At 36.1% G+C, this 72,089-nt stretch overlaps 6 protein-coding genes and 1 pseudogene across 6 annotated transcripts; 4 read left to right on the top strand and 3 right to left on the bottom strand.

Annotated features, from left to right (window-relative positions):
• Nucleotides 1-4,291: 4,291 nt before the first annotated feature.
• On the top strand, nt 4,292-9,917 carry LOC141572461 (olfactory receptor 5T17-like). Its single transcript, XM_074337159.1, has 2 exons — nt 4,292-5,194; nt 9,915-9,917. Exons 1-2 carry the CDS (start codon nt 4,292-4,294, stop codon nt 9,915-9,917), a joined length of 906 nt encoding a protein of 301 aa, XP_074193260.1.
• Nucleotides 9,918-22,587: 12,670 nt separating this feature from the next.
• On the bottom strand, nt 22,588-23,526 carry LOC109439439 (olfactory receptor 5J3). The gene has a single exon (XM_019719748.2). It carries the CDS (start codon nt 23,524-23,526, stop codon nt 22,588-22,590), a length of 939 nt encoding a protein of 312 aa, XP_019575307.2.
• A 12,251-nt stretch (nt 23,527-35,777) lies between these two features.
• LOC109439443 (olfactory receptor 5AS1) lies at nt 35,778-36,719 on the bottom strand. The gene has a single exon (XM_019719751.2). The coding sequence runs from the start codon at nt 36,717-36,719 to the stop codon at nt 35,778-35,780; it is 942 nt and encodes a 313-aa protein (XP_019575310.2).
• A 5,784-nt stretch (nt 36,720-42,503) lies between these two features.
• Nucleotides 42,504-43,448, top strand: LOC141572460 (olfactory receptor 5F1-like). Its single transcript, XM_074337158.1, has one exon. The coding sequence runs from the start codon at nt 42,504-42,506 to the stop codon at nt 43,446-43,448; it is 945 nt and encodes a 314-aa protein (XP_074193259.1).
• Nucleotides 43,449-49,258: 5,810 nt separating this feature from the next.
• On the top strand, nt 49,259-50,215 carry LOC109439826 (olfactory receptor 10AG1; annotated as a pseudogene).
• A 5,407-nt stretch (nt 50,216-55,622) lies between these two features.
• On the top strand, nt 55,623-56,567 carry LOC109439732 (olfactory receptor 10AG1). Its single transcript, XM_019719987.2, has one exon. It carries the CDS (start codon nt 55,623-55,625, stop codon nt 56,565-56,567), a length of 945 nt encoding a protein of 314 aa, XP_019575546.2.
• A 14,385-nt stretch (nt 56,568-70,952) lies between these two features.
• On the bottom strand, nt 70,953-71,888 carry LOC109439524 (olfactory receptor 4P4). The gene is given in 4 exon segments (XM_019719846.2): nt 70,953-71,383; nt 71,386-71,574; nt 71,577-71,825; nt 71,828-71,888. Coding segments are annotated over 4 exon segments (930 nt in total).
• Between the last annotated feature and the right edge of the window lie 201 nt (nt 71,889-72,089).

Below are 72,089 nucleotides of genomic sequence, written 5' to 3'. Positions count from 1 at the left end.
TCATTTTCTCTCCATTTAATCATTTTCCTAAATTTGAAATATAGCCCCTTATTTCTACTACCTTTGTTCTGTTATCTTCCATTAAGGAAATTAAATCAAATTTCTAAATTACAAATCTATTGAAATAAATATGTTGAGTCTTTCTTATTATTCCTGAGATTTCTCTGGAATTCTGTCATTCAATTTTTAATTCAACTCTGTGCAAACTAGAAATTTCTATCTCAGAATTAAATATGAAAGCATATAATCTCGTTTGAGATTCAAGGCTATAACTTCTGATATAATTTTTAAGTGATGAAAAACCTTTCTTCTTACCTGTGGAAGTGAACTCCCTCAATTAAGGAATGCTATGAATACTAAGCATTTTAACTGTTACACCATGTTTTCAAGCTCTTCTTGAAGTCCACAGGGATACTCCAAGGAGAAAACCTACTAAATCTCTTCAGGGACAGAAAAGTAACAAGTTAGTGGTTTTTTCCATCATAAACAAGAGAATGGTTCTGGAGCAATAAACTATATGATCACAATGATTATACATGAATGCACTTCGGCCTCTGGTGTAAAATGATCCTTCAGTGGAAAAAGAATTTCATTAGGACTGGAAAAGAAATTGAACGATACAGAACCTAAACCTAGCTCTGATACTAACTAGCTATGCACCACTGGGTTGATGACTGAAATTCTCTGAAATCCAGTTTCCTCTTCCTGGGAATATCACCTGTTTACTTCTCTCAAAATTAAAACATGTAGATAATGAAATAATCTGAAAGCATAAACTATGACAGAATTCACAATCCTTTAATAAAAATTACTATATTTATTTAACTTTAATGTGATACACTCTTAAGTATGAGAGATACATTGAAGCTCTTTAAGTATTTAATAGAGGAGATAAGATATGAATACAGGGGTACCTCAGTGTTCGAAGGTAATCCGTTCCGGAAGACCATTCGAGTTTTGAAATGTTTGGAAGCCGAGACATGGTTTCCCCATAGAAAGTAAGGCAAATGGATTAATCCATTCCAGACCTTTAAAATCAACCCCTAAAACTGCAAATGTAACATGAATTTTACTATCTAATGATACCATAGATCCATAAAATTTAGGACATTCCTAAACCGAAATGTTCGTCAACTGAGATGCTTGAAAACCGAGGTACTACTGTATACCAATCTATAGAATAGACCTAGACTAGGTAATTAAATTATTTTTTAAATTGTGAAAAATACGTAGATGCTTAATCTCTATACTTATTGATTCTAAATTAGTAGATAGGGGATGTTGGTCATGGAATCTGAATTTTAAAAGAAGGAAAGAAGGAAAGAAGGGGCGGGGAGAGAGAGAGAGAGAAAGAAACTGATAGGAAGCCCAATTGTGAACCAAGGGTCTGTTAACAAAATGCAATCCCAAACGACCTATATATTCAATACAACTCTACTTAAAATTAAATAAGCTTTTTTTTTTTTTTTTGGAGAAATTGACAAGGTAATTCTACAATTTATTTAAAAAAAATCAAAGGAACTAAGGTAGCCAAAGCAATTTTGAAAAAGAAGAATAAAGGACTCATAATCTGATTTCAAGATATACCACAAAGCTAAAATCAAGAGAATGTGGCATTGGTGAAAAGATAGACATGGGGAAATTCTGGAAAACTGAAGAAAAAGAAAAATTTTGCCGGGCTTTCCTGTCTATCAATGTATATTTTTCTATTTTGGTCCTAAGCATGCCGATGCACATCTTAATTGTTTGTGTGTGTATCTATTTATTGATTGATTGATCAATAGATTTTTAAAAAATTAATCTGAATAAAAAATAGATTAATATTCATGAATCACAAAATTACATGACTTATAAGGTTCTACAGAGCTTTAAACTTTTGATGTTTCCTCCACATTTTTATGATATTTTGGGGGCTTTTCTTACTTTGAACAATAATCTTCCAATAAGCTCAAATATATACTTCATTCCTTTAAACCACAACATTTTAATAATTTAAACAGAGTAAAAGTGTAATGAATTTGATTGACTGTAAATGCATCTGCTAGCTTCTACAAGAGGTATATTGTGGTCTTACATTGTTATACTTTACATTTACTGATTGTTGCAATATAACATGGCTTATTCTGTCAGGATAAGGACATTGGTTCTCGGAGAAGTTAGTGTTAACCCAGTGTCAGAGGTATGATATGAGTATATCTCACATCTTAATTTCTTATCTGGTGTCAAAATACATGTGGTTTTTTCCCTTAAGACATCATTTTAAACCAGAGACAAATAACTTCATTCATTTTATAAATATCAATATGTAGTACATTATTCCAGACCGTTTACTTTTTTGTTAGTGAGGAAATCCTCATGTTGCTATTTTAAACCAGAAGATAATTGGGGCATATTTCCCTTAGGGCATTTCCTGTGGGTTTTATCAAAGTTGAGTAAGTAGATATAGGCAATCTAAACGAACCATATTCATAATGTACTTAAACATGTATTTGCTGTTCTACAGGTAGGAGAAAATTTCAGATCATTTGCAGAATATTTTAGGAGGTGAGACTTAAAATATCATGGTGAGATATGTTATGACATCCTCAGTACTAAACCCTTTGATTGTTGCCTATTGTATGGGTGGATTCATCACAATCTGATTTATGCAGAGTCTGCCTAAGAATTGAAAAACAATCCTTCCTGGAATAAAACAAAGAAAACAGAAAATATTGAATTTACATTTGTAGGCGTAATGAGAATGCTCCGAATAGAGTGTACGTTTTCATTTTTCTGATGGAAGAAGACAGACCTGCTCAAAGTAAAACAGTCAGGAAATTTATCAGTAGAAGGCAAGAAAACATTTCACCTAAGTCAACTATCTGGGGACTTATATTTTCATATAATGAGGAAAATAATAAATAATTCTGTTGTTTTTCTAGCTATGTAATGTAGAGCCATTTCATATAACTGCTGAGTTCATAATGTTTCTCTAGTCTCAACGGCTTAAAAGATATCCAAGTACATCAAAGATCATATTTTGTTTAACTGATGGGATCATGTTAATATGCTGAAACTGGACCTTGACTTGCATGAGAATTTAAAAAAACATACAGAATATTATTTGCAGCAGATTGTGTGCCCTTGACACTGACTCAATTTTCTATGGGTGGACATATAAAAATGAAATAAATAACTTGAATAAAATCTATCCTGTTATATTATGGACTAATAATGGAAATTCACATTCAGATTCGGGTTAAGGTTTTGACTCCTAATTTGATTAACCATAGGGCTATTCAGGAAAGATTTTTTTCTATAACTTCTGATTTATTGCTGGGTTTTTACTCTTAAACATCAAGTTTTATGTCTAAGTGCAATGATTTTTTTTTTTGCTGTTATATTTTTAATTACTGATCTTTATAAAGTTATTTAATTGTTAATTTTAGGTAATAGTTACCTAGTTGTTATTCCACTGGATCCAAAATCAACAATATATAACCAAGTGTAATACTCTGAAAAAAATTATACTTCTTATTATTCTCCCATTTTCACCACAGAATTTTGAGTAGAAAACCACATAGATTATTGAGAATTTAGATTTCCAAAAACAATACAAATGACCAAATATTTACCCCAAAAGTACAATATAATGCTAAGTATTTGAAAACAAATTGAATGAAACATAAACTGTCATACAATTTTATATTCACTCATGATCCATGTTCTTCAAAATAAATATCGCTTATTCCTTTTCAGAATGCCTTAATGGAGTTGGAAAATTTTAGAGAGAATGAGTCATAAAATATTACATACAATTCATTAGGTTGTTAGTCTGTCAAACAAACTTAATTCAACACATTCTACACATTTAAAGTTATTTTAAAGGTTTAACTTTAATATATTTTGCCCTTCAATATTTATTTTATTGTTTTGAGATAAATATGAATGTCATAATTACATAAGGAATTGTTTTAGCTGTTCATTTGTGTTTTAATGTGACTTAATAGGAAAATAGCTAATAGAATTCAGTGGGTAATTAACCATTTGACTTGATGATTTTATAAATGACATGAATTGAGCCAGTGAGTTAAAACCTAAATCTTCCATTTGATTCTGTAGTGAGTGTCATCAATCTTTGACCCACTGTCTTGTCAGTGACTCCGGAACTGCTGCTGGGAAATTATGCATTGACAAGAAATAAACATGAAGACATAGTTCACTTTCCCTGAGTTACAATATTCCTTTTTTATCATAGCAATATGAATTATAATTTTATGAATACCTTCAAGTTTCTTCATGGGGTGTCAACATGAAGAATGTCACTGAAGTTACTATATTTGTACTGACGGGCTTCACAGACAAGCTTGAACTGCACTTCATGTTATTCCTCCTGTTCCTAGCAGTTTACCTGTTTACTCTGATAGGAAATTTAGGAATGGTTGTATTGGTCATTGGGGATTCTCGGCTTCACAACCCCATGTACTGTTTTCTGAGTGTGTTATCATCTGTGGATGCCTGCTTTTCCTCAGTAATTACCCCCAATATGTTAGCAGATTTTATGTCAAAGAATAAAACAATTTCACTCCTTGGATGTGCAACACAGATGTTTCTCGCTGTTACTTTTGGGACCACAGAGTGTTTTCTCTTGGCTGCAATGGCATATGATCGCTATGTAGCAATCTACAACCCTCTCCTGTACTCAGTTAGCATGTCACCCAGAGTCTACGTGCCGCTCATCATCGCCTCCTATGTTGGTGGCATTTTGCACGCTTCCATACACACAGTGGCTACATTTAGCCTCTCCTTCTGTGCATCCAATGAAATCAGACATGTCTTTTGTGACATCCCTCCTCTCCTTGCTATCTCTTGCTCTGACACGCACACAAACCAGCTTCTCCTCTTCTGCTTTGTGGGCTCTATTGAGATAGTCACTATCCTGATCGTCCTGATCTCCTATGGTTTCATTCTGTCGGCCATTCTGAGGATGCGTTCTGCTGAGGGGAGGAGAAAAGTCTTTTCTACATGTGGCTCTCACCTAACTGGAGTGTCCATTTACCATGGAACCATCCTCTTCATGTATGTGAGACCAAGTTCCAGCTACGCTTTGGACCACGACATGATAGTGTCGACATTTTACTCCATTGTGATTCCCGCGCTGAATCCCATCATCTACAGTTTGAGGAACAAAGATGTAAAAGAGGCAATGAAAAGAGTGTTTGGTAAAAATGGGTGGATCAATAAAGTATATTTTTCACACTAACCATTAAATTGAAATAAATTAATAATGATGTACATAGTCTCCATATCAAAAAGTCTTACCTCCACCTGTGCAGTTTCCATGTATGCAAAAAAAACAAAACCTGTCATCCATTTGCTTCTTACTTCACTCTCTCACACACACATATATACATACATGTAATATATGGTGATATTGATTGTATTAGTTTGGATCTTCAGAATCTGTTAATCCCATAAGGATGAGTCAGGTACATTTGTGTTATTCCTTCTATCCATTGTGTTCAACTGTTTTAAATTGTTGAGAAATAAAATTGATACTTATCAATGGAATGACTCAAGAAAAGGTTTGTGTATACAAGTATGTAGTATATGACACCATTTATATAAACAACCTGGTATACTTTTATTAGTTTAATATTTTTAGAAATTGATAATAATGAGTGGTTTACAGGTTATGGTGGGATAATAACTAATTTGCTTGTCAAATATAGTAGTAGACATGAATTGACCTTTGGGCATGAAATAATACTAATAAAACCTAACATACTGCAAAATTAGAATGAGTCTAACACTGTTCTAATTGCTTCCCTTTATTAATGTATTTACTTCACATGAGAATATTATTCCATAGGTGTTACTATTAGCTACATTTTTTGGATAAGAAAAAGGGCACAGTTTAAGTAACTAATTCAGAACCAAAGCTATTGAATGTTGATTCTGTGATTCTACCAAGATAGATTTTAATGCATCATTTATTGTCCTTTTGTTTTGAATATTATTTAATACTAATGACAAATAAATTTCAAACTTAGGGGACTTTAGTAGGGTGTATTTACATTATTTACCACATATTAGTATTAATTTCCAAAATATATGTTTTCCTAATATGTGCATTCAAAATTAAAATACTTTCAAAAATATATTTCTAAAATATGTACATTGCTTGCAGACTTTAATGCCATCAACTCTATGTTTCCAGTTTCACAAATCCTGGCTTTACTTAGGGTAAGGTCTAAGGGATAATGTGTATGCATTCTCTTCTGAAAATGTTGCCATTCTATTTGATACTAACTAAAACCCTCTAATTTTGAGAATAATACTTACTAAGAGCCAAAGTTGGTGAAAAACAAACAAACAAACAAAATTTCTTTCAATAGTATTTGTCTAGAAAGTTGTCAACCTCAAGTTTTTCTCAGAAATAAAATATGAAAACCATTTGAGTTGAAAATTTCTGTAATATAATATTTATATTCTTCAAGATAAATTCAGTGTACATTTTGTGCATTCATCCTGGTTTATTTTGAGGTAAAAATAAATTAAAAAATAATTTTTTTGTTAGGGTTTTGGTAAAATGTGCCAGGAAGTTTTGTCTAAAAGTAATATCAGAGAGTTTCTGTGACTATAAATGGAGCAGAATATAATTGTCTCTCATGCTGATAATTCCAGGGCACTCCATGTACTGGGGATTGGTGATAATGCAACAGTTGATCATCCTTGGGGACCAGATTCCAAGGAAGATTGCTTGGCATATTTTCCAAGGTCAAATGTTCAAGGACAAAATAAATGCAGCTATGTTAGGTTTTGAGGAAACAGTTGCTTTTTCCTTTAGAAGCCATACAATGAAGAGCCTGGTTTGGTCTTCTTCTGCGATCCTCTAAATTTTTTATTGCGTTGGTGGCGAAGCTATTTCTAGAGTCACACTTAATTACTCTGTGACTGAAACCGTCTGAGATTAAATAATTCATTTTTCACAATGAAACATTTTTATATTTAAAAATGTGATCGTATCATAAAATATGTTTATTAGAAAAAATAGAAGGCAACAGAGTTCAAGGAATAAAATGAAAATATGTCCAAAATGTTATAACATTTTGATGAATTTCTTCCTATCATTTTACTTTGTACATATGCTTATCTGTGTACCTATACATTTGCATAATTATACTGTATATTCAATATCTAATCCTCATTTTATGACCAAAATTCCATTGTATATCATGATCAGTGTTAGACTAGCCTTAGATAAAACCCATATTCCCTGTATCATGCATTGACCTGTGCCCAGTAACTAACTTTCCTCTAGAGGTGTTCATCAGCTGATAAATATTTTGACATCACAAGGAAAACATGGTGTAGGCTCTCATTGAGGTTTGGCAATCACCAAATTCATCTACATAGCAATTTTCTGCATCTTGTTTGACTATTTTAGTGGACTCTATATAATCAGGTCAAACAAATGTTTTCTTAACTATGAATAAAAAGAAATATGAAAAGAAAGCTGAAATATTTTATTGAGAACTATGAAGTTGAATAAGATGCAGCCCAGAAGAGGAGTAAGAAGTGAAAACAAAAATTTACAATCCATTTTTACACTGCAATGTCTAACAATAAAACAATGGAGGAAAGAATCCACTTTTCTCAAGGAAATTATCAAGAAAATCTTTAGAGAGGTGGGAATTCATATTCTTGGTCTTTGAGAATGATTATTGTATTATAGGGAAAATTTTCTAAACAAGATGACAGACATATGCAGGGACAAGAAGAAAAGAATTTAAGTCAGGGTGAATTGAAGGAAGTAAGCCATTTATTACATAGGGAATCTAAAGTATGGGGTTGGGGAATGGAGTGGCAACAGGAGTAGATACAAAATTGAAACTGTATAAGCAGTCCAAGGAATTTGGACTTATTAAAAGGAGAGAAAATATATAGCAGTAAGGAAAGCGTTATGACCGTAAAAATGGTGATACATTAAAGGGAACTAGACAGGCTGGAAGGTAAGAAGTTAGGAGGCTGTATCAACAGTTCGGATTAGAGAACATGGGGGCCTGAACAGAGACAGCAGCAGTGATGATGAAGAAAGAAGAGAAAACTTATTTTAAGGGTCTTTGGGAAACAGAATCAACAATAAGTTATCCAATAAATATTTGGGTAAAGTAAGAGAGATGAACCTAGACTCACTTGCTATGTCTTTGCATTGTGTGACTGAGTGTATCAAAACACTTTTATCCAGTAGAAAATAGTGTAAGAATAGAAATTGAGTGCAGGGACAGTGGTGGGATTAGTTTAAAATGGTGAGGTTGAGAAATGTGAAGCACATACAGGATAAAGGAAACTATTTTTCTTGGGTGAGATATAAAATGATCAGATGTCTAATAAAGTATAAATGTATCTGTCACTCAGGCTTTCTTGGTTATCTTAGCTAACTTATGAAACATATTACTTTGTTATACCATGTGCAGTAAAAAGAGAACTGGACTGAAATTGCAAATGCCACTAATTACCCAAGGACTAATGAGGCCTAATTAATATATATATAATGTATAGCCTTTTCCCCCCTCTCTTCAGTGCTTGGTTTTGTCATCAGAAGAACAGATTACAAGGTCCTATTCAATTATAAATTCCTATGATGCTGAAAAAAGAACCTGGTGTCAAAAGACGTCATTATCAGCCCTTCGAAATTCATAAGTTATAGTGTATGTAATAGTCATCAGCAGAAAGCCAATTTAGGAATGACCCTTGGCAGCTAACACACATAACCATCCGATGCTCCAACTGCTCCCTTCAAAGTCTCACCAAGTTGTGCATCTTTGGCTTGAATCTTCCGGGTAATCTTTATCTTCTTTTCATCTCTCTCAATCTTGGGATATTATATATTGTAAAACCTCATTACATTGCCTCAAAACATGTTTTTATACAGCTTCTAAGTAGTCCAGATACATTTCTTTGCTTTTCAAATGCATTTAGTTCAAAAATTTCAAAATTCTTACAATTGTATTCCTTCAAACCCTGTAAGACAAATCTAACCCCTTCTTTCCTTTCTTCATGACATTTTTTCAACAATAAGAGGCAAATATAATGTGCACACTGACCCTTTCAATTCCATATTTCTCTACATAATATGTTTTTATTATCCTGTTGCTTTCCCCTGACAAAGAACTTAAACAAATTGGAACATTTAAATATGTAATAGATATTAATCCAGTATTATTTGACCACGGTGAATTAAAGTAAAATCCAACACTTTAATACCTTAATCTTATCATACAAACTGTATAAGGAAAGAGACAGATTGATAGAGATATAGATACAGAAATAGATATAGATACATAGATATAGATTATTATCAGCATTGCACTGCTAACAAAGGCGTTTAATAGCAACAAAATCAAACTCATATCTCCAGGCTGGTTATAAATTTAAACAAAGAGACAACATTTACTCAAATGACATAAAATTAGATTAAATGACAGGTTTAATTTTTTAATTAAATTTATTGGGATGACAATGGTTAGTAAAATTACATAGATTTCAAGTGTACAATCCTATAATACGTCATCTATATATTGCATTGTGTGTTCACCACCGTGTCAGTTCTCCTTCCATCTCCAAATATTTGACTCTCTTTAACCCTCTTCTTTCTCTCCCTCCCCCCTTACCCACTGGTTACCACTAAACTGTTGTCTGTGTCTATGAGTTTGTATTTGTTTGTCTTGTTCATTTGTTGCTTTCAGTTTATATCCCACATATGAGTGAAATCATATGGTTCTCAACTTTTTCTGCCTGACTTACTTGCTTAGCATTACTGGTTTAATTTTAAAAAGCAAAAAGTCTTATCAGAAACAAGGTTATCACAAAGTGCAGAAGCAGGTGAGGAAAATTTCAGGAAAATTTTTTCTTGGCTTATGGTCTTTCAGTGATCGTTGGAAAAACTATCTTTGTATATAAATAAGGTCTTGCTAGATCTAAGAAGTTAAATTTTGTTGTCCTTTTATACTATAGCCTAAAACTATTGAGAAAATTCACCTTATGAATTTATAGCTTAAGTAAAACATATTTGAAGACATCTGGGTTCCTCCTAGTTTTCATAGTATCCCTAAAAAATGCCTTCATCAATAATTTTATAATATTTTAGAATGTCCATTTCCTTTTATTTCACACCTTATATTTGATTTAGTATGCTTCTGTTGTCTTGATTTTGGCCCAATGACCATGTTCTCAAATGCTTAAAAATACCATCTTTTTCTCTCCAACGAGTCCCACAGGTATTTAACAATATACTTGCTGGTAGCATCAATAAATATGTCCTAACTGCTTCTACTTGAAAATTCATGGTCACTGAGCAAATATTTTTCTCATAATAATTCTTTTCATTGCTTCTTTGGCCTCTGTGTTTTTCACACTGTATATCAGAAGATTTAGTATTGGCATCAAAAGCGTATAAAACATGGACAGGATTTTCGTTCTATCCTGTTGGTAGTCAGAGCTTGTTCCCAGATAAGTAAATATCACTGTGCCATAGAAGAGAGTCACTACCGTGAGATGGGAAGCACATGTGGAGAAGGCTTTATATCTGCTCCTTGTAGACTGTATCTTCAGGACAGTGAGAAGGATTCCCAGATAGGAACTAACCACTATCAGAAAGGTAGTCACTGATGTCATTCCAGAGAGAGCAATAAATAAAATCTCACTGTATTGGGTGTCAGAACAGGAAAGTTGAAAGAGCAATAGGATATCACAGAAATAATGGTTAATGATGTTGGGCCCACAGAAAGAGAGACGGAGCAAGCCACTCAGGTGGATGAGTGAGTTAGCACAACCTAGCAGGTAGGAAGTAGTCACCAGGTGGATGCACAATGTGGGTGTCATGAGACCTTTGTAGTGAAGTGGGTGGCAAATGGCAACATACCGATCATACGCCATTGCAGCCAGGAGAAAGCATTCAGTGGTCAGGAACATGCTGACCAAGGAATACTGAAGGAGGCAACCATGATAGGAGATGGCCTTCTGACCTGCTATGTAGTTCACCAATATTTTAGGAATAAAGACGGAGGAATAGCAGAAATCCAAGAAAGCCAACTGGCAAAGGAAAAAGTATTTGGGACAGTGGAGCTGGGCACTAGCCAGAATTATTATGATAACCCAAATGTTGCCCACCACAGTTGTGAGATAGATCAAGAGAAACAGCACAAAAAGAACAATATTCAGTTGAGGGTTGTCAGTCAGCCCCAGGAGGACAAATTCAGTTATCACACTGACATTTCTGTCAGCCATTTATGTGACTGCCCCTATGAACGATCTGCAGGGAACAAGAGGGAAAAGAAAATAACCAAACTGTATAGCTTGAATATATGAATTCAATCTACTGGGAACTTTAGAAAACTGCATGATTTTAATTACTACTACGACGACGACTACTCCACAATGAATTCAGTTATTGCAAGAATGAAAAGTTACCCTGATACGAAACCTGAGTTGAATCAAAGTCTTACCAGGGGATATAAACAGGTACTATCACCACATAATAACCCCTGGAGAAATTAATATCCCTTTGGACAGTCCTAATAGGAATGTTTATATAAACAGAGAGAGTTTGGGAAATGGAGTTTAGGAAACAGTATATTCAGGATTCCAGAATACAAGGCAAGGACCTCATGTTTTAAGGAAGAGTATCTCTAAACAAAGAGCAAAAAAACTCGATATATAATAAGTAAATTTTTGACATATCTAGTAAAATTATTCTCTATGACATATTTTTAACTTAGACAAGTAGTACACATGACAATTACATTAAACAATAAAACAACAAATAAACAATATATACATATTTATGTATATATTTATATGTGTGTGTCTGTGTTGTATTTACACGTGTATATATGTATATATAAATACATACAATATTAACTAATAAAATTTATAGATTATCCATAAAAATGAAAATCAGGCGTGTCTAGAATAGAAAGTGAAAAAAAGCAAACATTTTTTTCTCATGAAAACATTACTTATTTGTTAAAACTCACTTGTTCCAGGGAGTCATTCTTTGCTACTCCAACAGATGTTTATCATTTCATCCTCTGATTTCCTATGGCACTTATTATCCAACTTGAATTAGTCCATATCAGATTTTTTTCCATTATGATTCAATCAGAAACTCCACTATGTTTTAATCCCTGCAGTCAGAGTTTCCAGTCCAATTTTCAGGACAATGCATATGCTTTTGGCATATTAGATCACATGTGGATCAGGGCCTTTGCCCAGGAAAAGTTATATCATTAAATTAATTTAGGCTTTATCATATAACCCAAAATACATGAAAAGTAAGGTTCCAATATCTGATATATTTGGGAAACACTTAGTCAAAAGATGTTTAAGGAAAGCCTTCTTACTGCAGTACTTATAGGAAAACATAATATGCTACTATGGTTTGGGAATTTCCAATAAGAGAAAAATAATATAGAACATGCTTCACATTAATTTGATGATTGAATCTATTTTCACTGAACATTTAGAATAGGGCATGCTCCAATCCATGCTTCAGAAGTAATAGTTCCCTGATATTAAATAGAGTGAGAAAAACATGGGCTTGATCTCTATATTCACTACAAGTTAAGTGGTAAGTTATTAATAACAACTGAAATACTGCAAACCATGCTACACAAGAGCTTTATGTTCATTTTACTGAAACACCAGAAGTTGAAAAGGACTAGTCACTTTCCACCACATTATGCTGTGATTTTGTGTCTAACTCTCAGTTTCCTATCCTAACTTAGTCTCATCTATAAACCTTCCTCAAGAGGTAGTTGTGAGAAATAAATAGGAAAGTACCTAAAAACTGCCTGTCACCCCATAGGTACTCTCTGTTTGCTGTACATTCAAAGTAAAAAGAAGGAAAGAAAGAAAGAAAGAAAGAAAGAAAGAAGGAAGGAAGGAAGGAAGGAAGGAAGGAAGGAAGGAAGGAAGGAAGGAAGGAAGGAAGGAAGGAAGGAAGGAAGGAAGGAAGGAAGGAAGGAAGGAAGGAAGGAAGGAAGGAAGGAAGGAAGAAAATAGAGACTGGACTATCTGTTCACATACTAGACAAACAGTTTTTGACTAAAATAGTCTTTGGTTCTTTGCTTGTTTGGTTTAGTTTCATTTAGTTAGTTTTTGCCTTGATTGACTTTGTTTTTAAACAAACCAAAATGTTACTTTGATGATGAGTTTCTTCTTATTTCATCAGTTCCATATTTTTTCATTAATTTTAATAACCAGTAATTTTCATCTGGACTGTCTTTCACACGCTGTGTTTCTTTTGCAATCATATACAATATATAAGTTTTTGAGTACAAAATTAGCTCTGGAAACAGAGCCAAATAAATTGCTGCTTTTCCCCTCAGATTTAACAAAATTCAATAGTTTGTCCTACTCAATCTTAGATTTCTAAAGAATTTCTTTTAATAAATTACCTCTTGCAATTTACATAATTCTATGGACATGATTATATGAAGACTTTAAATATAGCAACCTGAGGAAATATGGACTAAAGCCGCTAATCATTTTAAGAGAGGCAGTTGAGTTGAATAGGCTAATTCTATTTTATTTATCTCAATAATTGGAATGGATTTGATGCGGATTATTTTTCTTTACATTCCATTCACAGCATGTACCGAGAGCTGCTGTTTTTGGAAACCAAATGGAAAAGGCATTTATAATTTCTTTGTTAGAACACAAAAACCACACCTACCTGGTTTGGAGAGGAAGTCTAGCCCTTTCTCTTACTTTCCTAACTTGTGTTTATATTTGGCTCAGGTCCGTTGGAGAATGGAATTCCCAGTGATTCTGAGATCACTAGGTCTCATTAAAACAGCTAACCAGGGGCCTGAGGGAAAGGAAGGCTCCAGCACTAACTTTCCAAACTAAGCAATTCATAGATTTGGTCTTTTCTAAGTTTTAGAGAAAATTGTCCATGTTCTTGTCTCACCTACACAAGGCTCTACAAGGAAAAACTGAACTGTTAAAAATTAACGTCACCAGTGTTTATAATTTTGCTTTATATAATTTAAATATATATGTATATTATCCATGACATATAATTTCTTTCAGTTTTCAAGAATGCTAAGTTCCACTTGTTAATGACCATGTGCTTTTGTAAATGCATTATAATTGGTAGTAATTATGAAAAATATACACATATTTCTTTTTTCTTGTAGGGAATAATTCCTTATTTATTTATTTTTAAATTAAAGTTTATTGGGGTGACAATTATTAGTAAATTTACATAGATTTCAGGTGTACAGTTCTGTGATACATTATCTATATCTCACATTGTGTGTTCACCACCCAGAGTCAATTCTCTTTCCATCACCATATATTAGACCCTGTTTACCCTCTTCTAGAACTGCCTCCCCCTTTGCCCTCTGGTGACCCCTAAACTATTGTCTATGTCTATGAGTTTTTATTCCTTCATTTGTTTGTCTTGACCCTTTGTCGTTTTCAGTTTTATATACCACATATCAGTGAAATCACATGGTTCTCTACTTTTTCTGTCTGACTTATTTCACTTAGCATAATACTCTCAAGATCCAACCATGTTGTCACAAATGGTACTATTTCATCTTTTCTTACTGCCGAATAGTATTCCATTGTGTATATATACCACAACTTCTTTATCCATTCATCTATCGAAGGACATTTTGGTGTTTCCATGTCTTGGCCACCATAAATAAAGATTCAGTGAATATTGGAGCGCACATGTCTTTATGGATAAATGTTTTCATATTTTTTGGTAGATACCCAGGATTATGATTGCTGGGTCATATGGTAATTCTATTCTTAATTTTTTGAGAAACCTCCACACTGCCTTGCATAGCAGCTGCACCAATTTGTATTCCCACCAACAGTGTATGAGGGTTCCTTTTTCTCCACAGCCTCTCCAACACTTGTTATTATTTGTCTTGTTGATGATAGCCATTCTAACTGGTGTGAGGTGATATCTCACTGTGGTTTTTATTTGCATTCCTCTGATGATTAGTGATGTTGAGCATTTTTTCATAAGTCTATTTGCCATTTCTATGTCCTCTTTGGAGAAATGTCTCTTCAGGTTCTCTGCCCATTTTTCAACTGGGTTGTTTGTTTTTTTTGTTGTTTAGTTGCATGAGTTCCTTGTATATTTTGGATATTAGCCCTTATAGGAGGCACTGTTTGCAAAAATCTTCTCCCATTCACTTGCTTGCCTCTTTATTTTGTTGATGGTTTCTTTGGCTGTGCAGAAGCTTTTAAGTTTGATATAGTCCCATTCATTTATTTTAGCTTTTACTTCCCTTGCCTTTGGAGTAAAATTCATAAAATGCTCTTTGAATCCAAGGTCCATAAGTTTAGGACCTATGTTTTCTTCTATGCGGTTTATTGTTTCAGGTCTTATGCTTAGGTCTTTGATCCATTTTGAATTAATTTTAGTACATGGTGACAGACAGCAGTCGTTTCATTCTTTCGCACGTGGCTTACCAATTCCCCAGCACCATTTATTGAAGAGGCTGTCTTTTCTTCATTGTATGTCTTTTTGCTTCTTTGTCAGAAATCATCTGTCTATATTTATGTGGGTTTATTTCTGGGTTCTCAATTTTATTCCATTGGTCTGCGTGTCTGTTTTTCTGCCAATACCATGCTGTTTTGATTATTGTTGTCCTGTAGTACAAGCTAAAGTCACGAGTGTGATATTTTCAGCAATGTTCTTTTTTCTTAGGATTGCTTTGGCTATTTGGGGTCTTTTGTGGTTCCGTACAAATCTGATGATTTTTTGTTCTATTTCTTTAAAAACTGTCATTGGGATGTTAATGGGGATTGCATTAAATCTGTACATTGCTTTGGGTAATAGAGCCATTTTAACTATGTTGATTCTTCCAATCCATGAGCACGGAATGTCTTTCCATTTCTTTGTGTCTTCTTCAATTTCTTTTGGATATTTCTTTCACATCCTTGGTTAAGTTTATTCCTAGGTATTTGATTCTTTTTGTTGTAATTGTAAAAGGAATTTTTTTTAAATTTCTTTTTCTGAGATTTCATTATTAGTATATAGGAATGCAATGGACTTTTGTACATTGATTTTGTAGCCAGCAACTTTACTGCATTCATTTATTGTTTCTAATAGCTTTTTGGTGGAGTCTTTAGGGTTTTCTATATATATATAGCATCATGTCATCTGCAAAGAGAGAGAATTTAACTTCTTCATTCCCAATCTGGATGCCTTTTATTTCTTTCTCTTGACTGATTGCTCTGGCGAGGACTTCCAACACTGTGTTGAGAAGCAGAGGTGATAGGGGACAGCCCTGTCATGTTCCTGAACATACAGCAAAGGGAGTCAGTTTTTACTGTTAATTATGATATTAGCTGAGGGTTTGTCATACATGGTCTTTATTATGTTCAGGTATTTTCCTTAGTGAGTCTAATCAAGCATTTGTCAATTTTATTAATATTTTCAAAGAACCAGATCTTTGTCGCATTAATTTTTTCTATTGTCTTTTTATTCTCTATTTCCTTTAGTTCTACTCTGACTTTTATTATTTCCTTTCTTCTGCTGACCTTGGGTTTCCTTTGTTCTTCTTTTTCTAGTTCTTTAAGGTGTAACGTGAGGTTATTTATCTGGTGTTTTTCTTGTTTCTTGAGATAGGCCTGTAATAATATAAATTTCCCTCTTAAAACTGCTTTCGGTGCATCCCCAAAATTATGATAGGATATATTTTCATTCTCATTTGTTTCTATGTATCTTTTGATCTCTTCTCTTATTTCTTCTTTGACACAGTCGTTCTTTAAAAGTATATTGGTTAGTCTCCACATATTTGTGGCTTATCCTACTTTCTTTTTGCAGTTGGTAGCCAATTTCAAAGCCTTGTGATCAGAGAATATACTTGGTATGATTTCAATCTTCTTAAATTTGCTGATGCTAGTTTTATGTCCCAATATGTGGTCTATCCTTGAGAATATTCTATGTACACTACAAAAAAATGCATAGTCTGATGTTTTAGGATGAAGTGCTCTATAAATGTCAATCATGTCCATTTCATCTAATGTGTCATTTAGGGCTGCTATTTCTTTATTTATTTTGTGTTGGATGATCTATCCATAGCTGTCAATGATGCATTTAGGTCCCATACTATAATTGTGTTTTGTTCAATTTCTCCCTTTAGTTCTGTTAGTAGTTGTTTGGCATATTTCGGTGCTCCCTGATTGTGGGCATAAATATTGATGACTGTTATGTCTTCTTGTTGTATAGTCCACTTTATCATTATGAAATGTCCATCTTTGTCTCTTGTTACCTTTTTCATCCCAAAGTCTGTTTCATCTGATCAGAATGGATACACCTGATTTTCTCTAGATTCGATTTGCTTGGAGTGTCAATTTCCACCCTTTCACTTTGAGTCTATGCTTGTCCTTGTAGCTGAGATGTGTCTCTTGGAGACAGCACATGGTTGGGTGTAGTGTTTTTTAATCCAATCTGCTACTCTGTGCCTTTTTATTGGTGAGTTCAGTCCCTTTATATTTAGGATGATTTTTGATATGTGAGGATTTCCTATCATTCTATCTCTGATTTTCTGGTAAGACTGTGTCTCCATTGTTTCTTTGCCTTTTTGTTGTTGTCTATTATTTCTGTGTGGTGGTATTCTATGATTTTTCTCTCTGTTTCTTCTTTTGTTATGTTATATATTTCAGTTCTCCATTTTTTTGAGTGGTTACCATTAAGTTTATGTAAAAGAAAGTTTTATATTTAGAGTATTCCATTTTCTTCATCATGCTTTCATTCTCCATTCTCATATTCCAATTCAGGTCTTTACTCCCTCTCCTTTTATGTTTTGGTTGCCACAAATTATCCTTATTTATGCTGGTCGAATAGCCTTCTTCAGTATTTCTTGTAGTGCAGGTCACGTGTTAGAAAATTCCCTCAGCTTCTGTATGTCTGGAAAGGTCTTTATTTCTCCTTCATGTCTAAAGGATAATCTTTGCTGGATTCTTGGCTCATAATTTCTCTCTTTCAATAGTTTGAATATTTGGTTCCACTCCCTCCTGGCTTGTAGAGTTTCTGTTGAGAAATCTGATGATAATCTAATGGGGTTTCCTTTGTAAGTTACCGTCTTATTTCCCTGGCTGCCTTGAGGATTCTTTCTCTGTCATTAATTTTTGACAGCTTCAATACAATTTGCCTTGGAGAAGGCCTGTTGAGGTTGAGATAATTAGATGTTCTATTTGCTTCTTGGATTCAAGGATCCAATTCTTTCCACAAGTTTGGGAAGTTCTCATCGACTGTTTGAATATACTCTCTGTTCCCTTCTTTCTTTCTTCTCCTTCCAGCATGCCCATTATTCTTATATTGCTCTTTCTGATGGAGTCAGAAAGTTCTTGTAGAGTTCTTCCTTTTAAGTCTCAAGTTTCTTTCTTTTTCCATCTGTGTCATGTCCAGATTTCTATCTTTGATGTCACTGATTCTTTCCTCCATTTGGTCAACTCTCCTACCTAAGCTGGCTATTTCATTCTTTATTTCTTTTATTGAATTCCTAATCTCCAGAAATTCTATTTGGTTCTTTTTAAAAATTTCAATCTCTTTGGTAAAACGTTCGTTTTGTTCTTTGACTGTGTTTCTAAGTTAATTAAACTGCCTGTCTGTTTGCTTGTATCTCGTTGAGTTTTTTAAGAACTGCAATCTTGAATTCTCTGTCATTTAAGTCACATATTTCCATGTCTTTAAGTTCATTTTCTGGAGACTTTTCATTTTATTCCTGAGCTGTCTTGTTACCCTGGTAATGAATGATTTATCGTTTCTCTTCCTAGACATCTCCAGGTGTGGTCTCTGCAAGAGGTTGATAGAAAGAGGTCTTTCTTTTGTTTTCCAGTAGGTCTTGGTAGAATGTTTTACTTTCTCTCTGACTGCAGCCTTTTATTCTGTCTCACACTGTAGTGTTATGTTTTCTCTGCACTATTCCGGCTTTTCACACAATAGGGTGATTTCCTGGAAGTCAGGCTTCTCCTCTGTAAACAGTTTGCCTGGGTCATAGGGCACCCCCTCTGTGGGGGGATGTGGAGATCTTCTGAAGTTCCCAAGCTCTTTCTGCACCTGATTCAGAGCCCGTGTGTTTCAGCAGGTCTGTTTACTCCTGTAGGTATCTGCCCAGATAGCTGGGAACAGGAGCGGGGATGGGTTGTGTGACAGCCCAGAGCAATGGCAGCGACCACCACCACAGTGAGTCCTGCTTCCACTGCTCCCTCCCCTTTGCCAGAACTAGTTGGGCTGTGAGTCTGTGTATGCGCACCATAGTTCTCAGAACTGTAAATATTCTGTTCTTTTGATCTGACACTGCTGGTGTTCTGCTTCTAGCAACACACGTGGGGGCACGGCGAGCTCTGGGAGGATAAGGATGGGGCAACTAGGCTCAGTGCCTAAGGCTTCCATTCTCTGTTTGGCAGTGAGGGCTTAAACCACCGTTTTCAGCCTTCTTCCCTCAGTCTTTGCTCCGAGGTCTCTGCCGTGAGCGTTGGGTTCAGCTGTGTTATATGCTGTCCCCTCAGCCCTGTGGGCCATAAATGGAGCCCTAACAGTCCGACTTCTTGCCTCTCCTTCAGCTGCGGTTGTTCCGGAATGCAGCGAGCTTGGAACACTGGGCTTGATCTGTGTCCTGTGCCCACGCGGCCCCATCTCCGCACTTCTCCCTTCCCTCCTCCCCCACTGGCACAATTTGCCCACCTTTAGGTGATTTCAGTAGTGCACCTCTTAGTCTTGCCTGTCTGATGCATAGGAAGTCCTTTGTGGAGTTACAGTTATTCAATTTGTTGTAAATTCCAGGGGAGATTTCAAGAGGCTCACCTCACACCGCCATTTTTATGACATCATCATCTTTACATATATTTCAATGAGAGACAACCCAAAAGAAGTGGAAGCAATTACTAAATAGAATTCAGGATGTGTGTGTGTGTGTGTGTGTGTGTGTGTGTGTGTGTTTGTGTGTTTTCGTAAACTAGATTGCCTTTTAATATTAGGCGTAATTTAGCCAATTATGACACTAAGATAGATATTATGTTCAACATTTTTGTCACTATATTAGCTAAACATAAATGTAATTTTTAGAAATATTAGGTAGGCTGATACTTCGAAAATAGAATGGAAAATATAAAAGGAGGTAAATACAGGGTAAAATGGTAGGCTAAATTTTATAGGGGGATGGGCAAATATGAATAAATATGTCACTAAGATAAGTCAAATGCAATCAAACCACACATACAACTGCACAAGAACAAGGTGGAAAAAATTTGCAGTGACTTTAAAATGAAGCAATAGTGAAGACAGACTAACACACAGGGAAAGTTACAATTAATTTTGTTAACAAGAGTATTTCTTTTTCTTTGGCAACCAACTGTTAAGAAGGATTCTAGTTGGAATAGTTTCTATTTATTACACACATAGTATTTTCCAGGCATTTCACAACTGTAATCTCTAATTGTTGTGTGATTTTATTTAAGTAAATATTCTGATTCATATGATTCACATTATAGGTGGCTCAGAACAATTAAAGAAATTCTCCAAGTTTTCACTTTAGGAAGTAGTACAATAGTAATTTCAATATAATGTTTGGTGTAAAAAGCTGTGCTACTTTTACTATTCCGTGCAGCCTCTCAATATTGACAAAGTAAGGAGTGAACATAATAATGATGGAAATTGAAATCATATTGCATGAAGAATAGTAAAAAAATTAGGAAATATCCAGTATGAGAAAAATTAGAGTCAGGATGGTAGTCTAGCAAAAATTGAACATCTGAGGAATCTAAGAACGAAGGGTGAGAATATATGAATTCTAAGGTCAGTATTTTTCCCATAAAATAATCCCCTTCTCCCATATATATACACTTAGTAAACTGTATTATTTTATCTGATTCCTGGGAGGCCAAGTCTTTCTTTTATAGGCTGTATATTGTAACATAATTTATTACAAATTATAAATAGTTTGATTTATTTTTCTGACTTTCAATTATCTTGCCTGTATATCATTCATTGTGTTTCATACTCTAGGATATAAGATATTGAATACTTTTGAAAATTGTTAAGAACTATGTAAAATTTGATTTACTTATTTTATTTTTATTTTATTCTGAAAATTAAAACTTTCATACAAATGCACTTATGTGAATGACTTATACATAAATGTCACATATATGTACCCTTATGGGGCCCAATTTCAAATATCATATTGAATAATCTTGGAAAATCATGAAAGGCTATAGAAACATTGCTGGTATATGATGTTCTCAGTGTTGGTGGTGGTCGTGTTATTATTTTTTCATTCTGAAAGGTAAACTTTTATAGGAATTCTTTGCATAATGTTCCAATATAATAAACATTTCAAGTTGCAACCTTCACAGATAGTGGAGAAATTCAGTTATATGATTTTGGTTGTTACTGAGATGAAAGAAGATTAATCTAGCTTGCCATGTAAAAACATTAATTAATATTTATAGAGCATTCAGCTGTTCCATTGTGCTGCTTAGCCTATTTACCTGTAGTTATTTCAGTATTTAAAAACAAACTCCAAAAATTAAACTTAATTTTATTTGTAAATGAAGATATTCTCGAGACTACTGTTCTTGTTTTCCAGATAGGACATTTTATAGCAATTTAGGGAAAAGAGATCACTATGGAACAATCAGTATTTCTGGGCCTGATTTTACCATTATGCAGCTGTACATATAATTTGAATCAAAGGGAAAACAACTGGCTTCCATGTTTTCCCTATCTAGAATGCCTTCAAGACATTTTTGTTTAATGTCTAAAGAATATGTTGGAAGACCCTTAAAGGAAAGGGGGAAATGCGTCTGATTATTAATGATTCCCTAAATTCCATGAAGGCATCCTTTCTAAACATGAAATCAAATTCTTTAGGGTAACTTTCTTCTGAGTATTAGTGGCTCCTCCATGTGATGTAATAAAACTGGCGTTCCATGCTGTTCAATTTCATGGGTAGTAATGGAAACTGGGTCCAAGATTATGGAAAAGGTTTAGACTAACCATTGTGCGTGGAAAGGTAATCTAGAATGTAGTTCTCTTTCTATTTTTGAGTGTTTCTATTTCTTTTGAAGAATATCTGACCATAAATAGTCCAGGCTAATTTCAGGAATATATATCTGTCAGTTTTATTGGATAATTTAAGTACCAATACTTTTTACTTGAAAAATGTTTTATTTTTTCTGTGCTTAAAAGAGAGACTGAGTTAAGAGAAATGTTATTATTTATGAATTTTATGCTTCTATCTCTCTATGTGTGTGTATTTTTGTGTCTATATATCCCTATGTGTATATTCATATTGCTACCCATACACAAGAATTAAAATGTCAACAATTGTTAACTAACCTAGAACTTCATATGTTTTTTTAGGTTAATTTACACAATAACCAGTCATATATACTATGACATGTAATTATTTCAGGACTTTTTCTTCCACTGTAAAACAGAGGGTTCCACTTAAATAAGCTTTAAGATTCCTTTGGGATCAAAGTTTTAATAAATCATTTAGATATCATTATCCCAAGCACTTGTTTGTATACTATATTAGGGAATGTACAAGTATGGTATAAATATTAAGAAGGAGTACATTTTATTTCTACAGCCCTTTTCACAGCATTCTTCACTTCCTTGTTTCTTAGGCTATAAATCAATGGGTTTAACATAGGAATCACCAGGGTGTAAAGCACGGATACCACTTTTTCTTGTTCTAAGGAATATTGGGAGCTCGGTTGAATGTAACTAAAGCTTATAGAGCCATAGAATAGAGTCACAGCTGTTAGATGTGAAGCACAGGTGGAGAAAGCTTTGTGTCTGCCTGCTGCTGAGCGGATCCTCAGGATGGCTGCGACAATGAAGACGTAGGAGATCATCACAGTCAAGAACGTGATCATGGCAATAATGCCAGAGAAGATTAAAAGCAACAATTCATTCATGGATGTGTCAGAACATGACAGCTTCAATAGTGGGGGCAGGTCGCAGAAAAAGTGACTGATGACGTTGGGCCCACAGAAAGACAATTTCACCAAGCCAATTGTATGTGTCAATGAGTTGATTAAACCTCCTATACACGATCCAATGACCATGGCAACACAAACTATCTTAGTCATAGCCACTGTGTAAAGTAAAGGGTTCACGATGGCCATATAGCGGTCATAAGCCATTGCTGCCAGCAAGAAGCCCTCACTGGTAAGGAGTGACACGAATAAGAAATATTGCACAATACATGCAGAAAATGAGATTGTCTCCCGTTCAGCAAAGAAGTTCAGCAGCATTTTGGGTGCAAAGACTGACGAATAGCAGGCATCCACAAAAGAGAGGCAGCTAAGGAAGTGATACATTGGTGTTTGGAGTTTGGGAGTCATTTGGATTAGAAGGAGCATTCCTAGATTCCCCACCAAGGAAATGGTATAGATAAGCAGAACCAACACGAAGAGGACCACTTTCAGTTCAGCACGCTCTGTCAGTCCCAAAAGGATAAACTCAGTAACAAATGTACAATTAACTTCAGCCATGTGTTTGTTTTTCTTGGTACCTGTTAACGATAAGAAGATTGGACTACATTGAGAATAATCGTGCTGCATTAGCAAGACTATTGGGAATCCCTAACTAGCTGTGCAACTTGAGTTACTGATTTCTGTGCTCTCATGGTTTTAGCTCTAAAATTAGAAAATTTTAAATAGAAAGTCTCTAGTCTCTTCAAGGACTGTATTTGCCTCTTCCATATCGTAATTCCATGAGTGAAAAATGCAAACATAAGGGCCTTAACTTTAGGATGCATTCAAAATGCTGATCTTAGTGTGAAGGAAAAAAAAACCTTGAGTGAGTTGCTTTCTAAAATAGGTAAAGCACAATTCAGTTTATAAAGTATCCTAATCAAAGTTGAAAATTTAATCTATAGTACCATGAAACTCTCTTTTAAACTTCCCACTTTGGATTTAGTAGTAGCTAATGTGAAATATATCAAGATGTAAGAACAAACTGTACTGTGCCATTCAAATCAAGATATTCTACTTATGCCTTTACATTTGGTTCATATGCCATTTTTTTTTGGGGGGGGGGAGAAGAGGGAACTCTCAGCTGGAATATGAAACATAGTCAACAGCAACTTGTATACCCAATAGAAAGATTTTATTCAGGAAACTCAGGAAACAGAGTCTTGATACTTGATACTTTTGATATTGCACCACACTTCTTAGACTATGCAATGTCTTTTCCACTTAAGCAATGCACATTTATTGACTAGTACTACATTTTATCTGAAAAATTTAACTATATTTTCACATTTATATAAAAAATAAAAATAAGTGTTTTAAACATTCACAATACTATAGCTTTACCTCTATGGAATAATGGATGTTTTTTGGCGGCTTCCTTCTTTTTTTTTTTTTTTTTTTTTTTGAGTACAATAGGTAAAACTCAGAAAAGAGCATTGCAAGATTACAGAAATAATAAGAAATGAAAAAATAATTGTGTTAGATCTGGACTATCTACCGTGACAGGTGAGTAATCCCCATGGAAATATGTAGTTATGACAGATTACAATCAATCCTTTAGAGAAGAATATTTCAAATTGAATTACAACACTGGTTTTTCATTGTTTCAGTAGAAGTTGCATAACAATTTTGATGTTACTGTAGAAGAAATTTAAGTGTAGCATAAGTGGTAGGAATAAATGACCGAATCACAATTCCTTCCACCCCTGTAATTTGAAGTTTTTTATCAGATTAAAATCTGAACATCATTTTTTTCTTCTTTCCCATCTTTTTCTTTTTTGCATTTTAACTGTTTTGCAGGATGTATGTATACAGGATATTCAAATAAGTGAATTTAACTTACCCGTGGAAGAAAACAATGTTCAACACCTTAGCTCACTTAGGAACTTCACGACCACTCATTCCCATGGTTTACTTCTCTATATTTCCCCCAAACAAAGTACACACACACACACACAAATAAAAATAAAAAAAAAGGTTAAATCTGTCTGACATTTACAATAATGCATAAATTAGGTAAATAATAGCAGTTATAAGTAGCAGGATTGAAACTGAAACTTCTCCTTTAATGTATGAGAGCCAAAGTCACAGCTTCCACGGTGTGAAAGCCAGAGTAAGATGATCAAAACACAATCGTGTCAGAAGATAGGTTTAGATAAAAAGTTCAGTTATATATTTACCTTAGTTCAAATGGGAATAGAGTCCCTGGAGTTAATTTTCTGGTTAAAAGGATATAATGAATATGTTATTAAAAGTTCCTCTGTGTTTCTTGAGGATTTAGGTAACTCTCAAGCATTTAATGGCTCCCTTAAGGCATTTAATTTCCTCAATGTTACAAAGAATAGGAGAAAATGTAGGGCAAGTATACAGGAAAAAAAGACAAAAACAGAATATATGATCTCTGAAAAAAAGTGCGATAGAATTGATATGATGTCTGCTTGGTACTTTAGCACGGGAAGCTTTTCAGAACATGTTATCTGGGCTAAACTTCAAAGGCTGCTGTGAAATGACTTGACCACCCATCTCTTCAATGTTTATTTTTCCATATAGCATGTGTTTGCTGGTAGACAATTTTGGGGGTTTTGTCTTTATCTTAAAATGAATTATAGGGGATTCTGATAGCAGTATTTCATACTGTTCCCTTACATATGTATCTAAATAAGATATGTGCTTTATTTTTTATTCTAAAAACCATTAAATGTTTCTTCCTAAATGCAAATTTCCTAAATCCCTAAATTAACAGCTATTGGGGCAGGTGGTAGGAGTAGGGATTAGGTAATAGTCTAAACTTGAATTAGGCCAAAAGGTGATCCATTATGTTAAAAGGACTAGAACATTCTTAGTGCCTGATGCATTCATATATATGAGTATATATAGTTCATTCCCAGTCTATATTTGAAGAATTATATGCGAAATATATGTAAGAAATATAGAGATTAAATTTCTCAGACCAATATTTTCTATCCTCCTAGGAAATTGTAGATTAAGGACAAAAATAATTTATAAATATCTGTATGTATAGGCACTCAGTAGAAAAGAAAAACCAGCAAAATAATTACATTCAGAAAGTACCTATCAGGTCCTCTATCTTCTGAAGGTCTAGTAACCCCTTGAATTTATACGCAATACTATGTTTAAAAGCACATATTTCTGGAAAGTGGCCACATACCAATCATTATATTTATTTAGTAGCCTTATTTAAAACTAATTTGGCATATATTTGTTAATGTGAGTTTTTTTTGGTCATGAAAGAAGACTTTAAGTGAACAATATTATTCAGAAGTTATATTAATTAATGCAATATAATAAAATATTATGCTTTAGAAAATAATTACCTTTTTTTCAAATAAAAGATATTGAGGAACAATTATGATACTATAAGCTGGGGTCATTTTAAGTGTATAATTTAATGAATTTTGACAAACATGTATTCCAGGGCAATTACTACCATAATCAAAATACAGAACATTTTCATAATCCCCGAAGTCTCTTTCTGTCTTTCAAAGAAACCCCTACCTTTTACCTCCAACACCAAGAAACTCCTGACTAACTTTATATCTCCCTACAAGTTTTGCTTTTGCAGAGTTTCATAAAATGGGGATAACACAGAATATGTTCTTTCCTGTTTGGATTTTCTTCAATCAGAATAATGTTTTGAGATATATCCACATTGTTACATAAATCTTTAGTTCTTTTTTATTGCTGACTAACATTCCGTTGCATAGATATAGAATACTTTGTTTATTCGTTCACTTGTTAATGGACGTCTGTCCCTGGAAATACGTATACACCATTCAGAAACTAAAAAGGCAAGCTACATAATATGGAAAGACAGTCAGAGTATGTGTATATGACAAGGCACTCATATCCAGAATATATTAAAAACTACTGCCAACCTATAAGAAAAATACAAGCAAGACAACTAAATATGAAAAATTTAGAAAAGGGACTTTGTAATGAAGGACATTCAGAATAGCCAATAAGCGTATGCAAAAATGTTTAATATCATTGCTCATACATTTCTGCCAGGAGTATGAAAATGGTACAGACACTTTGGAAAATAACAAAAGTAATGAATCTGATCGAGAAAAATGAGAGTAAACACAATTTACTAATAACATAAATGAAAAGGAGAATATCATTAGAGGTTCTATATCTGTAAACCAATGTTCACTGCAGCATTATTCACAATAGCCAATATATGGAAACAACCCAAATGCCCATCATCAGATGAATGGTTAAGGAAAATGTGGTATATTCATACAACAGACTCATTCAGTCTTAATAAAGAGAGAAATCCTGCTGTTTGTGATAACATGAGTTAACCTGGAGGACATCATGCTGAGTGAAATTAGCCAGTCATAAAAAGACAAATACTGTGTGATTCCTTCCACTTATACGAAATTTCAAAAATAGAAAATTCATAGAAGCATAGGATAGAATGTTTCTGTTTAAATGTATTTAATTCTCTCTTGAAATATTTCATCTCAAACAAATTTTCTTTAGTATGTTAATCATAATATTTTTTGAAGTCTTTTTCTAACTGTAGCATGAAGCTCTTCTGTTGCACTGGCTTATATTTTGTGTTTTTTTTTTTTTACTTTCTGGCTCTTTACATGTGAATAACATATTCATAGGGACTGGGGATGACATTACTCTCCACAGGGGAGGCTTTCAGTTTCTAAAATGGCACAAAGGATAAGAGGCTGATTATGTTCATTCAATTATCAATTGGACCGGTTTGGAGTTAGACTTCATTTCCTTCTGGCTTGTCCCTTTTTGGGGGCGTGGGGGACGTACAGGTTTCCCAAAGTGTTGATTAAGAGTCTCTCTCTCTCTCTCTCTCTCTCTCTCTCTCGGCATTAAACACTGCAGGATATTCAGTTTTAATTCTCTGAAGGTTGAAACTTAGCCTCCTGCCCTACACATCTTCAAATTGTAGCAAATCTCTTTAGGGGCTGTTGGCCTTTTGTCTGATGCAGGCCTTTACCTCTGGGGTGGGAGGATGTTATCAACCTGGTACCTAGAGACTGAGAAAGATTTCACTGTGTCTTTCCAGCTCAGTCTGACTCTCCAGAATCGGAATCTTCTAGTGCTTCGTAAAGAAAATTCTATCCTTTCTGTGCCGGACTTAAAGCAGGATCCAATTCTGGCCCATCTTTTGAGGAGAACCACGTTATTTTTATTTCTGGCTCTTCCCTGTAGCAGGACTGTGTGTCTTCTAAGCACATTACCGTGTTTTCCCGAAAATAAGACCTAACTGGAAAATAGGCCTAGCATGATTTTTCAGGATGACATCCCCTGAACATAAGCCCTACTGCGACATTTGGAGCAAAAATTAGTGTAAGACCAGGTCTTATTTTGGGGAAACATGGTAGGAGTGCAGGAGATTTTAACCTGGCTCTGTGGCACAAACCAGCTTCTTCCATTCTCCAGTCCCTGTCCTTTCCAATTTCCTGTGGGAAAAACAGCTGTGTACTTAAGTTTGTATATAATCGAAGTCATCTTGTCAGCCTACATAACTGCTTATAGCTCCACTGTGTTCTTTCCACCAGAGAAGACACAGGGCACAGGTTCAGAATCAGTAGCTCCTCCCTTTGGTAGATCACAACCTTTAATATTTATATTGTTTGGGACACCCCCAAAAGTTCCTCTCTGCCTTTCAGAAGTTCTCCACTTAAGTCTGCCCATCTGTCTATTATCTATCTATCTATCATCTATAATATATCATCTATCTATCATCTATTGTCTGTCTGTCCTTGTATCTATGCACTTATTTGGTATCCAGGCTACCCTTCAGGATGGGCAAACAGGACACCTGATAAATTAATTCCATTAGAGGCTCCAGCCCCCTTCCCCAAGCAGGCAGGGGAAGGTATAACAGTAAGAACTTTCGCCTCAGTCACTGGGCTTCCCAGTCTCGGGTACCCCTCCCGCTCAAGAGCTGCAACCTCTTCTCCTGCCTCTAATCAACTATCTTCCTTTACAACTTTTTGCCTCCCGCTGGTGTCCATTCTTCGGCTTCAGGAGACAGGATCCCGGCCCACACCCCAAAATTGTCGACAGATCCGACATCATTTACATCATTTGGGGCTCGTCCACGATTGAAGGAGAGGTAAATATTATCTGTGCCTTTCTACTTGCCCACCCTATGGCCCTTCATCCTTTTTTGTCTCCTTTTCCTATCATATAAACAATAGGCTTCTGTCCGATATTTAAATGAGAAAAGCCCGGTTGCTACTCTCAAGACTCAGAGGGCAGGTCTTGCAAAAGGGCTCTGGTTGATCCCCCCTGGCACTGAGCCAGAGGAATGTCAACCACAGTCCAACTGCCTTTTCTCTTACTTTCTTCTCTCGGGTGCAGTTGGGGTGAATGGCCCTCGGCAGGAATCATGGGACTCTGAGCGTGGCTACTCTGTGGTGTGTCCCAAAGGCTCCCTGGGTCTTCCCCCAGCCCAACTGCCTGAAAGGGTGCTGTTTGGAGGCTTCCCTCCACCTCTTTGCTATTTTCTCATATTCTTCTGCTGCTTTTTTCCTTCCCACCAGGAGACTGAATACTGGCGCGTGGCCAGGACTGTGGGCCTTTGTGGACAACTGAGGGGTCCTGGTCGTAGCTACTCTGCGGTGGGTCCCAAAGGTCCCTCTGGTCCCTTCCCAGCCCGACTGCCTGGCAGGGTGCCAGTAGGATGTCTCCTCCAACCATGCTGCTCTTTTCATCCTCACTGTCTCTCCCTAGCTCTTGAGATGTTGGCCCGGGGTCCCTTTCCTCTGAGACCTCCTCAACACTCTCCAGTAACATATTTTAACAAGCCAGCCAGGAGGTAAGCCCTTTTTAGGGGACCCCAAAACCTCTTACTCACTTTCCTATACCTCTTCTGTTTGCCGTCCTTTGTGGGCACGGGTCGGACAGTTAAATGGCCATTAGGGTGTCTGCCACTTGAAAACTCCCATGACAGGATAACCCAGTCTTGGAACAGGTCATTGAGGATCTGCTGGGCTCAAGAAAAATCCAAACACCAGTGAGGTCTGTGTTTGTACAGCATAATGTCTCTCTGGAGACTTGATTTTTCATCTCCTCTGTTCTATGGCTGTGCTCCTCTGGGAACCCTGTGCGGCTTCTCTGCCGCCTGGCTCCGTCCCCAGCTCCATGCAGCTGCAGCAGCAGCGGGGAGGGAGGGCCCGCAAGATCGCCGCTCCTCTGGAGCACCACCCACCAGGCCACCTCAGCCACCACCAACAAAGTTTTTAAGGAGGACCAAGATATTCCGGATTCAATTTTCCTTAAGGAAACAACCTTCTCCGAAGCCTTTTGGGGCTTCAGATATCTCTTCCCCCCCACCCCCCACTCACATATTGGGCTTCAGGGTCTCCTTCCACTCCCTCTTGCCTAGGCCGTATGCCTTCCCTACAAGCTTCAAGAATATACTCCCTCCACCTTAGAGCACCTCATTATTGGCCACAGCCTTTATCGGCCTGTGGGCCAGCGCCAGGCATTCAGGTGGGGACAAGGAAGGTGCCCACTGGAGGCACGGGCCTGGCTGCCCAGATAAGCACGGCTAATCCTGGTGCGTCATGTCTCTCCTCTTGCCCCGGAATCGGTTGTGCGATGTCCAATGTCCGTGGCCCACACGTCTGGGGACACCCTAGAGCAAGATGTAGGAGATGAATTGCAAAGGGACGCCTTTTTGTTCTGCTTCCCTTTCAGATGGGGAATCAGCCCTCAGGTGCCTTCACCCCCCTGAATTGCATCTTGAAACATTGGGACAAATTTGACCTTCAGATTTTGAAGAAGTAGAGCCTGGTTTTCTTTTGTTTAGAGTTTGGCTACATACACATTAGAAGATGGGGAAACTTGGCCTTCTGAGGGAAGTATTAATTGCAATACTACCATACAGCTAGACCTGTTTTGCAGACAGGAGGACAAATGGTCGGACGTTTCATATGTTCAGCCTTCTTTTGCCCTGAGGGACAATCCAGATCTCTGTAAGAAATGTAGAGTTGACCCGCTCTTTTGGCCGTGATCTCTGGCTCCCGCCTCCTAAGGAGACCCCTTCTGGGGGGACTCCTCCTAGGGAGACTCCTTCTTAGGAGACTCTCCCTAAGGAGACCCCTTCTGGGTGGACTCCTCCAAAGGAAACTCCAGCGGGATCCTCCTCTCCTGAGGAGGACCCTTCAACATACACCCATCTCCTAATCCACCCATAAACAGGAATGCCTGAGGCTGAGGTAACTGAAGGAAAAAAGTGGCACTTTCAAAAACCAAGCAGCTAATTCTCAAGCCAGACTCCCTCATGCCCCCACCCCCTTTACTCTGCTGCTCTAATTCTAAGTCCTACAGGGACCACTCACAGTGGGATTCATTTAAGGGAAATAGCCTTTAGATTGGAGTCCCAGAGTACTAACATTCTAAATAAGCTTACTTTTAAAGTCATGTTACTCTGTTACAGAATTTGCCAAGAAAATAGCTTAGATTAAATATCTAGGTATTTCAAAATAACAAAATGCTGAGGTGTTAATTATTAGGTAGGTCTAAGTTCATCTAGTTCTAGCTTCTTGTCACAGGAATGTGTTGAGAGAAAGGTCTGTTAATTATGATCTGTTAATAAATATACCTTACATTTTATTACAAAAGCCTATGCTTTTAAAGGTTGTCAAATATATTCCTGGATTTGCCAGTGAAAGTGCTAATTGCTTGCTTTGGTTGTCAGTAAAAATTAAGGTTCTGAAGGTTATGGATTCTAACATGGAGGAAAATGGTGTGTGTTTTCAACGAAGGTATAAGATATGGAAATACATTTTTGAAGGTACTGAAAGAAAGCAGAGATTATTTCTAAATGAGTAAAAAGAGACAAATTAAGAGGGACTGGAAAGTTGTGGAAGGTTTGTGAGAAGTTTTGAGAGTTTTATATATAGTTAAGCTAAGTATAATTAACTAAGTAAATTTAAACCTCAAAAGTAAGCTGGCACAGAATAAAAGTTAAGTTTTCTCTCTCTACTAAGATAAAGTTTGTTAGACTATTGGTCTGCTACTGACATTATGAACAAATTTTCTACCTAAAAAAACAAAGATTATATATGTCACCAAAATAATTTTCTATGTTTTACATTTTCTCAATCAAGTCCTTGGTTATTCAAAAATTAAATCTAAAAATTAAGTTTTGCTAATAGTTAAGCAAACCTCTATATTTTAGTACTGCTACAGTTCATTCGCCTTCTTCGGTATCAGAGATAGGCCAATATAGGGAAGCTTAGCCTGATGTTTTCCCTTAACTGGCAGGAATTCTAATGGTTCTGACCCACTGTTACATCCCTGAGTAAGAGGCTCAGATCCTAGAGACTTTGTTTAAATGTCTTTAACAGCCAGGAATTTGTTTAAATGTCTTTAACGGCCAAGACAGAAAAACGAGAAATAAAGGAACAGTGAGACCAGAGGATGAGACCAGAGACAGGCCAGACTTCTGGTCACAATTACAGACAACCCATAGCTGAAGCCACCTCAAGGCACCCCATAAGCCCCAGAGAGAAAACGCCAGATAAAGGAACTTGCTTTGGATGTGGAATCCCAGACCATTGGAATAAGGAGTGTCCTAGTCCTCCAAAGCAGCCGTGCCCCCTGTACAGACTAAAGGACACTAGAGGAGGGAGTACCCCTTGTTCTGAAGGGAACAAGGACCAACTCCCTCCCCAAAATTGGCTGTAATCACTATTGGGCCTAAAGTTCCCAGTGGCTCCCAAGCTATTCTCATCACAGGGGGTAAAACTGCAGGTGACCCTGATGTGGCAGGTAAGCCTATTAATTTCCTAATTGATATAGGAAGCATTTATTCTGTCTCAACTGCTCTCTCTGGACCTTTTTCCTCTGAAAACTGCTGGGTTGTAAAGATAAAGACAGCCCCCAGGTTTGGGCTCATTTTACTCAGCATGTTTCTCATCATTGGTGTATACCTTAAAAAAATGTAAAATAAACAAATTAAACATAAAAAAGGACTCTGTAACTATTTAAGTAAGGAACTAGACCTCGTAACAGGAGGCTGGCCAGCATGCCTTCGTGCCATAGCTGCAGCTTCCCTCCTGGTTCCTAAAACCACCAAGCTCATGATGGGACAGGATTTAACTATCTTTGTCCCCCCATCATATTCGAGGACATTTAAATACTAATAATAGTCACTGGCTCACTGATAGCCATCTCCTGCGGCATCAGGGCCTCTTGTTAAAAGGTTTTGTAATCCAAATACAGACCTGCTCCACCCTTAATCCTGCCACATTCCTCCCAGAGGTGGGGGAAAAATAAACTACCAACAAATTTTAATACAAACTTATACTGCTAGAGCAGATTTACAAAAAACATCCCTAGACAACACAGATTGGACTCTCTTCACTTGTTGGGACAGTTTTTTCCTGTGAGCACAGCAGTTAGAGGCTTTCCCGTCAAAACAGTGTTGAGCGATCACAGCTGTTAGGGACAGACCTCCCCGGCAACCCGGCCAGATTTAACCAATCCCCAGTGCTGCAATAGCAATGGCACGAATCCCCCCAAACCCAGAGGCATAACCCTATAAAACAAAGTGCCCAACACCAGTAAGTGCTCAGTCTTTGGGAACAATCCCGCTGGGCCTACCGGCATAATAAAGCTGTGTTCTCCCTGATGGCTGCGTGCCGCTTGAGTCTCTAGGTCCTCACCGCTTTTCCCCAACACACTGATGAGAGCTCTTTTATGAAAAATGACATACAAAAGGCTAGATATACTGTAGTTACTCTACATAATATCTTAGAAAATACAAGCTTTCCCTCTGGGGCCAGCACACAACTAGCTGAGCTAATAGTTCTCACCCAAATACTAGAACTGAGTAAAGAAAAAAGAACCGTGACTCTGGCTAATCAATGTGTTAGTTTCAATGGCTGTTCCAACCAGTGCTTTAATCTACCTCACAGGCTATCCATGCCATGAGACAAGAGTTAGGACAGATCATTAAAGCAGTTCTCAATAACCGAGTTGCCATAGATTATCTACTTCTCAAACACAATAAAGGATGTAAAAAGTTTAAAGGGTTATGCTGTTTCAATCTCTCTGATAATTCACAGTTAATTAAAAATAAATTTCAACACAGTCATAATATAGTTTCCAATAAAAAATTAACAATAAGATTCTTTGGTCTAGATTTTTCCTTCCTGGCTTCCCAGTTTCGGGTACCCCTCCCACTCAGGAGCTACAACCTCTTCTCCTGCCTCTAATAAACGATCTTCCTTTACAACTTTTTGCCTCTCCCTGGTCCGTGTGTCCATTCTTGGCTTCAGGAGACACGATCCCGGCCCACACCCAGAAACTGCCAGCAGATCCAACATCATTTACATCAGAAAATTTATTAAAGTAAGAGGAGGGTCAGCGGGGCAGAGTCTGCTGGAGACTACTGTCTGGAGTCTTTGGTTCATCTGAAGTTTTCTATTTTCTAACTAGGATGTAAATTGCTTTGGCCTGTTGTGGAATTTTCTATTGAGTTCGGCTTTGTGGGTTAGGGTGGGGGAAGGTACATTTAAGATGGTTATTGCAACCTTCGCATATGTTATGTAGATTTAAGTTAGAGCCAGGAGTGGATCCCATACAGATGCAAAACTTCTCCCAAGTCATAGTGCAAGCATTGGACTGAAGTAAATAGAAACATTGAAACTAGTATGTACAACAAGCAGAATCATGTAGGCCTGGCGGAAAGGAAGTGGGAAAAGAAGAGCTTTCAAAAAGTCCCAAACTAAATTACACTTGTTAAAGCAAATTATACCAGAGATTCAAACCTCAAAATAGAAGATATATAGTGCCACCATTACAATCCCATCTTAACAATATACACACTCTCATATACACAAATATTAAATACAGACGTTATGTAAATATTATGCTTTTTCACAAAATAAGAACATTTGAAAGATAAATAAACTATAGGTTAGGAAATTTTCTGGCTATTTGGGAACAGTACTGAAATTATTCAGCTGGTGATGATAGGGTAGGTAGACAGATAGAAATGAGCAGGAGGAGAAATTTAGCCCCGTTAGAAAGCCCATTGCTGCAGCTTGTACTTGGGTCAAGACCCTGGCAGCTGCCCAGCAGAACTCCTGGCTTACACATAGTCTAAATCAAAGAGATATGTTGTTAAAAGTCAGAAAAGGGGGAGCCCATCCTGTTTGTCACCAATACCACCCAGGACTCCAGGTTTTCATATACCCCAAAGGGATGTGCAAACACATCCCCTCCCCCAAACCAAAACATATTCCCAGCTGCCATGAAGCTTCCAATATGGGTGAGTTGGCAGACAAGTCAATGTATACCTTCAATACATGATAAAGACTATAATAAATCACTATACAATGTATTTTAAGGACACTAATCCGAGAGCAATTATTATTAGTTATTTTAACTCAGGAATGTTTTACAGAAAAGAAGAATTTTGGAGAGAACATTTCTGGAAGAGAGGATGAAAGCATTTTAAAGTAGTAAGAATGAAAAGTTGTCTTTATTTCGGGAAAATGATGACCAATTTAAAATAGTTGACATATAAGCTATTCATGGCATAGTACCGTATTTTCCCCAAAATAAGACCGGGTCTTATATTAATTTTTGCTCTAAAAGACTCATTAGGGCTTATTCTATATTATGAGCATCCTGAAAAAGCATGCGAGTGCTTATTTTCCGGTTAGGTCTTATTTTTGGGGAAACACGGTATTGATAATGAGATTAAAAGAGCAGGATACGCCTTAAATATTTTTCAGCGATTTAAATTCTTATTCATTGAAAATCCAGTTTCTTTCTAATAGTTTTTTGAGGGCGTTTTTCACATCCTTGTTTCTGAAGCTGTAGATTATTGGGTTAAACATGGGGAAAACAACAGTATAAAACAGTGCAACTACCTTATCAGTGTTCAGGGAATAGCTGGTGGTGGGACGTAAGTACATAAACAGGAGTGTCCCGTAGAACAAAGTGACCGCTATGAGATGGGAAGCACAGGTAGAGAATGTTTTGCTTCTGCCACCTGAGGACTTGATGCTCAAAATAGTGATGAGGATACGAAAGTAAGAGATAAATACGACTACGAAAGTACTGGTCTGGATGAAGCCACACAAGGCAAAGAGCAGAAGCTCATTGATATGGGTGTCTGCACACGATAAAGCCAGAAGAGGTGGGATATCGCAGAAAAAATGGTTGACAATATTGGAGCCACAAAATGGCAGCCTGAATGTGAGGCAGACATGTACCATCGACGTCATGCTTCCACTAAAGTATGCCAACACAATGAAGCAGGTACAGACTCTCTTAGACATAAGCGTAGGGTAGAGCAGCGGGTTGCAGATGGCTGCATAGCGGTCATATGCCATTGCTGCCAGGACAAGGCACTCAGCATCAGCCAAACAAGCAAAGAAAAACATTTGTAATGCACAGCCATAGAGAGAGATGATTTTCCTGGATGTTAAAAAATTCACCAGCATTTTAGGAGTGATTGCTGTAGAATAGCTGATGTCTAGAAAAGACAAGTTGCTGAGAAAAAAATACATGGGGGTTTGCAGGCTGGAACTGATATTAACTAAGATTATTAAACCCATATTTCCCACCACAGTTAGTGTATATACCATGAGAAATACCAAGAATAGTGTGACTCTGAGAGGTAGATAATCTGTGAATCCAACAAGTAGAAACTCAGATGGCATGGTATAATTACTCTCCAACATCTTCTCGGTTTTCTTGTTTTTCTTATCCAAAATAGATGGTGTCAGAATATAAGGTCTGACAATTACGTTCAGCAACTCACCCTAGAAAAAGTGCGACATACCTCATTGCTGGATATCTCTATAGTCACATTCGAAGTACTGCCCTTGGGAAGCTATGCACCGATGCCAGCGCCTAGTCCACCCTTCAAAGCAATTTTGGAACTCTTTTTCTGGAATGGCCATCAGAGCTGTCGTCGTATTACACTTGATGTCCTGAATTTCATCAAAATGTCTTCCTTTCAATATTCCCTTTATCTTCAAGTAAAGAAAGAAGTCATTGGGGGCCAGATAAGGTGAGTAGGGAGGGTGTTCCAATACAGTTATTTGTTTACTGGCTAAAAACTCTCTCACAGACAATGCCGAGTGAGCTGGTGTGTTGTCGTGATGTAAGAGCCATGAATTGTTGGCAAAAAACTCAGGTCGTCTAACTTTTTCATGCAGCCTTTTCAGCACTTCCAAACAGTAAACTTGGTTAACTGTTTCTCCGGTTGGTAAAAATTCATAATGAATAATCCCTCTGATATTAAAAAAAAGGTTAGCAACATCATTGCAACAAATTCACGACCTTAATTGTCAGACATAGTAGGTGAGTTGACTTGAATGATTGATGAACCAAGATAACTTGTTTCTCTCTTCTAAGGAAGCAAGTAAAATGACAATAAAATCACAGTTACGGCATTTTCTTTGACATATTTGGTTTGTTTTCCTTTTGGTGATTTTCTTTAAAAGAGGTAAATAGAAATTATTGTTGACATTAGAGGATGTTTTTCAGAGGTGGTGTTTCAAGATGCAGTTGCTCTTTGAAAGCTATGCACATTAAGAGATGGTATAAATTCCCTTCAAGCTGAAAGAGAATGCATGTGGCTCAGTGGACAACACCTGTTACAATTATGAGCATTGGCAAAATCCTTAGAGGCAAAGTTCTATTTTTCCAATCCTAAAATCACTTTTTTCCATGTAAAAGAGTTGAAAAAAATTCTAGGAAAAAATTGTTCACAGGTAAACTAGGTAAATCCACAAAAGAAAATCTGCGTACTTGGAGGTAGTTTAACATAACGGCTAAGAGCACAGTAGTTATGGAAGAGATGACTGGGTCAAACCTTAGCTTTGCTGCTTACTGGTTGTGTAACCCTGATAAAGTTACTTAACTGCTCTGTGGTGGTTAGAGGAATAAATGAGTAGACATTTGTAAAATATTTATGTAACTGGTACATAAGAAACACTAATATGAGTATTTGTTAAATAAAACTTGTTAAAATAAACAAATTGACCTTTGGGTTTCTTTTTAATTGCTTAGTCAATAGCTTGAAATACCCAGATCATTGTCTCAAAATTCTTCTTATCTTTGGCCTTATGGATACATAATCTATGCTAGAAAGAAAAACCATGATGGTTTTGTTTGTGTGTGTTCTATGCAAATGCATTGATGGCAGCAATCAATCTTTTACACATGCCTTATAATTATTTCTTTCTTATGGCTCTTTCTTATCTATGAGGTCTGACAATGTCTGGTGTGAGGTCCAGAAATATTAAGTGTTTTGAAGGACAACTGTATCTCTGCACTTACTATTAGACTTCTAACCTGGGGCTATATAGGAAAATATACATTATATAGCCAGAAGGAGAAATAATCAAGAAAAATAAACAGAATGGGTGCAAATAAAAATAAATTATAGTGGGATGGAATATTCAGCTAATATTTAAAACTTTGTAATGTTAGAAGTGGTTTAAGTGAGAAAAACTGTAGCGAGTAATAGGCAATAAGTAATGGAGATCTGTTCTCTCTGCCATGCCTGGTAACCTCAAATGTATCCTTCCCCCAACACATGACCTGCAATCTTCTAGATGCACTGAGAAAAGAAGTCAGTCTTCTTTGGAACCAAATCTTTGATCTACAAGGAATCCTCCTGTATCAGAGAGAGGTTCTTGGAACTTTAGAGAAATGAGATATAACAAAACCTGTTTTACCCTGGGCTAATCAATATAAACAAGAAAGTTCCTATAGCATCTCATCAACATTATAACAAAAGGACGTTAAACCAAAAGGTGTCATTAGAGGACCTGCTGTACTTGTCTATGGCCTAAGTGAAGTTGCTTTAGTCCAACCGTGAACTTGTTCACTGGGAAGGCCTTGTGGAAATCATGGTCTCAAGAAGGAGATAATCTTGCCTGCCAACACTGGCACCATCATTCCACTAGCATCGTGCTTGAGCTACAAGGGACTTTCAATTAGTGCTGGCAGCTGTACATCAACTCTTGCTTGGCTAAGCTGACTCTTTCAAGAACAAACTGTAGAAAAGTACATCTCAACTAAAGTTGAACTTTATTCCTTTTGTCTCTCCTTTGCCTGGAACAATAGTGTACTTAATCTATCATGGGTTTGGAGTATGTTATTTCTTTGTTGACTTGCTAAGAGATGTTATCCTCTATGATATTGGCTGGTGAGATATTTTCATTATAAATTACAATTCCTGTAGTGAACCTGTGTTAAATAAATGATCGATAATGCCCCTCTCTGAGCATAGTTTTGAAGTGGACAAATGAAGAACAAACACAAAATAAGCATACTGTATGTTACTACGTGGATGTGCTCATAAAAGCTGAGGTTGTCTTACTGTTGAGGTTTAGCTAACTTAATTTAGTTTACCCAAATTAATTGGACAAGTGCATTTCCCAAACTCCCAAACAGGCATCGTCAGCTTCCCCCTCATGGCAGGAAGGAGCACAGTGAATCAGGCAGTGATTTTTGGAAGCTGACATGGGTGAGGTAAAGTTAGAATTATGCCCTCACCATCCTCTGCCCACTGCTCCAGCCCACGGAAAGTCAGTTACAATACACAACATCGAAGGTGGCATTTTCTTTGTTATACTCACACCAGACATTTTGTTGAAGCTTTAGGGAATCAGCCACCTACCTCAGCACCATCTAGAATTTGAACTGTAGAATATGTTTTGTACAAGACGTTGACAACGTTTCTCTTCAGATTTTACAAATACATCGTATAAGGGGTGAGTATTTATCTTCTAGTTTGTGACAAGTGGGACATTACTCCCAAGATAATTCCCAACCCCAGGAGGACTTTGGATGAGAAATTACTTTCATTCCAGGGATATAGATTGAAGGATTTATTTTAAATGAGAAAGATGAAGAACGTAACATAATTGACTATAATGTGGCCAGTTATAACATATGTCTCCTTCACTAGGAGATCTTTGAATAAAAATAATGACAACAAAAAGTCCTTACATTATACTGGCCGATAAAAATATCAATTAATAATTTCTCCTGTAAAGTCTATGATTTTTATCAGATATTTAAAGATACTTCAAAGCATTTAGTTATATGAGGGAATTCTAAAATACAAGCTCAATATTGAGAAGAATCTCTAGGCACCCTAATTTTTGTTTGTTTCTCAATTATTTGAGTGATGAAAAGAAACTATGAAAGGGCAGACAATTAAGTTCGTGAACTTTCCACTGCGCAATGGAAAGTTCGTGAACTTAATTGTCTCGTATGTCACATGACTCAGGCAACCTGGATTTGAACGTTAGTTTTGCCTTTTCACAACTGTGAGATATTAGTCTACTTATTTAATCTTATTTTTATTAACTTTAAAATTGTGAATAATAGTTGCCCACCTCATCAGATTCTTGTGAGGACTGGAATAACACATGTAACTACTTAGCCCTTTGTTCAGCAGATTGTTCATGATTGTTTATGATGTCTCTCCCATTCATGTAATGATTGTTAGCTTTCTTGTGCAATTATAGCAGTTATATATAGCACTTAGATGAAATGGAAAAGTCACTAGCAAGTAGGATTTGCCCCAAATAATTTTTAATGAATATTTAATATTAAAAAATAAATCAATGCAATTCACTATATTATCATTCTAAAAATATAATAATCTCAATGGATGGAGAAAAAATATTTGATATAATTTGACCTTTATTTATAACAAAATATCTCAGCAAATTAAAAACAGAATAGAACTTCCTGAACTTGATAAAGGCTATAGACCAAAACCTACAGTTAACATAATAGGAAACAAGGCAGGGATATGTGTGCTCTCACCACTTCCATTCTACATGTTACTGATGGCCCACCGTGCAAAAAGGGAAAACAAAGTAAGAAAAAAAATATGAATAAGCTTTGGAAAGGAGAAAATTTAACACCTCAATTCAAAATTTTAAATGTAAATATTATCGTTTGTTATAGCATCAAAACAGGAAATACTTAGAGGTAAATCTAATGAAATATGTATAAGAACTCTAGACAACAAAATATTGTATGCAAAAAAATAATGTTGAGAGAAATTAAACAAGTATGTACATGGAGAGATGTACTGTGTATGACCTGGAAGACTCATTACTGGTAAGACATTGATTGTCTCCTAATTGATGTACAAATAGAAAACAATACTGATCAACCCCAACAGTCTTTCTGTAGAAATTTATAAACTGAAACCAAATAGTAAAAGTAAAGAACTGAAAATAGCCAAAATCTTGGAAAATATATTGTATGACAGACACTATCTGATTTTAAGATATACTATGAATCTTTAGTAATCAGATAGTAATCAAGAACAGCATAAAGAGTTCAGAAATTGATCCAAACATATATGGTCAATTAAATTTCACACACGCGCGCGCGCAAAGAAGAACGATAATTTGGTAGTGGGCTACTCATTTGGAATGAGCTAAAAATACAAAAAGAGAACCATTGTAAATAGGAAATTTATTATTATTATTATTATTTAATTTGGCAAAGACTTTAAAGTACCACAGAGATCTGGAACCACTTTATGATGCAATGTTTGAGTCCATATGTCTGCATGTGATTATATTTTCTTTGAGACTGGGAATTTCTGCCTTTAGAGATTTGACTCCACAATTAAACGTTATAATTTAGTCCCCATGGTTACTCAGTTCTCTTTAAGGAAATAAGAAGTGCAGCAACATGTATTTATTCAGAACGTGTCTCAACGCTTTATCAATAGGTATTTCAAATACCCACTGTGTTCCATTTAAAAATGAATATTTTCTTTAAAAATTTTTTTAAGCTTCACATAAGAACTGATGATAAAAAATGATAGACTACACAGGTAAGGTGCTGGGAAGAAAGCTGTAAGGATTTGGGGCTATTGTTCATTGAGGTGAACAGGAAGCATGTCTGCTACAACATGGTGTATTTTGATAGTTTACCTTCTAACTAGTTTGGTTCACTTTTGAAACATAAATTCATTCTTCAGGATACGACAGATGTCAAAATACTGGTTACTTGAAATGGTCACTACTTGTGCTAGTTGGGGTACACGAGAGCTATTTTCAGGAGGCAATAAATGAATTTTGGAGTTGAAGAATATACAGAGCGGTCTTGAGGGGGGAAAAAGGATTTGAGTTAAACCCACTTCTTGTTCAGAGAATGGGAGAGACTTCAGCAAGGGTACTTATATCCTTTGCATTTTGGATGTGTGCTGGCAAAGAAATAACAGAACAGCTGTATGTTGCATTTGCAGAAACTTAAGCGGAGTATACAGACTTGACCAAGGATTTGAGAGTCCTACAGCCAGATTTAAAATAGACAATTGCTTAATAAATTCAAATGCTCGTCCACTTGTCCACTAATTTTCCTCTTTCTCCAGTCACTCTATTTTCCATGTGTGAATATCCTCATTAATATTTTTACTATTTCCTGTATACTTTGGAGAGGGACATATCTACACCTAATTATATTTGTAATAAATGACCAAAACAAATTATACTTTGGTGACTGAGTTCATCCTGTTGGGATTAACAGACACGCTGGAGCTACAGATTATCCTCTTTTTGCTCTTTTTTGTGATTTATACATTTACAGTTTTGGGGAATGCTGGGATGATCTTCTTAATCAGGGCTGATCCCCGACTTCACACACCAATGTATTTCTTCCTCGCTAACCTGTCCTTTGTGGATATTTGTTACTCTTCCACCACAACCCCAAAGATGGTGGTGGATTTATTGTCAGAGAAGAAAACCATCTCCTTTGCTGGCTGCTTTCTGCAGTTGTACTTCTATATCGCCTTGGCCACCACCGAATGCATCCTCTTCGGCTTAATGGCCTATGACCGTTACGTGGCCATATGCAACCCTCTCCTTTACTCCTTGATCATGTCCAGGACAGTCTGCCTTAAGATGGCAGCAGGGGCTTTTACGGCAGGATTGTTGAACTCCATGGTTAACACAAGTTATGTAAGCAGCTTGCCATTCTGCCGTTCCAATGTCATCCACCACTTCTTCTGTGACAGCCCTCCACTTTTTAAGCTCTCCTGTTCCGACACACACCTGAGTGAAAGCATCTTTTCCACTTGCGCTGGTGTGAATATGGTGGGGGCTCTGCTCGTCATCTGCATCTCCTATTCTTACATCCTCTTCTCCATCTTCCGTATCCATTCAGGGGAGGGGAGGCGCAAAGCGTTCTCCACGTGTGCTTCTCACCTGACAGCTATAATTCTGTTCTATTCCACCACCAGCTATACTTACCTGAGACCCAGTTCCAGCTACTCCCTGAGTCAGGACAAAGTGGCTTCCGTGTTCTACACAGCAGTGATTCCCATGTTAAATCCTCTGGTTTATAGTCTCAGGAATAAAGAAGTAAAGAGTGCTTTAGGGAATGTAATTACCAGGAGAAAGATTGCTTCATTTCTGTGATTGTTCAGTTCATTTTCTGAACTCAGTAGAGTATTTAATGAACTTTCAAAGACTGGTTCAAGCTTACAGTTTTTCATTCGGTATTTTTTAAGTAATCATGCTCTATAATACTCAAGTATATCACCAAACTTGTATAAGAAAGAGCATGACATTTTATCTAATCGATTATGATTAATCTTAATATTAAGCTAAGCACTATTAACATGAAGGTAGATAGGGAGGTGGCTTAGCAGAACCCTGAAGAAAACTGAGTGGGGGGCAGACCTTGCTAAGGAGACAGCCACAGGCACAGTTTTAGGAGGAGCATTCCCCGTGATCCTCCCCTTACCCTTGCCACTGAAATCGCACCTGGTAGAGGCTGTGATGTACAAGTCATCTGGGAAATGGCATAGAAGACCTTGTGGTTTGTCACAAAGAGGTCATTCAGCTTGACCATTCAATAATGCCCTCAGATCCATGTAGGTGACTTTGGCCAGACAGATGTTCATGAAAATATCGGCATTGTCTGAGCACCCGGGGGCCATGCTCTCACCCACAGTTCCACAGTGGTTACCTGCCCCTGGCAGCCCTGCGGCAGAATGACCAGGCTCTTCTCAGAGGTGGTCGCTCTTTCACTGAGTGGCTCACCTGCTTTCTTCTGCACCAGCTGGAAGCTTGTTTACTGGATTCTTTCTGCTTTCTCTTTCTGGTGTATTTGATGGAATCATATATGGGACCAAGGTATTTCACGAGTAAAAACTAATATACTCATTCTCTTTAATGCTTTAATGTGCAATAAAACAGAAATAGAAACAATGGGAGGTAAAATTGGGTTTTTAGATATATCATATTTTAAGCCATGTTCTCTGCTCTCTAGTTCAGCTCTCCTACATGTAATTAATCTCATTTATAAAGTCTACAAATATTTTCAACTTTGGAAGTTATTATCATTAATAACTTTGCTTACTTCTTATCATTGAATATAGGCTTCTTGTATAAATTTTGATTATTTCTGAAATCCATCATTATTTGTAAAAATAATTTTAATTATATTTTCTTGCTTAATGCTCAATGCATTTATGTGGAAAATGTTCCAAATAAATATGTATATATATACTTTTGTTAACTTAAAAAGACTTAAGTTGTAAAACCATTGAGAGGCTTCTAATTTTTATATTGAGTGTGATCTTATCATTCTCTCTTATCCTTCTTTAGAACCTGACAATATTTATTAAACCCTCCCCTATGAATATAATATTCTTTTTGCTTCTTTGCTATACTATCAACATTGCTTTCTGCTTTTCTAATATTCCCAGTCTTCTATTTCACTTTAATGTTTAATGTTACTACATTCCTCAAATGTACACATATCAATGTTTTGCCTTATTCATTTTTTGAGTAATTTCTTTATTAAAATTAATGAAGTTTGAAATTTATGCCTTCATAGGTTGTGTTTTGGTCAATATTTTCATCAGTGATTAGGTGGGGCCAAATAGAGAATAGTTCACAAAACCTGTGAATGTCATAAAGTTGGAAAAGCCAACAAGATGGAAGGAGTGAAAGAATCAACATTCAAGAATCACAGAAATCCAAATAAACAAACAAAAAATCGTTAGTAGATAGAGTCCTGCATTTAGACAGAAAAGATGTGTAAATTTTGATATTAATGTATACAAATAATTTTGCATTTAGTTTGTTAAATGTTAAGTAACATGGCAATGTGATTTTTATGGGTCTATTAAAAATGGAGAGATATATAGTGTAAGCAATAATTAGATAAAGGCTAGTGCAGAGGTTAAGTGAAGTAATAATCCCATTTAACTTAACACTAGTCAAATAAAATCAAAGGCAGTGTGTTAACTCAAACTCAGCAAATTTTAATGGACAGAGATAAACAGTACTATGTCAGGGAGGTAACGTCCAAGTGGTGGTGTGTATGGGGAAAAAATCAAACACAAAGTAGTTGAATTGATGTGAGAATATGTAATCTGTAGAAGAGGAATGTACAAGGAACTTTACTGAAAATGTATAGCTTTATTGAAATATATAGCTTTATAGAAACAACATTAAAACAAATGCCTTTATTGAAAATACATGGAATACATGTCCAATATCATGTGTGGCAATAGAAAGCAGAAATACAGACATTTGTTGCTAATCTTAGATATAATTTACTGTTTGGGCTGAAAAATTGGAATGTAATATCTTAAGTTTCTCTTAAGATGTGATTTTAATCCTGCCGTGAAAACTTTGCATATGTCCATGTACCACCCCTAAGCGTCAGAAGAGTCCTTAGGGTATTTCAGGCACTTAAGAAAAGTTAATGCTTTCAGATTTGTTACTAAAGAAAGAGGTGATGAATATTTGTCAAGGAATTTTGAGGTTTTGCAAGCAGGAGATCAAACTGATGAAGATGTACCATACGTCAAACATTCTGAGTTTCTGAATTGGGCTCCAAACTCTCAACCCCCCTGAAATTGTATGATCATATATACCATGTGTTATAAAACTAACCAAAACAATAAAATGTAATTTATTACCTAAGTTTGTGTTGAGGGTGTGTCAGATTCATTAATATGCTGGAAAGAAAAACAGAAAAATGAAAAAAAAGGTACAGACTTAGAGAAGATGTGGAAATAGAAGGCTTATTTAGCTGGAAAACAGAATAAGCAGCATGAAAAATGTTAAAGGTTAAGGTTGTATTTCACAAATCATAAAATATCATGTTCATTTCATGTGTTACATAAGAGGACTGCACGTCAGAATAATCTGATGTGCTAGATTTGGTAAAAGTTAGTAAAAAAGAACAAACAGCACATTTAAAGAGAAAAATGATGCAGATATATCTATGGGTGATTGTAAAGACATAGCTTTATCTTCTAGTAGTAGTGCCGATAGAGGCAATTAGCATGGGCTTATAATGGTGCCAACAGAGGTCAGAAACTGAGCAACAAGACACAGGTGTGTTATTTTTAAGTGGGCCATTGCCAGTGGTTTTTTCCAGTGCTAACAAAAATTGCAATTAAAGACTTAAATATAAGACTTCAAACCATAAAACTCCTAGAAGAAAACATAGGGGAAAGCTCCCTGACGTTAGTTTTGGAAATTTATTTTCTTTTTGGAATGACACCAAAAGGACAGACAATAAAAGGAAAAATAAAAATGGAACTACGTCAAACTAAAAAGTTTCTGGACAGCAAAAGAAACAATTAACAAACTGAAAAGACAACTATGAAATAGGAGAATATATTTTAAAACCATATATCTAATAAGGGATCAATACTCAAAATACATAAGAAACTCTCGCAACTCAATAGGAAATAAAACAAATAACCATATTAAAAAATAGGCGAAGAACCTAAATAGACAACAAAATTCTAAAAGATACTCAACATCTCTAATCATCAAGAAGATGCAGATCGAAAACACAATGATATATTACTTCATCCTTAGTAGGATGTCTGTTACCAAAAAGACAAGAGATAACAATGTTGGCACATTGTTGGTGGGACTGTAAATTGGTACAACAACTATGGAAAACACTATAGAGGTTCCTCAAAAAAATTAAACTATTATATGATCCTGCAATCCCACTTTTGGGTATATATTCAAAGGAAATTAAATCTCTTAGCTCTTATTCAAACGTTGCAGGAAATGATTCTGCTTGACCTATGTTGGCATAACATTCACCGTTGAACCAATCAGCTGTGGTCAGGTGGGCGCAGTCATGTGGTGTATAATGACCATTTGAAATATGGTGGATGAGTGAAGAAAGTTCTTAGATCATTCATATCAGGGTGAGTAGAAAAACTAGACTAATCGGCAGGATTACCGCATAAATTATATAAATATCTAATCACTAAGTTGTATACCTGAAACTGATATGAGATAATATTGAATATCAACTGTAACTAAAAATGATAATTAAAAATAATTATTCAAAAAGACCCCATTCATACTAAATATGTTAATCTAAGTGGAAGAATAAGAAACCCTTATGACACTAAAATCTGAGGCCTTTAAAGAATTATCTAGGTCACAATCCCAAGTTTAGTGTGAGGCTGAATTCTAAACAATCATTCAGAGACAGGCAGCTTTGACATTTTCTGCTGGTGGCTTCCATGGTTGCTATGGTTATTCCAGGCCAGCCAGCCAAAGTATGAAGTAGAATTCCAGGAGACGTCCTCTTCAGCAAGTGTAAATGTGTAAATCAGCACACATTGTCTCCTCTCCTATTTCATTGCCATGAACTAAGTCACATGATCGTGCAAGTTTCAGGAGAGACTGGAAACATATCCTGGCTACTATAGAAATTAAAAAATGAAATAAAGGAGGCTGAATTTGGTAGAGACATTTATTAGTCACTAGTATGGTGCATAGTACAATCATGAGAACCAAGGAGAGCCAGTGAAGGAAATTAAGGAGAAAAATGCCATGATTTGATTTACATCTTAGAAAAACATTATCCTTGAATTCAGAAAGAGAATAGTGATGAAAGCAAAATAGTACTGAAAATGTAGAATATTTTAAAAGTATGTCAACTTAAAAAGATTATAAAGGTATGAACTTAGGAAGTTCCCATGAAAATAGAAATGAATGGAATTGATAGAAGACAGAGTTAGCATGATTTTGGTAACTGACTAGACATGTGGGTAAAAAAGATGGAGAAATGATAGATACATCATATTTTCTAACGTGGCCTGGCTTGGTACCAAGTGTACACATCACTATTCAGCCCGTTGTGTTGCAATTTGGCTAATTCCTTTTGGATGCCTCTTGCTTTACTATCACTAAATGATCTGAGAGGTAAGGACTGTGACTATTCTTCTACTTGGGAACAATATAGATCTTAGAAAATGCCTGAACATCTAATATGGTGCTTAGCATTTGATTCTATTTTTTTAATTAAAATTTATTGGGATGACAATGGTTAGTAAATTTACATAGGTTTCAAGGATGTAATTCTGTAATACATCGTTTATATATTACATTGTGTGTTCACCACCCAGAGTCAGTTCTCCTTCCATCACCAGATATTTGACCCTGTTTACCCTCATCTATTACCTTCCTCTTACCCTCTGGTAACCACTAAACTATTGTCTGTGTCTAGGAGTTTTTGTTTATTTGTAATTAAAAAAGATAAATAAATAATTGTTCCTTTCAGTTTTATATCCCACATATCAGTGAAGTCATATGGTTCTTGACTTTTTCTGTGATTTATTTTGCTCAGCATAATAATCTCAAGATCCACCCATGTTGTCCCAAGTTGCACTATTTCATAGATGATTGGATAAAGAAGATGTGGTATATGTACAATGGAATACACTCTGCCATAAGAAAAGATGAAATAGCATTTGATTCTGAAAGTAAGTAAAGCAAAAGACACTTTTTAAATGAAACCATTACTCTTAAAAGGGAGAAAAGGATAAATAGACAATTTTTGATATAGAGCTACTGAGGTGTGCTAGAGAAAATTCATAGACAAGTACAACAGCATTGCCAAGAAATATGATTAATTAAAAGTGAGATTATAATGGCAAAGCTATGGGTCTATCTTCAATGACTGCCAATTTTTCCAGTGTCTGTGCTGAGCAGGGCATAGTTTGGTTTATCTTGGGCTATATTCAGAAAGCACAAAGAATGATCTTAAAGGACATTTCAGAGGAAATTTACAGTGATAATCCATAGGATCTAAACTGAGGAAGCAGGAAATGCATAAATAGTAACATTCCTCAATTAGAAACAATTGCATTGATCATGAAAACCAATCTCAATATCCTGATACAATTTAGAGAACACACACAAATCAATGAAGGTAAGATGGAGAGCACATGGTAAATTTCCTCTTTCCACAGATGAAACACCAAGAAAAACCACCAGAAGAAAATCTAACAAAATTGATGGAATGTGTTCTCTTGGACTTTGCTAAGGTGCCTTGTCTCCATATGTTTCTATTTGGATTGTTCTTAATCATCTATGTCATTATCTTGATGGCAAATGGCACCATATTTCTAATAACAAAACTGGGCCCTGCTCTTTTGATCCCCATGTATGTTTTCCTTGGCAACATTTTCATGTTTGGAAATCTGCTATGCATCAGTTATACAACCCAGAATGCTCATGTATCTTTGAGCCCAAAGAAGAGTAATTTCTTCAGTTGCCTGTGCTGCACAAACGTGCTGAATTCTTATGCTGGGAGCTACCAAGTGTTTCCTTCTGGTCGTGATGGCCTGAACCCCTATATGGCCATTTGTAACCCTCTGAACTACCCTCTATTCATGAACTCCAAGGCCTGTGTCCAGTTGGTGGCTGGCTCCTGGATCAGTGGAATTCCAGTCCAAATAGAGCAGACATTCCAGATTTTCTCTCTGCCCTTTTGTGATTTTAACTCATCAACCACTTCTTCTGTGACATCCCAACAATACTCAAGCTGACCTGGGGGGACACCTTTGTGAATGAAATGACGGTCTACATAGTTGCTGTGTTGTTCATCATGATTCCATTTCTGTTGATACTTGTCTCCTATGGCAAAATCATCACTACAATCCTTACATTACCGTCAGCCACAAGTAGGGTCACAGCTTTTTCCACCTGCTTATCTCATTTTATAATTGTTCTTTGGATCAGCCATTATCACATATTTATGACCCAAGACCCAGGACTCAGCAGGAACTGACAAAGTACCTTCTCTTTTCTACACTCTTGTGACTCCCTTGTTTAACCACCTGATATACAGTCTAAGGAACAAGGATGTGATAATGGCACCGAGATAATTGCTATGTAAATAATTTACATCATTTAAAAAATGAATTTATTTACAGGAATTGATTTCTTACATATTTTTAATAAAATTTCAATACCTATTTATCTTAAATTCAATTTATCTGTCTATATATTGGGAATTATTTCCAAATTTAAAATTGCTTATAACGTTAAGAGACATTTCTGTCTCTACTTATGCAGTCACGTATGTGTCCACAAATAGCAAATCACTCTTTTGGGAATTCTATATTTTATTGTGAAACGTCCCTTTTCAGTGAGAAATTTTGGTGAAGATTGATGTAATAAATTCAATTGTAATATAGTGCGTTATATCACATACTGGAAACCATGTCATTCATTTGCATAGAGTTGTAACAGTCATGTTTAAAACCAGGGTGGTAAAGGACATTAATTAAAATTATGTGTACATTTAGACCTAGCAATGACTCTATAGAGAAATCATTTCTTAGAGAAAAATCACCTTCCTTGGGAATCTATTTATAAATGATGATAGTACAATGATCGATGACTGTGAAAAAGAGTAGAAATAAATAAAATTAGTTAATTAGAAACATTTCTAGAGGTTTGGAAATAAATTGATGAGAAGCAAGAAGAAAATAGAAACATAAGAAAATAAGTGACCTATGGAGATTCAGTATAACACTCAACTATGTCCCTTGTCTACAAACAGCAGTGGGCTCTGAAAGTCCAGGAAGGTAGCAGATATTTATTCAAGCATATCATGAGAAGCCAAGGCAGAAGGCACTCCATGCAAAGGGTTAAAAAGGCAGGGAAATTTCAAAATTGTTATAAAAAGATTTACATTAACATTGTTTAAATTTTAAAAAGTCATCGTTTAAGTGGGTAGCCTTCATTCTATGAAAAACTAGATTTCGTCAAATGCATCTTTCTCCAACATTCTTGCATTTTCCAATAAGACTCTTTGGATAAAAGATCATGATTACATTTTCATAATATTGCTGTGACATATTTAATGATAGTCGGCATTATTACATTTTATAGACAGAAATTGATACAAAAGATTGGAGATACACAAGGATGCATTTTATAATAAATTAGAAATAAAAATCAATTAATAAAAATGTATTTTCATATATTGTCTCTATACTGCATCTTCCCAACTCTTGTTATTGACTCCTTTTTATTATAGTCAATTCTAGTGAGTGTGAAGTTGTATTACATTGTGGTTTTAATTTTGTTTTCCATAATAAGCTGTGATTTTGATTATTTTTGTGTGTATGCTTGTGACCTTTTTTGGTGTCATATCTATTCAAATCTTTCACATACATTAAATGGGGTTGTCTTTTACTACTGAGTTGGAAGGATTCTTTATATACTCTGCATACAAATCCTTTACCAAACATATGATATACAAATATTTTCTGTCTGTGTCTTCTCTTTCACTTTCTTAATGGTTTAGTTTGGAATACAAAGGTTTCAAGGTTTGACGTATTTTATTTTATTTTATTTTATGGATTGTGGCTGCTCCCCCACCCCTTCTGTGGTCTGGGAGATGACGAGTCCTGCCTGGCTGACGTGAATGTGCAGAAGAAGGAGTGAGTCACGTTGAAGATGACGTTATCATTCCACAGCCCTAGACTTATTTCTTTTGCATTTTAATGACAGAAATAAATTTCTCTCTAATTTAAGACACTACACATTTGTATTTTAAAACATGTTAGTGTATATCATATGCCGCATATAATTAAAAATTTCTGATTTTCAATCCCATATTTTTTAATAATCACAAAACAGAAAGGTAGAGAATTTAGAGAAGGAGTCATATGGCAAAATAGGTGTTTGGTTGTTGTACCAAACTCCTTGAGTGGCAGGCAGAATGGTTTAATTCAATTGGGAAATTAGCTGATCCCCAGGGTAAAGAATATTTCCTACTTAAAGAGCACTATTTGTTATGATCATAGAATATATTTTAGAAGCTGGTTAACCTCTGTTTCAAAAAAAAGTAAATTATCTAATCTTAAAAAAAAATTTTAAAAACCCAAAACAGTTTTTTTTTTCCTCATGCTCTCTCTACCTTTTAATTCAGTCAGTAAAGGTAAGTATATTTAATCTCAATTCAAACAGGTCAGTGTGAATTATTCTTCTACAATTAATTTTTACATTTAGCTATATTTATTTCAGCATCGGCAAATAATACTTATTTACAGAAATTTTTAAAAGGAAACTTTGTTGTTGTTGCTTAGTGTTAAAAACACTGATTTAGGTAGATTTTGTACTTTTCTGACTCATTATCGTAACATCAAATGAGAAAATACAAATTGCATTTAATAAAATGGGCCACTATATCAAAATTACTGTCAGTGTCATTACAATCATGGTAATAATCATGGTTATCATCATCTTAGGTGCTAATGTTTATTGATTGCATGTGCTAAGCACATATTTAAGTATTTTGCATGAAATAAATCTGGGAATCACATCTCATAAGAATTTAATTGCATGTATTAATTACAATTTCTGATTTCTGTTTCCTATCTTCAGTTTGATTTTATAATCTTGTTCTGAATATAAGCATTACATACATTGGAATGACAGTTTGTGTAATTACTATCACAATCTCCACATCAAAAGAAGTAATTATTTCAGTGGAATACCAGAGAAATAAACAGAAAATATTTGAATAAAACAAGAGTGGCTACATTTAGTTCAATTATATAGCAGTTTTCTTTCTGAGTTGTATAAATAGAAACACATAAAAGCTTCTAGAAGTCAGAAAGAAAGCCTCTATTTTGCAAGATTTGAGGAAACTTTCTTTGGTGAGAAAGTTTTTAGAAGATTAGTATGATTTGTATAGGATTTGAATAATTACATTATTTGTTTTACAAATGGTTTTATATTGAATTCTACTGAATATTCATAAAATTGTCACTCTTTTACAAATAGAAAACTAAGGCCAGAAAACAGATGTAGTAGATGCAGAGCACTATGTTTTTGATTGCAAGTTCTGTTGCTGCTTTTTGTTGCTAATTATCTTTGGCACCTGAGTTTCAGTTTGCTCTTTAAATGTACTCCCCGACTTATACAGTAGAGAATAATGTAGAGAGAGAGATAGAGACAGAGAGAGAGACAGAGACAGAGACAGAGAGTTGAAGAATGAGAGAAGAGGTTACATAAAGAGCAGATCCAATACAGAGAATAAAGAGGATTGCAGTTCCTGAGAGCAATGGTGAGCTCATCAAATGTGGGTGTGTGATGCATGCTAGCCAAGAAAGATGCAGTGATTCATTCAATAAACAGTTTTAATCATTGCCCAAGTATTAGACGCTACATTGAATTAAATAAGTGAATAACACATGGTTAAAAGTGTGTAGGATGGTGTAGTGAAAAAAAAAAACTTACTGTGTAGTCTTTCTTCTATACATGAAATCATCTTAGTAATGTCACCCATCAGCTACTAGTTTCTGACCATCTTAGAGACTCAGTTACAGCATTTTTACATTCTCTACAATCAAATTTTCATTGGGAGAATTGTATAATTATGGAGGAAGTTTTAAATACCTGTAGTACTTTAATAGGTAATCTGGAATATTGCAGTTGGTGAAATAAATTATTACTTAACTTTCCTTTTCTCAGTCACAGAAAATCCTCAGGACGCCCAAGTTTTACATGGAGTGTTGCTCCTGAGCCTCTTGTGTCTACATTTTTGTAGTAGATGAAATCTTAGCTATTGTCCGCACTTAACACCCTAGAATAGGGTTATAAATGTGTCTCTTCTTTGTGGAAAGTTGGTATCTATTGCCTTTCAAATTAGTTAACGCATAATATGGACGTTATCTAGCAAATGCTGAAAACAATGGAGTAACGTGCTACTGATTCAAACAGTGAATGACAAGAGTATAATTCTGAGAGAGAGAGAGAGAGAGAGAGAGAGAGAGAGAGAGAGAGAGAGAGAGAGAGAGAGAGAGGCGAGGAGAGGAGAGGAGGAGATATGCTTGATCTACACCAGGAGAAAGGTGGTGGAGGTTCAGCATTTTTAGTAGGAACCCATGCTTACACCTTGGGGACCATTTAAAGAAGCAACCAATTTGACTGAATTGCAATTTATTTAAGAAGTTAGTTCATTTTTCACTTAAGTCCACATATACTTCTATAAGACCGAGACTTGTAATAAAGGGTTAACAAAAAAAAGTTAGTAAATCATATTTTGTAGAACTAATATACTATGCATTGCATAGGAAGATGTACAGAACATCAGAAGCTTATAATCTAGTTATAGCAATAAGAAAAGCGTATGTTAAAGATGGGCAAACACACCAAACGCACTCACATGCAGGAACACACACGTGCCTGCACGAAAAAGACAGAATGGATTAAATGAGTACAGCAGAATGGTAGCAATTCATGAAAAAGTGGGTGATTTAGGAAAATCTCAGAGATGAGTTGTGGTTGATGTCTGTTATACAATAAGTGTGTGTGGGGTGCACATTTTAGTCAGAACTGGTTTTCTGAAGATAAATGCTAGACGAGCCTTCCTCTTTACCTCTTGAACCTTCCTGGACAGAAAAAGTACCCTTTCTTCCTGTTGCAAAATATGAATAAAAATTATGAGTGCTGATTTCATAGGTCGTACACTGAAATACATAATATTAAAGATTAAATAGAGGGTGGTCAGTTAGCTCAGGTGGTTACAGCGCAGTGCTCTTAACAACAGGGTTGCTGGTTCGATCCCCATGTGGGCCACTGTGAGCTGCACCCTCCACAACTAGATTGAGACAACTACTTGACTTGGAGCTGATGGGTCCTGGAAAAAGACTTTAAATAAATAAAAGATTTTTTTAAAAAGAAAAAAAAGATTAAAAAACATCCCATACTATTTAATGGCCAGTTTATCTTTTTTTTTTTTTTTTTTTTTTGGTAATAATATAGCCTAAATATGCAGAATATCAAAGCTAAACAAGACTTTGAAAATAACACCGGAAAACCATCACTTTAAAAAATTAACCCTGCTCATTCCTAAACACTATTTTAGATGACCTACAATGTATTACTTCTGTAATTAAATTTAACATTGAATTCATGATAATCAGAAACAGAACTAAAAGGAGAGGAGACAACCATGTCAGGCATCATTGTTACAATTAAACATATTTTGAATTTTTAGGTGTCCAGATGAATGGTAAAATTATAATCACATATATCATCAACAGAATGAAAAAATATAATAACCCAAGCAGAAACAAAAAGCAAAAGGGGATTTATTTTCTTACAGATACATTTAATAATAATGAAAATACATTTCAACACACTTTTTAGAGCACCTGGCAGTTACAGGTTTTGTTTTTACAGACAATGGGAACAATCAGAAGGCAGGACATTCTCATTTTATAAATAAGAAAACAAAAGCCAAGGAAAGTGGTGGAACTTGTACTTCCGATTAAATCGTTCCCGCAGATGAACTATGAAGAGAGGAAAACAGAAGACAATGTTTCCACAGTGACGCAGTTTGTACTCCTGGGATTTTCTGACCTTCCACAGCTCCAAGGGTTACTATTTGTGGTGTTCTCCATCATTTACATGATTATCTTAATTGGAAATAGTCTCATAATAATAATAACCAGGCTGGACATTGCACTACAGAAACCCATGTATTTTTTCCTGGCAAATTTTTCCTTGTTGGAAATCTGTTACGTGTCTGTCACTCTCCCTAGGATTCTGGTGAACCTATGGACTCAGGATAGAATCATTTCTGTGCTGGACTGTGCCATCCAAATGTGCTTCTTCCTTATACTGGGAGCCACTGAATGTTTGCTCCTGGTGGTGATGGCCTATGACCGCTACGTGGCCATTTGTAACCCTCTGCATTATCCTCTCATCATGAACCAAAAGATGTGTATCCAATTGGCTGTTGGCTCCTGGATCGGTGGGATCCCAGTCCAGATAGGACAAACATGCCAGATTTTTTCTCTACATTTCTGCAATTGCAATCAAATTAACCACTTCTTCTGTGACATAGCCCCCATTCTCAAGCTAGCCTGTGGGGACACTTCTGTAGATGAGGTTTTGGTGTATGTTACAGCTATGTTATTTGGTGCAGTCCCTTTTGTGTCGATACTTGCCTCTTACAGTAAAATCATTTTCACCGTTCTGAGGTTGCCCACAGCCAGAGGACGGGCCAAAGTCTTCTCCACATGTTCTTCCCACCTGCTAGTCGTGGTTTTATTCTTTGGATCTGCCACCATTACCTACTTAAGGCCCAAATCTGATCATTCTGCAGGAATGGACAAACTGCTCTCTCTTTTCTACACCATAGTGACTCCCATGTTTAATCCTATGATATACAGCCTTAGGAACAAGGATGTTATTGCAGCTCTGAGAAAATTATTACTTAAAAAATAATGTAATTGTAATTGTTGTAGTGCTTGCCACAGAGTTATCAGAGAAACATTTCAAATTTCTATATTCCCCTTTTAAGATGTTAACCACTTCCAGCTTGTGATGTTCTTTTACATACTTTTAAACACTAACCTACAATTTACTGTGCCTGGATATATATAGTAGGCCAATTTATCTATCTTCAGTGCTCTATGTCTAAAGAAGAATAATCCTGCCTCATGAATAAAATAGTAATGTGCATCACATATTCTATATAAAAACTAAAAACAGAATTCAATCTGTTAAGATTTTGGCTTAAATATACTAAGAAGTGTACAAGACTATTTACCTGAATAATTTCCTATATCTTCACACATGTATTTGTTAGTGTTCTCTCATTCTATGGCACAGAGACTGGCCAATAGCAGCTGAGTAATGAATGTTTGAATGAGTAATTACATGAGTGAATGGATAAATGAATATTGCTATGCCCTACCTCAGACTCCGGCCAAAGTCTAGAGATTTTAGAGCATCAGTAAACATCAGGAGCATATTTATTTAACCTACTATGCATCCATGTGAAATTACTCCCATCATAATACTAAAGAAAAGCTTACATGAAGTTTTCTTCCTAATAACTTCCTGCAAAAACACATGATACAACAGAACATTCCTATGTGTCTCAGCCAGTTTGCTTTGCACGTATTTCTATGCTCTCATTAGCAATTATGATCCCAAAGTAATTTGCTTTAAGTTATTTTATCTCTTTCATAACTGTGCTTCAAACAGCTACTCCCAGGCCAAGTCATATTTCTGAAAGAAAACATCTATGAGCTTAAAAGTGAAGACAAATGTTAGAAGTTATTTTCCAGATCCCCGAAGCCAGCACATGTGCATTTACATTAGGGTGCCTAAGCTTCCATGTCTTTAATCTTTTCTAATGGGTTTGAAATATCAAACCTTTGCATGGTGTTATCAGGGAAAGTGAGCATCTGTCAGCAGAACATTAATGCCTATCCTCCCAATTCCAGATTCTTGAATCAGCAACTCACATTAAGAGATGATTTAGTGCATCTGTCTCTGGGAACATTCGTTTGTTGACACTTCTGCTGTTCTATAGTTTTAGTTATAATTGTACACCTGTGGATAAGACAATGTTGGCTCCTGCTCTATGTTTCACTTCATCAACCCATTACATCATCTATCATCTAACATGATTTGCCACATTTATTTGCTTATGTATTTTATTCATGAAAGTATGTAGGTGTATATTCCTTTTCATTTAAGGTTTCATATAAGACTTTTATACCTGGTCATGATGAAGACCATCATGATGATGAGAAAAGTGATGATAAAGATTATAGTTATGATGGAGATAGTAATGGCAGTAGTTTATGTTTCTGATATTTAGTAAAGCTGGAATCACAATGTTATAAAAACAGTCTGTCCCACGAGTTCAGATACCTGATTTTTCATCTTCTCTTTACCAAGTTCTTGAACAAGTCATCTAGTTACTTTCCTCATAGGGGTCTACAGGCAAATTATCTAACTAACACTGACGAGGTGATTCTTGATTGACAGATTTAAGGTTCCATTTCTGGGAGACCCAAAAATGTAACTAAGTTAAGTTTAAATTTAGTTATTTGGGAATTAGCATAAGCCACTCCATTTGGGGCCTCTTGTCTTTAACAATTCACAATTAATAAAATGATGAAACCATGGTTTTTCTTGGGAATTCTGGGATTATTATAAGGGTCAATCCATATCCACCTAGTATGGAGAAGCATTTGAAAAAGTTTAAAGGACCAGAAATTGAAGTGTTGGCTGGATTTCAGTATAATTCTTGGTGGAATGATTGGGTCTATTGTATTTTATATTCAGATCCATAGAGATAACCATTATAGTGCTATTTTTGAGGAAAGAGACATTTCACAATATCAGTTACCTTGAGGGGAAAACTTACTTGTTTACACATTAGAATTATTTTCTTTTCACTAATGTTTTATGTTAGTTTTTTTTAAACGTGCTCAAATTTTTGCTCATCTAAACAGGAACTATGAATGGAGAAAAACCTTTGCTAATTTTAAAGAAAATATTAATAATGTGTATATCATTATAAAATCCACGCCAATTAACCTGTTAGGAGTATGACTTTATTTTTACAAATTTCCTTGAGATATTTGTATTTTCTCTTTTTAGCTCTCTATCCCTTACCTTCCCAATCTTTTAATTCACAAAGAACTCTAGAGTCTAGAAATTACTCTCTGGACTCATTTATCTGCTCTCCATTACCAGCAAATATAATTGAGGCTGACTGGAAAAAAACCTGTGACATGGTTTATAAAAACAGTCATCTGACTTTACATATAATTCTTGGGCTAGTCAATGGTTGCCAGCTAGGGCTCCAGACATTTCTTGAAGATTAAAAATTATTCTCATGCATTTTTCTTTTTTCTGATGTTTATATTATATCAGTCTTCTGAATAGTAGCATTTTCTGTCTTCTGGCCACCGAATATATGGGTGATCCAATATAGGACTTGGTGAGCCATTGCTGAAGACTTGCAATCTCTGTATGTCAAAGTAGTGGTTTTAATACATATATCGCCAAATTATATATTTAATGAGAAAGAGAACATGGAATATTGCTGTCTGGATTCATTCTGGAGGAGTGTTGTCTCTTCCCTACTTTTCACTGGGGCTATTGACACATCATTTCCTTAACGATAGTAACACCTTTAGCATAACATCCTCCTAAAGAAAATACTTGTGAAAATTAAGCAGAATTATCCATAAGAATGTAGTAGTGATTATATTTTACAAAAGCTTACTTCATCAAAGAATTTTATGAGATGAAAAATGTTGTCCTTAGAGGATACAGAAAAGATTTTAACATAGTGACACTAAGCTATAAAACAGCATGAGAGCTATTTTCTCTGAAATACAATTCCTAACACCCCCTCTATCCTGATTGTCTCATTCAATAAATCACCCTCTGCCAAAGATGTAGTAAATTTAAGAAATAAGAATTTAAGTTGTGGTAAAAATATTCATATTTCTTTTCAGAATTCTTGCTGTCGTGACTTGGAAAAGGGCCACATTAAATAGAGTTGTAAAAGAAGACTGGTTCTTAAGTGAAGATAAAAAGTACTATGTAAGCTAAAAAGTGGTAATGGCCACTGCTTTAGATGAACAACTATTTATATATATACAATTTACATCACAATTATATATATATATATCTTACATTATGTTGCATATATACCATAGTATATCAAAATATATACATACCATAGGTCATCATATATAATAACATGCTACTATATATAATTCAGTGTTTATTTTGACATGATGGCGAATTTACACTAATGACAAGACCCATTCCCAAACAACACCAATTAAATGTTAAATTCACTTGAAACCATTTTCCTATTCACTTTGAATGGATTTTTTGCTAGTGTAAACCAGTAGTTGAGTATTTGTCCATGTGCCTTGGTTGTCACAAATTATTGCTTGGTTCTGACCCACTAAGATCAGTGGATTCCATTTGATAATGTTTCATTAAATTTATTAACTCTTCAACTCATATGTCTGACCTAGGTACATGTCAGTTCATTTGTGTCAATAAGGACCAATGGATTAGACAAGACAAAGTGAAGATCTTCAAAGCCCTAAACTCATGGAAAAAAGTCAACTACAACGTCATCAAAATGGTGGATCAGGTAAGCCTCTGTAAATCTCCCCTGGAATTTACAACTAATCGAACAACTATGATTCCACAAAGGTCTCCCTGCACAGCAGGCAGGCAAGAGGAAGAGGCCCACAACTGAATTCACCTAAAGGAGGGCAAATCGCGCGAGCAGGGGAGGAGGAAGGGAGAAGCACGGAGATGGAGCCGCACAGGCGCAGGACACAGACCTAGCTCAGTGCTCCGAGTTCGCTGTATCCCAGAACTACTGCAGCTGTGGGAGAGGGAAGAACTCGGACTGCTAGGGCTCCCTTTATGGCCCGCAATGCTGAGGGGACAGCATATAACATGGCTGAACCCAACGCTCACGGCAGAGACATCGGAGAAAAGACTGAGGGAAGAAGGCTGAAAACGGTGGTTTAAGCCCTCACTGCCGAGCAGAGAATGGAAGCCTTAGGCACTGAGACTAGCCGCCCCCTTCCGACCCTCCCAGAGCTCACCCCGCCCCCACCTGCCTGGTGCTAGAAGCAGAACAGTAGCAGTGTCAGATCAAAACAACAGAATATTTGCTGTTCTGAGAACTGTGGACTGCAGACACAGATTCACAGCCCAACTAGTTCTGACAAAGGGGAGGGAGCTGTGGAAACAGGACCAGCTGTGGTGGTGGTCACTGCCATTGCTCTGGGCCACCTCTCACAACTCACATGGCCCCTGGCCCCACCTATCTGGGCGGATCCCTGCAGGAGTAAACAGAACTGCTGAAATATACAGGCTCTGAATCTAGTGCAGGAAGAGCTTAGGAACTTAAAAAGCTCTCCACATACCCACACAGACACTGCGCCCTGTGACCCAGGCGAACTATTAACAGAGGAAAAGCCTGTCTCCCAGGGAACCCCCCATTGAGTGAGAGGCTGGAATAGTGCAGAGAAAACATAACACTACCATGTGAGAGAGAAAAAAAGACTGCAGTCGGAGAGAAAATACTGGAAAACAAAAGAAAGACCTCTTCCTATCAGCCTGTTGCAGAAGCCACTCCTGTAGATGTATAGGAAGAGAAATAATAAATCAGTAATTGCCATAAATAACCAAGGCAACAATACAGCTCAGAAAGAAAGTGAAAAATCTCCAGAAAAGGAACTTCAAGATATGGAAACATGTGACTTAAATGACAGAGAATTCAAGATTGCAGTTCTGAAAAACCTCAACGAGATGCAAGAAAACAGAGAAAGGCAGTTTAATAAACTCAGAAACAGAATAAAAGAACAACATGAGCATCAAGGATCCAGTTCTGTCCACTAGTTTGGGAAGTTCTCATCGACAATTTGTTTGACTATATTCTCTGTTCCCAAGAGATTGAAATTTTAAAAAAGAACCAAATAGAATTTCTGGAGATTAAGAACTCAATAGAAGAAATTAAGAATGAAATAGCCATGTTAGGTAGTAGAGTTGACCAGTTGGAGGAAAGAATCAGAGACATCGAAGATAGAAACCTGGAAATTACACGGATGGAAGAAGAAAGAGACTTGAGACTTAAAAGAAATGAAAGAACTCTACAAGAACTTTCTGACTCCATCACAAAGAGCAATATAAGAATAATGGGCATACCAGAAGGAGAAGAAAGAGAGAAGGGAACAGAGAATATATTCAAATAAATTGTCGATGAGAACTTCCCAAACTAGTGGACAGAACTGGATCCTTGATTCTAAGAAGCAAATAGAATACCTAATTACCTCAATCCCAAATTGTCTTCTCCAAGGCACATTGTATTGAAGCTGTCTAAAAACAATGACAAAGAAAGACTCCTCAAGGCAGCCAGGGAAAAGAAGACGTGTAACATAAAAAGTAAAGCCCATTACATTATCATCAGATTTTTCAGCAGAAACTCTACAAGCCAGGAGGGAGTGGAACCAAATATTCAAACTATTGAAAGAGAGACATTATGAGCCAAGAATAATATATCCAGCAAAGACATCCTTTAGATATGAAGGAGGAATAAAGACCTTTCCAGACATACAGAAGCTGAGGGAATTTTCTAATACACGACCTGCACTACAAGAAATACTAAAGGAGGCTATTTAACCACCATCAACAGGGATAATTTGTGGCAACCAAAACTCAAAAAGGGGGAGAGTAAGGCCAGAACCAGAATACGGGAATGGAGAAAGTAAGCGTGCTGAAGAAAACAGAATACTCTAAATATCAAACTTTCTTTTACATAAACTTAAGGGTAACCACTCAAAAAAAAACGGAACTGAAATACATCCTGTAATAAAAGAAGATATATAGGGAAATATCATAGAATACCACTACACAGAAATAATAGACAACAACAAAAAGGTAAAGAAACAATGGAGACACAGCCCTACCAGAAAACTAAAGATAAAATGATAGGAAATCCTCACATATCAATAATCACCCTATATGTAAATGGACTGAACTCACCAATAAAAAGGCACAGAGTAGCAGATTGGATCAAAAAACTACACCCAACCATATGCTGTCTCCAAGAGACACATCTCAGCTACAAGGACAAGCATAGATTCAAAGTGAAAGGGTGGAAATTGACACTCCAAGCAACTGGTATCCAGAGAAAATCAGGTATAGCCATACTTATATCAGATGAAACGGACTTCAGGGTGAAAAAGGTAACAACAGACAAAGATGTACATTTCATAATGGTAAAGGGGAATATACAACAAGAAGACGTAACAGTCATCAATATTTATGCCCTCAAACAGGGAGCACCGAAATACACCAAGCAACTACTAACAGAACTAAAGGGAGAAATTGACCAAAACACAATTATACTAGGGGACTTAAATACATCATTGACAGCTATGGATAGATCATCCAAACAGAAAATAAATAACGAAATAGCAGCCCTAAATGACACATCAGATGAAATGGACATAATTGACGTATATAGAGCACTTCATCCTAAAACATCAGACTATATATTTTTTTCTAGTGTACATGGAACATTCTCAAGGATAGACCATATATTGGGACATAAAATCAGCCTCAGCAAATTTAAGAAGACCGAAATCATACCAAGCGTATTCTCTGATCACAAGGCTTTGAAATTGGATATCAACTGCAAAAAGAAAGAAGAAAAAAACACATATACATGGAGATTAAACATATTTTTAAAGAACGACCGGCTCAAAGAAGAAATTAGAGGAGAGAACAAAACATACATAGAAACAAACGCCAAAGAAAATACATCCTACCAAAATTTTTGGAATACAGCGAAAGCAGTTTTAAGAGGGGAACTTATATCATTACAGACCTAACTCAAGAAACAAGAAAAATCCCAAATAAATAACCTCATGTTACACCTTAAAGAACTAGAAAAAGAAGAACAAGTGAAACCCAAGGTCAGCAGAAGGAAGGAAATAACAAAAATCTGAGCAGAACTAAATGAAATAGAGAACAAAAAGACAATAGAAAAAATTAATGTGACAAAAAGTTGATTCTTTGAAAAGATTAATAAAATTGACAAACCCTTGGCTAGACTCACTAAGATAAAAAGAGAGAAGACACTAATTAAAATCAGAAATGAAAAAGGGGAAGTTATCACGGACACCACAAATACAAAGGATCATCCAAGAATACTATGAAGGACTATATGCCACCAAATTCAATCACCTAGAAGAAATGGACAAGTTCTTAGAAACATATAGCCTTACAAGGCTGAACCATGAAGAACTGGAAAATCTAAACAGACCGATCACCAGTAACGAAATTGAATCAGTCATCCAAAACCTTCCCAAAAGCAAAACTCCGGGACCAGATGGCTTCACTAGTGAATTCTACCAAACCTTCAAAGAGGATCTAATACCAATCCTGCTCAAACTCTTCCAAAAAATTGAAGAAAAGACAGTACTCCCTAACTCATTTTATGAGGTCAACATTACCCTGATACCAAACCCTGGTAAGGACAACACAAGAAAAAGAAAACTACAGACCAATATCTCTGATGAATACAGATGCAAAAATCCTAAACAAAATTCTAGCAAATCGAATGCAGCAATGCATTAAAAATATTATTCATCACGACCAAGTGGGGTTCATCCCAGAGGCACAAGCATGGTTCAACATACACAAATCCATCAATGGGATACATCACATAAACAAAATAAAGGACAAAAATCATATGATTATATCAATTGATGCAGAAAAAGCATTTGACAAGATACAACATCCATTTATGATTAAAACACTTAATAAAATAGGTATAGAAGGAAAATACCTTAACATAATAAAGGCCATATATGACAAGCCCTCAGCTAATCTCATAATTAATGGTGAAAAACTGAAGCCCTTTGCTCTACGTTCAGGAACACAACAGGGCTGTCCCCTATCACCTCTGCTTTTCAACATAGTGTTGGAAGTCCTTGCCAGAGCAATCAGGCAAGAGAAGGAAATAAAAGGCATCCAAATTGGGAATGAAGAAGTTAAATTATCACTCTTTGCAGATGTCATGATGCTATATATAGAAAACCCTAAAGACTCCACCAAAAAGCTATTAGAAACAATCAACGAATACAGTAAAGTTGCTGGCTACAAAATCAACGTACAAAAGTCCATTGCATTCCTATATACTAACAATGAAATCTCAGAAAAAGAAATACAAAAAACAATTCCCTTTGCAATTGCAGCAAAAAGAATAAAATACCTAGGAATAAACTTAACCAAGGATGTGAAGGACCTATATGCTGAAAACTACAAGACATTTTTGAAAGAAATTGAAGAAGATACAAAGAAATGGAAAGACATTCCATGCTCATGGATTGGAAGAACCAACATAGTTAAAATGGCCATATTACCCAAAGCAATATACAGATTTAATGCAATCCCCATCAAAATCCCAATGGAAGTTTTTAAAGAAATAGAGCAAATAATATCATCAGATTTGTTTGGAACCACAAAGACCCCGAATAGCCAAAGCAATCTTAAGAAAAAAGACCAATACTGGAGGTATCACACTCCCTGACTTTAGCTTGTACTACAGGGCTACGATAATCAAAACAGCATGGTATTGGCAGAACAACAGACACATAGACCAATGGAATAGAATTGAGAACCCAGAAATAAAACCACATAAATATGGACAGATAATTTTTGACAAAGTAGCTAAAAACATACAATGGAGGAAAGAGAGCCTCTTCAATAAATGGTGCTGGGAGAATTGGATAGCCACGTGCAAAAGAATGAAACTGGACTGCTATCTGTCACCATGTACCAAAATTAATTCAAAATGGATCAAAGACTTAAGCATAAGACCTGACACAATAAACTGCATAGAAGAAAACATAGGTACTAAACTTATGGACCTTGGGTTCAAAGAGCATTTTATGAATTTGACTCCAAAGGCAATGGAAGTAAAAGCTAAAATAAATGAATGGGACTATGTGAAACTTAAAAAGCTTCTGCACAGCAAAAAAAACCATCGACAAAAAAAAGAGGCAACCAACTGAATGGGAGAAGATTTTTGAAAACAGTGCCTCCGATAAGGGGCTAATATCCAAAATATACAAGGAACTCATGAAACTCAACAACAGAAAAACAAACAACCCAATTGAAAAATGGGCAGAGGACCTGAAGAGACATTTCTCCAAAGAGGACATACAAATGGCAAATAGACATATGAAAAATGCTCAACATCACTAATCATCAGAGAAATGCAAATCAAAACCACAATGAGATATCACCTCACCCCAGTCAGAATGGCTATCATCAACAAGACAAATAGTAACAAGTGTTGGAGAGGCTGTGGAGAAAAAGGAACCCTCATACACTGTTGGTGGGAATGCAGACTGGTGCAGCCATTATGGAAGGCAGTGTGGAGGTTCCTCAAAAAATTACGAATAGAATTGCCATATGACCCAGCAATCCCTCTCCTGGGTATCTACCCAAAAAATCTGAAAACATTTATACATAAAGACATGTGTGCTCCAATATTCATTGCAGCTTTGTTTACGGTGGCCAAGACATGGAAACAACCAAAATGTCCTTCGATAGTCGAATGGATAAAGAAGTTGTGGTGTATATACACAATGGAATACTGGTATGCAGTAAGAAAAAATGAAATAGGACCATTTGTGACAACATAGATGGATCTTGAGAGTATAATGCTAAGGGAAATAAGACAGAAAAAGCAGAGAACCATACGATTTCACTGATATTTGGTATATAAACCAAAAACAACAAAAGAACAAGACAAACAAATGAGAAACAAAATCTCACAGACACAGACAATAGTTTAGTGGTTACCAGAGGGTAAGGGGGTGGGGGTTGGGAGATGAGGGTAAAGGGGATCAAATATATGGTGATGGAAGGAGAACTGACTCTGGGTGGTGAACACACAATGGGATTTATATATGATGTAATACAGAATTGTACACCTGAAATCTATGTAATTTTATTAACAATTGTCACCCCAATAAATTTTTTTAAAAAAGATAATTGCCATTAATCTTCCTCAAAATACTCCCCATCCCTCAAATACACTTATCCCATCGTTCTTGCCACTTTCTGAAGCAGTTCTGGAAGTCCTCTTTCTTGAGTGTCTTTAGTTGCACTGTTGTGGATGCCTCAATGTCCTGAATCGATTCAAAATATTTACCTTTCATGGTTATTTTGACTTTGAGGAAGAGCCAGAAGTCACATAGTGCCAGATCTGGTGAACAAGGTGGATGAGGACACACCATAATATTTTTATTTGACAGAAATTGCCATACCAGAAGGGATGTGTGACACAGAGCCTTTCTGTTGTGATCAAACAATTTGGTGAATGCTGCTGCCATTCAACAGAAGGGCAGGGATCTTCATTCAGGAAGCAGTGCATCAGCCTAGTAACAGTGTGTGATAAGTTTCAACTTGTTTTGTGCAGTCAGTCAGGTGTGAGCTACAGTTGAAAGAAGGTGTGTTATAAAGTGTGCCATAAATCATCCTCCATCATAACAATGCTCGGTGTCACACATCATTTCTGGTATAGGGCAATTTCTGTGAAATAAAAACATTATGGTGTGTCCTCATCCTCCTTATTCACCGGATCTGGCACCATGCAATTTCTGGCTCTTCCCCAAAGTCAAAATGATTCAGGACATCAAGGCAGCCACAACAGCGCAACAGAAGACACTCACAAAAGAGGACTTCCAGAACTGCTTCAGAAAGTGGCAAGAACGATGAGATAAGTGTGTTTGAAGTGAGTAGTATTTTGAGAAGGATTGATGGCAATGTGTCTTTTACTGTAATAATTTTTTTATTTAAACATTCATTGTATCTTTTGATCATACCTCGTATGTTAATTATACCATGTAGAACTTCTGTATCCTTAGACATTGGATTGTATTGCTTGTTTACTCATCAATTAAACAAGTATGGTAAAGTCTAAGAAATTACGTTTCTGAATAAAGTGTTATAGGAGGAATATTTTTATAATTGGTTAAGCTTCTTAATACAAAAAATCCTAAAGACTACTACACACACACATACGCACACACTATTAAAAACAATAAACAAACATAGTAAAGTTGCAGGATACCAAATCAATGTACATAAATCCACTGTGTTCCTATAGACTAACAATGAAATTTCAAAAAAGAAATGAAAAAGAATTTTTTGCAGTTGCAACAAAAAGAATAAAATACCTAGGAATAAATGTAACAAAAGATATGAAGGACTTACACACTGAAAACTATAAGACACTGTCACCATGCAACAGCTTAACCGTTTGTACTTGTGCCCAAAGAAAGGAGAGTCTGTAAGACCGATCCTTTCAGGGACTTTGCTAAACCTTTGTGTTTGCAGTTTATGCCTCCCTGTTTGGTCGCAGAAAGATGACTGAACAGTCAATGATGAGTAAGATTCCTCACGGAAGGAACAACTCAAGCCAGACGCAGTCACATGGAGACCAACAGGAGAACCCAAGGGGTTCACAGAGGTGTGGACAGCCCCCCGCCTTCCTCAGACTAAGGAAAGCCTCAGCCTCTGTGGCTGCATTCCTTCCCAGAACCTGCAAGGGAAGTGATTCAATTATGTGCTCTCCATCTATTCATATGCATATAGGTTTTGTCCCTTGGGGAAGTTGAGACTTACGGTACAGCAGTCTGCAGGCAAGGGTGATTGACTCCAATCGGTTTCCTATTATGATGTATAGGATTCACATATCTTGAGCCGGACAAGCTTTATCTCCTTTACTTCCCCACCAAACTAATAAAAGCTGATGCAAGGTTCGATTAGGGGCTTCTAGTCCTTGAGATTGGGGGTCCCTTGGTCTGCTTAAACTCTATTCATGACTACTGTCTTTCTTTAACACTACACTGCCCTCCTCGCTCCCCACAACTCTCGTTGCGTGGGACGCAACAAGACAATTTTAAAAATTGAAGAAGACACAAAAAATGGAAACACATTGTATTCATGGATTGGAAAAATCAACATAGTTAAAATGGCCACATTACCCAAAGCAATATACAGAAGTAATGCAATCCCCATCAAAATCCCAATGGCATTTTTTAAAGAACTAGAACAAAAAACATCAGATTTATATGGAATCACATAAGACCCAAAATGGCCAAAGCAATCCTGAGAAAAAAGGACAAGGCTGGAGGTATCACAAACCCTAACTTCAATTTATAGTATAAAGTGACAATAATTAAAACATGGTATTGGAAGGAAAACAGACACATAGACCAGTGGAATAGAATGAGAAATAAACCCACATATATGTGGGCAGATAATTTTTGACCAAGGAGCTAAAAACATACAACGAAGAAAAGAAAGCCTCTTCAATAAATGGTACTGGAAAATTGGAGAGCCACGTGCAAAAGAATAAAACTAGATTGCCATCTATCACTACATACCAAAATTAATTCAAAGTGGGCCAAAGACCTAAACATAAGACCTGAAAGAATAAACTACATAGAAGAAAACATAGGTACTAAACTTATGGACCTTGGGTTCAGAGAGGATTTTATGAATTTGACCTCAAAGGCAAGGAAAATAAAAGCAAAAATAAATGAATGAGACTATATAAAACTAAAAAGCTTCTGCACAGCAAAAGAAACCATCAACAAAAGAAAGAGGTAACCAATCAAATGGGAGAAAGTATTTGCCAACAGCGCCTCTAATAAGGGGCTAACATCCAAAATATATAAGGAACTCATACAACTCAACAACAAAAAACAAACAATCAAATTTAAAAATGGGCAGAGGACCTGAACAGATATTTCCCCCAATAAGACATATGAACAGCAAACAGATACATGAAAATATGCTCAACTTCACTAGTAAAATTATTAATATATAGGTTTCAAGTGTACAATTCTATAATACATCATCTATATATTGAATTGTGTGTTTACCACCCAGAGTCAGTTTTCCTTCCATCACCATATATTTGACCCCCTTTACCGTGGGTGTAGTGGTGAGCACAGCTGTCTTCCAAACATGGTCCTTTTAAGGATAAGTCTCCAATTATATTTCTCCATTTGAACTTCTCAAAAAATTTTCATCATACACTGTGCTATGACATTTATTTTGCCTTTCCATTTATGTATTCATCTATGTATTCAGTCTGTGTTCACTTTTTCTCCTTCACCTGTGCAATACAATGACTTACTCCATTCCATCTTGTTGTTTTATGGTGTCCAATGAGTCTTATTTTATTAAATGATTAATAAAATTTTGATTTAATCAATTATTTGAAGACTTCAATTCTATGGCTATCTAGATACACAGAAGTTCTATACAAACAAGAAACTTGTAGTTCTCATTTTGATGGTAATGGGAAAAAATAAATTTAAGCATGCTCTAGATCAAGCAATTTCAGCACCAGCATTTACATTTGTTTTTACCATCCCACTAAATCCAAGTACTAGTAAGTGAAGATTCTACAACGCCATAGTTCTCAGACATTTCAAAGTAGCCAGACATCTTACTCTTCTGATACAATCCCATTTAATGTCTATTATTTCTATATAATTATAAGTAGACCCCCTCTTTTATACTCAAGTGCAGCTCAGTTTGGACAATAAATTATATGGCTACCCCATTTATTATCAATACTACCACTTTGTTACTACAGAAAGAGGATTTTTCTGGCAAATTTTTCTATAATTATTAAAATTTCTGATTTTGACATGATTTTATTAAAATCAATAGAAAAACTTCCAATTTTCATAAACATTATTTATTACATATTTTTATTGTTTAGACCCCACAGAGACAACTTTTGCTTTTTAAATTGTTGTGATGATTGTAGACAGTCAGGAATTGTGTGAAAAACACGATTTTAAATTTCTGATACTCCTTTTTGATGAGAACACAGAGAGGATGACAAGGTTATATGGACCCTCTAGGTCTAGGAGGATCAATATGAGTGTAGCTTATGTACATTTGGAGACTTATTCATGGAACCGGACAACAGGTAGATTAAAAGATGAACTCTAGTTAGAAACTTATATGTAAAATCTAAAGGGAAAATATCAAAAAGTATAACAGAACTTGAACAAGGAAATGATGTCTCAAATTATTAGAGGAAGCTGTAAATAAGAAACACAGATCAAAAAAGAAAGTGTGTTAAAGTAAATTATAATATTAATGAACTGACACCACTGTCTATGATTATTTTTATTATAGCAAAGTTCCTGGTTTAGTAAACTTAAGTCAAGCAAATGCCATTTGAATAGGGTATGTAATGAGGAGGGAAAGTGACTTTCAGTTGATTTGCCTTCCAATCAAAAATGGTTTCTGGCACCATACTTTCCTCAAAGCATTCTTCATCTCCATGTTTCTGAGAGTGTAGATGAGAGGGTTGAACAAGGGAGCAATGATGGTGTAGAAAAGAGCAAACACCTTATGTTCTGGAAAAGTTGTGGCTGGTCTAATATAAATAAAGAAGACAGGCACAAAAAACAGGACCACAACTGTGAGGTGAGAACTGCAAGTGGAAAGAGCTTTGGTACGGCTCTCTGCAGGGTAAGCCCTGATGGTGTAAAATATCATAAAATAAGACACCATCAAAATCACAAAAATCACCAGAGCAATCAGACCTGAATTAACAGTTACCAAGATACCAATTCTGTATGTGTCGGTGCAAGCCAACTTCAGCAAAGGATACACATCGCAGAAGTAATGATTTACCTCATAGGACCACAGAATGGTAAAAAGATGGTGAGAAGACACAGACCAGCAGAGTGTATAAATCCCCCAGTACAACAAGCTATGATGATCGTGTTACCCTTTTGCTTGTTCATGATGACAACATAGTGCAAGGGCCTGCAGATGGCCACATAGCGATCATAGGCCATCCCCGTGAGGATAAAGATCTCTATGCCACAAGGAAGTGAAGGATGAAAAGCTGTGTCATGCAGTTATTGTAGGAAATGGTCTTCCTTTTTTCCAGTAAATCAGTCATTAGTTTGGGCATCACTGTTGATGTGTAGCAAAGGTCGGCGAGTGAAAGGTAATTAAGGAAGAAATACATGGGTTGGTCAATTAGCAGACTGCATGTGATAGAAATCATTATGAGCAAATTTCCCATCCAAATAGCAATGTAGCAAAGTAAAAATAACACAAAACAAAGGATGCAATGTCCTTGTTTTGAGACAGTCCCAAGAGAATAAACACAGTGACATTACTCCTATTTTCCATGGTCCAGGGCAGTAAAAATGCATTAATAGTTCTCTGAAAAGACATAATGCATAAGTCAATGTCAGGGGCCGGCCCAGTGGCTCAGGCGGTTGGAGCTCCGTGCTCCTAACTCCGAAGGCTGCCAGTTCGATTCCCACATGTGCCAGTGGGCTCTCAACCACAAGGTTGCCAGTTCAATTCCTCAAGTCCCATAAGAGATGG

This window comes from Rhinolophus sinicus, linkage group LG06 (genome assembly GCF_036562045.2).
Source record: "Rhinolophus sinicus isolate RSC01 linkage group LG06, ASM3656204v1, whole genome shotgun sequence".
Lineage (NCBI taxonomy): Eukaryota > Metazoa > Chordata > Mammalia > Chiroptera > Rhinolophidae > Rhinolophus > Rhinolophus sinicus.
This window is presented reverse-complemented; position numbering and strand designations above follow the sequence as displayed.

What these genes read in the sequence shown, in the direction of transcription:
- LOC141572461 (XM_074337159.1), top strand. Translation starts at nt 4,292, where the DNA reads ATGAAGAATGTCACTGAAGTTACTATATTTGTACTGACGGGCTTCACA.
- LOC109439439 (XM_019719748.2), bottom strand. Translation starts at nt 23,526, where the DNA reads ATGGCTGAAGTTAATTGTACATTTGTTACTGAGTTTATCCTTTTGGGA.
- LOC109439443 (XM_019719751.2), bottom strand. Translation starts at nt 36,719, where the DNA reads ATGTTGGAGAGTAATTATACCATGCCATCTGAGTTTCTACTTGTTGGA.
- LOC141572460 (XM_074337158.1), top strand. Translation starts at nt 42,504, where the DNA reads ATGACCAAAACAAATTATACTTTGGTGACTGAGTTCATCCTGTTGGGA.
- LOC109439732 (XM_019719987.2), top strand. Translation starts at nt 55,623, where the DNA reads ATGAACTATGAAGAGAGGAAAACAGAAGACAATGTTTCCACAGTGACG.